The sequence below is a fragment of the Gymnoscopelus microlampas genome (assembly GCF_963454915.1).
Source record: "Gymnoscopelus microlampas genome assembly, chromosome: 7".
In the NCBI taxonomy this organism is placed as follows: Eukaryota; Metazoa; Chordata; class Actinopteri; order Myctophiformes; family Myctophidae; genus Gymnoscopelus; species Gymnoscopelus microlampas.
This window is the reverse complement of record NC_139944.1, coordinates 39,437,862-39,498,809: the sequence shown is the minus strand read 5'-3', so window position 1 is coordinate 39,498,809 and position 60,948 is coordinate 39,437,862. Positions and strand designations below refer to the sequence as shown.

At 40.7% G+C, this 60,948-nt stretch overlaps 2 protein-coding genes across 2 annotated transcripts; one reads left to right on the top strand and one right to left on the bottom strand.

The window, feature by feature from the left end:
- Positions 1 to 396: 396 nt before the first annotated feature.
- Positions 397 to 25,937, top strand: mitfa (melanocyte inducing transcription factor a). The gene is made up of 10 exons (XM_084062556.1): positions 397 to 448; positions 4,439 to 4,688; positions 21,359 to 21,571; positions 21,882 to 21,977; positions 22,399 to 22,513; positions 22,688 to 22,771; positions 22,878 to 22,934; positions 23,407 to 23,482; positions 23,659 to 23,806; positions 24,425 to 25,937. Exons 1-10 carry the CDS (start codon positions 435 to 437, stop codon positions 24,833 to 24,835), a joined length of 1,464 nt encoding a protein of 487 aa, XP_083918682.1. The 5' UTR covers positions 397 to 434; the 3' UTR covers positions 24,836 to 25,937.
- A 24,670-nt stretch (positions 25,938 to 50,607) lies between these two features.
- On the bottom strand, positions 50,608 to 55,468 carry mdfic2 (MyoD family inhibitor domain containing 2; the record flags this gene model as incomplete). Its single annotated transcript, XM_084061810.1, has 3 exons — positions 50,608 to 50,864; positions 52,734 to 52,931; positions 55,384 to 55,468. The coding sequence occupies 3 exons, from the start codon at positions 55,466 to 55,468 to the stop codon at positions 50,608 to 50,610; spliced, it is 540 nt and encodes a 179-aa protein (XP_083917936.1).
- Positions 55,469 to 60,948: the final 5,480 nt, after the last annotated feature.

Genomic DNA, 60,948 nt, shown 5'->3' with positions numbered 1-60,948 from the left:
GTAAAATCCTCAGGGACAATTCATCCATTTGTAACTCTGAAAGTGTACAAATGTAACCAAATTGACCTGTGAGGATCCATTTGGTTTCATTTGCAGACTTTGTAGAGTTAAATTAACAACACTCTAAAGTGTACAGACTAGTTAGTATATGCCGTTCACACCAAGCATGACAACTATAATTCTAAGTGGATGGCAGAGTTCACACCACAACTATAACAAAGATATAGTTATAGTTATCATTATAGTCATCATGCTTGGTGGGCCCTAGTATACAAGACATGCCACAGGGACCCCCGGATCATGTCAACTGGCGAGTGAGACATCATTGTGTCATAACAGGAAGTCTTGCTATCCTACGTGAAGTGCTTTAAAAGGATCTTATTCCTCAAACTACAGCCCCCAGTGACGTGAGCTCCAGTGTACTCCTTTCTAACATGAAAATAAAAAGGTAAGAACTGAAGCTTTTGCGACATTTGCTATTTTTGCAACTTTTAATGTCTTCCGATAGCAGAAAAAAAGGCTTTTGTTGTTGCAATTTCACTTAGTAATGTATATGCGTATGGGCAACTGTGATTTTAGTTTGAGGATTTATTTTTTACTTGACTGCTACCTAACAATTTGCGACACATCACGTGTTTATCTGAGGCACACATGTAAGGTACTTGTTAACAATGGTGTGAGTTGGCTATGGATAATTGTGTCACTTTAGTTTGGTGTGTTCAACACAGTACATTGTACACTTGGAGACAGTGGGGTGAAATCAAGTGACTGATTTTTTTCTGCATTTTTTAAGATTCACTCTAACATTATGGAAGTACATCGCTTCAATCAACAATATTTCAAATGGAACATTCATGTAATTTTACATTGTATGCCCTTGTAAAATAGTTAGCATTTTTAACCATCAATTAGTACAATAAGTGTGCACCCTGGTCTGTTCAGAGGAAGCATGTGGACCAATGCGGTCTCAACTGTGAACCTTTCACAGCTGTGGCTTAGTTTGCATGTCACTGACACTTAAAATTAGGGCATTCGGAATAGATGTACATTAAGGGATGAACATAGTTCACAATGCAGAACAACAGTTGTGAAGAACAAAATAACAACAGAAGGAATAAGGACCAAGAACCACAAGGGTAGTAGGGAAGGAACTACCCTTGGCCCACACGGATGCCCCCAGTCCTATCTTTTTAGGTGAACGATATCAGAATCAGAAAATAAATCCACAATTTCTTCCTAGAATGTTCTATACATACAAGGTCAAAAATAACAAAAAATAAATAAATACATCTACAAGCTGCATCACATTGTCTCACTTAACCCATTCAATCCGGGAAAGCATCTGTGTTATTTTAGATATTGGCTATAGCACATTGGTTCTCAAAGCTGGGTCCTTGGGGGAGGCTCCAGGGGGTCCCCAGCAAAAGTAGTTAATATAGCATCACAATCATTTTAGCCACTAACCATTATTTTACTCTTTATATACGATATACAAGCTCATGAGCTTGTAGAGCTAGTAGATCTGGAACAAAATATTTTGAGATGGGGGCCAAATACATATTCTTTTGCCTTGACATGAAAAAGTTTGAGCACCACTGATATAGCAACATACGTTTTTCAGAAAACATTTTTAGAATCGACCTATATAAAATGACATAGGCTACTCAAAGAATTATGATAAGCCATTATTGGATATACAGTACTGTAGGTACAATGGAGTGAGAGACAGAAAACAGGAAGGAGTGACATGCATCAAATGGTCCGGCCGGACGGGAATCAAATCGAGGACCCGCTGCAATGTGGTTATCAGTTACGCAATCAGGTCGTCGCGACAGCATGTTCTTCGTTAGTAGAAATGTATCTAGCAAATAACGAATCATTATAGTAAACCATCCCGGTCGCGTGAATTCACATTATCATGTGTCTTCTGCAGACCGGTCCCAGACCAGGTCCATACAAGTGCTGGGTGGGCGTTTTGCAGAAACCAAAAAGTGGAAGAGCCAGTCAGCCTTTGTCAATCACAGGGTCCTGAGCGCAGACGCTGATTGGCTCTTCCACTTTTCGATTTCTGCAAAACGCCCACCCAGTGTCTTGGGGCCAGATCGGTCTGCAGAAGACACATGATAATGTGAATTCACGCGTCTGGGATGGTTTACCGGGCTAACAGATCATTGTAATGGCCATTCAGCTGAAGTGGAGTTATGCCTGAGTTGTGTGTTGTGTCATGCACCAAGAATAGCAGATCTACAAGCTCACAACGCTTCATGCTGTGATTAATTGTGAGCTTGTAGATTGACTATTTTCGGGTGCACCATTTGCAGCACTTCCACTTAGCCTACTCGGTTACATGTTGCCTTTCCGACATGTCGCCTTTCCGACGTTAACGAACCCTATACCTAACCCTAACCCTAACCGCACGCGGAAGCCACTAGTCGGAGTGGCGAGATGTCGGTATGGAAGGCGGTTACCAGCCTACTCATGCTTGTAAGCATGTGCCATCCCACCACCTGTTTAACAACATTCAATAAGTCTTTGACTTATCAAGTCTATGTCGCCATCTTTAACTTTTTCCCATTCAGAACTGCTAGACTTCTATGAATCCTTGATATCATCCAACATTTCTCTGAGGGATAGCTTTTGTGCACAGCAGTATCTTAGCAGAGCTATGCTTTTTGTAAAGTAGGCTAAGTGGTAGCTTGGCTTGCTATATTTTCCAAGTAGCTTGCTTAACACTGCCGAAGTCTTTTGCTTAGAGTCGGGCGGGAGCATAGAGTTAAAAAAGAATGAAGCGGAAACGAAAATCCCCTCCCATTCACTTACATGGAGTTGCTTACCCAGTGCATACTCCCTTTTTACCCCTTCTTCCGGGTTGGGAAATGTGACCGGGCGGGGCCTATTTGGGGCCTCTGCGCGTAGTCTTGCATGCGCAGTAGTGTCACCTCAGTGCGCAACCCTGTGCGCAAGCTTGTGCGCAAGCTCATGAGTCAAGCCCATTGGTCGAAACCGTTTTCACTCGTTCATGTGTCTGGCACCAGCCGTAATAAGCTGCAGTACCTATGCTCGGCCACCATGTCCATTGCGCTTCAATGCTCCCTCTAGGTTCTGGGGGCTTGGGCGGGAGTTTGAGAACATCCTTTAGAAAGGAGGGGGTTAACAACATGGATGGCTAGCATGTGCACATATTAGCGTTATGTCTCAAATAAACTTCATACAGCAATCTTTGTTATCTTTATTTATTATTTTCAGGCATATAATATTGCCACTTTAAACACATAAAACACTGAGCCCATGGCTCTGGAAATGTGCAGTTTGTAATTATCAAGGCCCAGGGCAACTTGACACAATCTCCACAATCTTTATCAAGGGGGCACATGTGAATAATGGGGAACTATGGGTATTTCATGCTGAAAAATAAGATCATGGAACCCCTCTGCTGGTCCCAAAGCATGGTCATTGATGATGTTATATGATAGCTCCAGACCAGGGCTGGATTTGACATGTCTGCCTAATTAGTGCGATTATCACACAGCTGTGCAGGCTGAGGGGCTTTGCGGTGGTTTTATCAAAAGGATCACTTACCCAGGGAATGCCTCGTCTTGACAGCTTACGCACTGTCAGATTCATTTAGGTTTGCATTGGGGAGGCTCTGTCCTCTGAGATATGTTGTAGATTTGATGGGGTCAGGCGAAAGTGGACGGGGGAGTTATGGAAGGAAAGCAGGGAGTTATTGCTCATTGCACATGAGTAAAATTCTGAAGCTTGATTAAATGTGCAGTCTTTTTCAGACAGCGAAGGCCGGCCTCAGACGTCACAACAGACCACTTGTTGGGAGCTGGGAGCACATACTCGGAAACAGCTTACCCTCAAATTATGTGAAGCATGGAATAATCTAAATTTAGGCGTAAGATTCTTACCACACTTATTTGGTCACCAATGGTGGAGTGATTAACAGAATTCAAATTGATGTAATTGCCTTAATCAGCTAAGGATTTGGTTGTCTTACCCACTGCGATAGATGCAGATTACAACAACGTTCAAATGTGTTCAAGGATGGCTTCCATTTATCCGGTTAGCTTTTAAATGTGAAATCAACGTTGCTACAGTGACATAGTAGAGCTCAAGTAATTAGTTGACATGCATATTCATAATGATAGAAAGGTTCTCATGCCACATATCCACTGAGAAACTTGCTGTTTCTTACCCTAGCCTCCACAGAACAATATCACATTCTCAATAAAAGAATCCTTGGCTTGTCATTCACTCAATCATTATATTGTACTCCAATACAATACATCATATTGCTCATCGACTCAGTGGTTAAGAAAAATGCCATTGGAGTGTGTGTGTGTGTGTGTGTGTGTGTGTGTGTGTCATTTCGCCCTGACTCAGTTCATCTCTTTTCTCCTCTCCTTGCTCTTGGGTGGGCTGGGGACTTCAGTGATCCTCTGGACCTGCATGGCCTCCCCAAGCCTCTTCGGAGTTTACCACCACTACCGGCAAGGACATCACGTGTCCAGCTCCGACTGGAGCGGGCCAAGCACCAGGGGCAGGAGCAGAGGCAAGACAGAGAGAGGAGGACCAGCAGGAACCTCCTGCAAAGCAGCACTCCACACGCCCCCACCATTAATGTCACGCCACCCCCTGGCCTGCCCGCTGGTGAGACCCCTCTGCCCATGGAAGTTCTCAAGGTAAGCCCACCTGTACCTGTAGGGAAATTAATAAGGAATAATGTTTTGCAGGACACTTGGACGTGGATGCCCTCCTGTGGAAGTGTCTTCCACTAGTCACACTTGAGCAGTGACTGGATACTTGATTTAAGTGTTTACAGGTGGAGTGTAAAGGTTCCGTTTCGTTTAGGTAACTAATTAAACATGATCACAGACTTCATTTCAGAAATTCCTGTGACTGTGTCACCTTCTGGGAGACAAATACAGCTCTTTCAGAGTGGACTGTGTTAAATCCATAGGGGGATTATCTACTGACAGAATTCCTCTGTTTCCAGACATTTGGCATTCAACATGTTTAATCCTATTTGCTCCACTACACTGATGTGTTTTCACTGCTTTGATTCCTGGTATGTCCAAGTGGACCCCAAAAACATGAGGATAAGAATACTTTTTATGAGACAAAAGACCTTCGCAAGTATCCTGGAAATAGATGGGTTCAAAAATAATTTTATGGAACGAAGTGGTAAGTAACTTACCAGCATTCTATTCTATTACTTAAAAAGACAACATTTACAGGGTAAGAGCCTCTCTTACACAGGCAAACTTGACACATGTCATGGCCATACATTATCGGAGTCTGGCATTCATTTTCAATCCCTTCGGCGTTTCAGGGTGCTGAAGTTTGGCCAAACCAGCTGCGAAAGAAAGCACACATTGGACATGTGCAGTATTTATACAGTGTGCAATTGGTTTGAGGGATTTTCTAAGCCTATGAGTTAAAAAGCGTCTTATCTCACTTCATCTGCCATTCATCACAGATATGCATGTGGTGGAATTATTTCTAATGTGTTCTGCAAGTTAGAAGATAGCTTTGCGCTTTGTATCGCTGGGTGACAGGCACATTCTTTTGAGGTCATCAATGACATCAATTGTAGAGTTGTGTTATACTCTTATGAGTCTTTGACATTACAGTGTTTATTGATAGCAGACTAAGCAGAGTATCATAATCTTTTAGTACTATCATACTTGATTATTTCAGTATGAAATTCCAATCCAGCCAGGGTGGAACGTTGCACGTGGTCCTGCATTTAATGATTTGTTTTATGCCTTTGTGTTAAAAGGAACCTTCTCTATTGTTTGATCGTTTTTTTCAGTGCCTGATGATAATGATAGTAATACTAATATTATTACTAGTACTAGTATATTCACCTAAATATAGTGTCCTACTTGGGTAAAACTAGCATAAATGTTGTCGTTCATACTGTATGTTACCTGCCAAAGAGTTGATTATGAGGTCTTGGAATCGTTTTATCGGAATCTGGCATGTCAATAGTAGATGCTATAAGCTGTTCCATGTGGGAAAGTAGGACTGATTTTAAAGTTGGACAACATTCATGTCATTCTCACATCTGGCTCTTGTTTATTGCACAGAATACTCAGGGAAATCCTAGTTTCCCGGGCAAGCACATACAACACTATAGTGCCAGTTTGAACTTGACCTGTGTGTGGATTATCAAAGACCCTCCAAAGCCTTGCAGGCAGGCAAAATTAGCTTAGAGGTACCAGGCAGAGCTGCTGGGCCATGAAAGTGAAAACATTAAGCTCAGATGAGTTTGTCCAAAGGCTGAGAGGGACCCTTAATTAGCCAAGTCACCTCTGACCCCTGCAAGAATCGAGTAAGGAACAAGTTCAGGGATCAAGACAAAGGCAGGCACAGTTTTACCACACATTCAACACTAAGTCAGCAAAGAATGTTCATAATTAGGCCCATTCTTCAGCTTGTTTAAGAAAAGAATACTACTGCATTGAAATGATTGCAGGATCATCCAACAAATGTAAAATGACAGAAAACGTATGGTAACTAATCATTTGAAATGGTGGCCGATATCATACATATTACTAAGAACTGTGCATAATTCATGTATAAATGTGCATACCTACTTAAATACCACCAGGAAGAAACAATGACCATTGGCCAGTCTTTCTCAGATCAGAGAGGTTCATCTTGATTGAGAGAGGTTCATTTGGATTTTTCTGAAGTTGCTTATACTTCTGAGCCATGTCTTTGTTGCTGTTATTATTTATTTCACGAACACTTTGTGCAGAACAGATCAATAATAAATACTGCAAAGCATTTCATTACTTTAATTTAATTTAATTATATTCGCTTAATCAGTCATTTCATTGAGTGTTACTCTAGTGAATGGAGTCTCAGAGACATATTTCATTCTTTTCATCCAGAGACAGACATATCTCAGAAACGAACAGCATAAAACTATTAGTCAAGGTTGACAAGAACGAATTTACTAGCCAATATAACATACAACGCAACTCTCATTGTGTTTTGTCAGATCAGAACGTCCTGTTGCTTGTCTGTGTCTAGTGTACTTTTGCTCCTGCTCCACCCCCTTCAGTATCTCTGCAGGTTTTTCAACGTAGATAATGAATCCAGTGCTCTTGTACCATGTTGAATCAGATAATAAGATAAGGGACTACTCAACTGAGGACATGTAGTCTACAATGATAAACGTCTTTGTTCTTACCCTGGAGTGGACACTTCATGAGACAACTCAGAAGAAAGAATGGCTAGGAGCACTCTCTTTATTGCAAACCAAAGATTTATTGGGGCCAATACAGGCTGATGTTTCCGGCGCTGTACGCCTTCTCCAGAGTCTATGGGGGAATGCCACTTTCTAAGATCTATAGATAGGCAGTCTATAGATCTTAGAAAGATCTACAGTAATAGTAACCAACAGTAATCAATTAAATAACATATGTACTATACATATCCATATGTTCAAACTCATATAAGGCAGTGAAAGCACATAAAATAGATATACAATTCCCACATTCTAGAGTTGAACATAAAACATTAGGGTACAAGGTCACAAATATATACTGTAGAGCTTCGACAGTCACTTTACAAGAAACAAGAAAGAGACAGCTGTTCATTGAACCCTCTGGGCTCCACTGTGTCCAAACTGTGGATCCATAAGGCCTCCCTTTTGAGTAGCCTTTTCACAACATCACCAACTCTATATGGGTATCGCTATAGAGAACGACTTAATTCCACTGCCAACAGCAGTCCCTCAAAATACCACGTTCCACCATCCAGTAACTCCTAAAAATGATGTTCATAGTGCATTGTTGTGCAGATACTGTATAACTTCAAGCCTGATCCCACACCCCAAATCACATCCAGATACAGTATGTTATCATTTTGTTTACTTAGGGGGGCCTTGCACAACACAATTTTAAAAATAATATTGAAACTACATTTAAAGCTCTTTGTGTAATACACTCAATGGAACTTGTGTTTGGAATGCTCACCTCTGAGGAGCCATGCCGTAAGCACAACAGGTTTATCTGATTTAGGCGGAAACATGTATGCAGAATGCAATAGAGGAAAAACTGCACTGCTTACTCATTGAGGTGTAAGTTTATATACAGTCAATAGTCACACCGAGCATAAGTTCTACCTCTGTGGTGGAAAAGCAACAATGTGTCCCTGGGTGGGCTCGAACCACAAAAAGACACATTTCATTGTTTCCTTTTGGAGCTAGAAAATGTGTCTCGTAGCCTATACTGCAGTCAAACCAAGAATATTATATTACAGAATGCAAATAACTTTTACTACTGTAATTAGAAAGTTGGCTTGAATGAAGTTGTTACTGTTCATAGAGGCATCACAGACACAGGCACCTAAATGTCATCGTTCTAACAATAACCACCCATAGGAGGACAGTTAAGCTGGAATGCTTTCCAATTGGTGCTTTTATATTTCAACAGCAACACTCCAAGTAGATATGTGTGGTTTCTGGTGTCTATTCCCTTCCCACAAAGTAAAAAGCATGCTGGCTCCAGAGGTATGTCAACTCCCATGATTTGTTTGATCTCTCCCTGAATATCACGCCAAAATGTATGTAATTTCGGACAATGCCAAAATATGTGGGTATAATCACCAATCTTCAGACATTCTCTCGAGCATAATTCTGAGGTGTTGCCGTATTTTGATACGTACTCATTTTAGTTTTCCATTTTAACTCTCTCCAGGTAGCCTAGTTAAATCATAGATAATTAGAAACTCTGCAGCCGCATGAGGGCTCAGGTCAGGATCATATTACATAACAATGTATTGATTAATTAGAATGAAATTAGCTATGTCTCTGAAACAGTGTTCAAAGGAGTTGAATATGTTATTTAATACTGCAGTTTTTATTAGATTAGAAGCCTAGTAGTTATTTTTGTTTATGTTTACAGTTAGATGTTGGATTGTTTGTGTCTGTAAGAGTGCATGAATAAATTCACTTTAGATGAGATAGAGCTTTAGATGTGAAAGGCACCTTAATTTAACTCTTGAGTTTAATATAAACTGGCCACAAAAAGTTCGGAAACTTAACTTCAGTCGATTATTTCTCCCCTTTAACAATACCAATTGGGATTGTATTTTATATTTTTTATTATTGTTGATTAGTCACCTTTACAACGAGGTACAGCTTATAAGGATCGAGCATCCGTGAAATGAGCAACACAGCAAAATGTGTGGGTGGCACCCCAAAAGGTTTGACAAAATCCCCTGCAATATTGTTCTATTGGCATTCAAGTGCAGGCAGGTGTGTGCCAGTCACAGGTGTGTGCCAGTCACAGGTGTGTGCCAGTCACAGGTGTGTGCCAGTCACAGATGTGTGCCAGTCACAGGTGTGTGACTGGCACCTGAGCATGGGTCCTGCAACTTTGTTGAGTTGAGTTTGTTGTACGCTCCATGCAGCAACACTGCCCCCATGGAAAGATGCCACGTTTGTAAGGCCCGTGCAATAGAGCAAGTGGAAGCTTGTGTTCCGTTATGCAGAGTGGCAGCATTATTTGGTGTCAGCCCTCATTTCCAAACATAGGACCAAGTTCTGTGAGACTGGTGAAGTCAAAAGAAGACAACACCCCAAGAAGACCGGTTCCTCACCCTTGCTTCATTAATTGTTTTATTAATCCATTAAGACCACATCCGTGTCATTTTTAGATTTCTTTGGCTATTAAAACAATTGCAGATCTACAAGCTCATAGCGCGGCCCGCGCTATAAGCTTGTAGATCTGCTATTGTTGGAAAAATCGTGAACATTTTTGCATATTATATATATCTTTTTTTTTAAGCGAACATTTTTAACTCCAATCTTTGCTTCTGGGGGGGGGGTCCCTGGAATATTTTGAGAAGGGGGTCATCGGCCAATTGACATGAAAAAGTTGGAGCACCACTGATATAGCGACATACTGTCAGGATTTAGAAAACATTTTAGATATGTATTTGAGCCCCATCTCAAAATATTTTGTTCCAGGGACCCCCAGAAGCAAAAATTGGAGTTAAAAATTATGTTTGCTTTAAAAGAAATAGCAGATCTACAAGCTCATAGACATTCATGGGCACTTTTTCGTTTTTGTTTATTGTGTAGACTGGAGACATTTATTTCTGCTTTCCAAGTTCCGATGCCGGTTGTTTATGTGCAATGACTGAGAAGATGTACAGTAACACCTAAACATGACTGTTAAATATATTATGAAGCTATAAAGTTTGAGTAAAATTTTAACAAAATGAAGCTTCAGTTTCAATATGATTTGGTTCAACAAACTCTTCCTATGGGACATTCTGCATAATTCATGTGCTCAAAACCCCATCCAGATTTGGGAATGTAATTCAATTTGAAGTATAGCAAAGAATGATACAGCAAAAACTAACCCCAAAGAGACTTTCTAAACAGTTGACTTTTAAATACCATCAGATTTAGCTCCACGTGCAAACTTTGGTGGTTGGGGTGACCTTTTCTCAAAACTCCAGGCACACAGGGCAGAATAAAGCTATATCTTTGTGCTCTTTGATTTGGGGGTAGACTCTGAGCTCAGATAGCTTGCCAAAGCCCAGTAATGAGAAGCCTTTTGTTCATTTCAGTGAATAGAAGACACTTGAAGATGCAATCTGATTTTCGAGTAGATTCTTAAAGGAGAATATGTTTCTTGAAGACAAGGAAATCATGACAGAAAATGATCATTTGGGATCCCTGGTGGCTCAGCCAGTTTGTGCACAGGCCATGCACCTAGTGAGCGCAAGGACCCAGGATTGAATGTGACCCCAATCTTGTCTTACATGTCTCTCCTCTCTCTACCCTTATGGTTTCCTGTCTCTCTACAGTGCATTTTACTGTCTGAAGTAAATCATTCAAATGCCAAAAATAAATCAAAAAATATATAAACATAAATAAATGTAATAATTATTATAATGTTTAGAAAGTTTAAAATCCAGATGTGTTTTGCAAAAATCTGGAAAACAATCAAGAAGTCAGTAATTATTGTGTATTATAGCCCTAAAAAAAAGCAAGGACCAGAACTTCCTCTTACAATGAGTTTCCTAAACTGCCTAGAGCTACATGATGAATGGTTGTGTGTCAAAGACAGAGCTATTTCAAAATGCATGCCAAGTTTCGATTTGAGCAGGATTTCTACCAGAAATATTATTTTGTCTGTCAAATATCTTTCATGACAATACAACAAAATATTTGCTTTATCTGCAGTGTCAGTTTTAAACGCAAACCTTTTTACAAATAAAATATATTCTGATTAAAGGATAGGTTCACTCTTTTTCAACCCAGACCATATCACCAGTAGCTTTAGTATTAAGAACCTGCCTTATTGTCTAAACAGTCCAACAGGGCAAATCATTATTTAGGCTTTTAATGATGAACCACTTTTTCACAAAAAGTGATTCGAAATCAAATATTACTGTATATATATGACAAATATGTTCTGAATAAGCATTAACTACACAAAGACTTATTTGAAGGCCTGAACTATTACCCCGTCTGACCATTTTAAGTCCACTGAGAAGATTCAGCAGAATGGTACATTTCTCAATACTGAAGCTATCAGTGGTGCTTTGCTACGCATGATTATAAAAGTTGGGAATCAATAGTCACATTCTGGGTAAAGAAAAAAGCAAAACGATCCCTTAATGAGCATTCCAGTGATTTTATATTTATAGAACTCAACTAGAGCTCTGTCACTGAACTGATGATTGATGGATTTTGGGGCATCTTGCCCTCATAGCATGATGTGAGCATCTTTTGTTTAAATGGTTTCCACTGTCACAGCAAGTTTGGCTGAAAGACAACATGTCCCCACATTAGACATGATAGCAAAGCTCTGTGGGTTTATGTAGCAGCTAAATTAGGCTCCGTTGTTTGACACTTAAACACGTGCATGTTCCTAATCCCATAAAGACTGGACGTTTCCCATTCTTGGGAGAGAAGGTTACATTCTTGCCAAAAGATTCTATAGCCATAGGGTTAGGATCAGAGAAGACTCTTTGTCCCAAACTCCTCTATCCTCAAAGTACCCTATCATCACAGTACTGTAGCTGCAATTGCTTTTTCTTAATTCCTATTAGAGAATTGGAACTAAGGACATTGGGCAAAAGAGCAAACCAATTCCCCTGCAGCTATGGTGGCCTAAATAAAGGTTGAATGAATGAAATGGTGGAACCCAACACATAGATATAGCGATCATTTAAACTCAAATGACCTTATTGTTCCCAACCCAGTAGGCCTATACTGTGAATATTCCATTTTTTATTTTCTGTAGATGACTTTATACAACTCAAATGATATGTTTTCATTATCAATCCTACAACTAAAAGACAAAAGGCATAAATTGACAGTTGTAGGCTAATTTTAACTGATACATTAGTTGCCAATCACAGAGATGCAAATATGCCGGCACACTATATCTGCATATACGTCGGCAGACTATATTTGCATGTTTAAAATATACCATTGGTCCCATAAACCAGACGGAAAGGCGTATCCCATGGCTTGAAGGGACGACAGCTCTGTAATTATTAATTCACAGAAATGACATAGTTCTCGTTGATCGATTTGATTTAAAAAAAAAAAATCCTTGTCCAGCTCAGTATGCACAATAAATATGACGCTGATCAGTCTAGTTTCGAGGACCCCCTCAAAAACGAGATGCTGCATCTCAAGGGGATTATCCTCCAGTGAATTTCAAAATAAAATAAAATAATTGTATGTGAGATTAGCTGCTGACAGACACACACAGACAGGGATGAATGTATGATTGAAAACAAGCGTAAATGTAAAAAAGCCCCCAAAAAAGCAAGAGAGAAAAAACTAAATATTCTATAGCCATAGGGTTAGGAACAGAGAAGACATCTCCATGTCCCAAACTCCTCTATCCTCAAAATACCCTGTAACTAAGGACATTGGGCAAAAGAGCAAACCAATTCCCCTGCAGCTATGCTGGCCTAAATAAAGGTTGAATGAATGAAATGGTGGAACCCAACACATAAATATAGCGATCATTTAAACTCAAATGACCTTATTGTTCCCAACCCAGTAGGCCTATACTGTGAATATTATTTTTTTTATTTTCTGTAGATGACTTTATACAACTCAAATGATATGTTTTCATTATTAATCCTACAACTAAAAGACAAAAGGCATAAATTAACAGTTGTAGGCTAATTTTAACTGGTACATTAGTTGCCAATCACAGAGATGCAAATATGCCGGCACACTATATCTGCATATACGTCGGCAGACTATATTTGCATGTTTAAAATATATACCGTTGGTCCCATAAACCAGACGGAAAGGCGTATCCCATGGCTTGAAGGGACGACAGCTCTGTAATTATTAATTCACAGAAATGACATAGTTCTCGTTGATCGATTTGATTTTTTTTTTGAATCCTTGTCCAGCTCAGTATGCACAATAAATATGACGCTGATCAGTCTAGTTTCGAGGACCCCCTCGAAAACGAGATGCTGCATCTCAAGGGGATTATCCTCCAGTGAATTTCAAAATAAAATAAAATGTGAGATTAGCTGCTGACAGACACACACAGACAGGGATGAATGTATGATTGAAAACAAGTGCAAATGTAAAAAAGACCCAAAAAAGCAAGAGAGAATCACATTTACAGTATAGGATAGGAGTAGCAGCAAAGTAGCAAATAAATAATAATAGCAGTAGTAATAAAGAAAAAGAAAAAGTGCATAATGTTGGGAAGGGAATTGAGTTGATATAACAGCACTTTATCCTTTTTTTCTATACTACCAAAAGTGGCAGTATATGCCTTTTTTTCTACTGGTTACCATAGAGTTTACAATACTGTCTGTGTTCATTCTTATGACAATGTAAGACTAGTCTAGAAGCTCTGTCCTGGGTAATTTGTAGTTTCCTCAATGCACTGTTTGATGCAGAGGACCATACAGGTGAGCAATAGTCCAGCTGGTTTAACATTAGTTTAAGGTTTAATTACTTGTCCTAGAATGTGTGCTGGAAAATAGGCAAGACATTTTCTTGCTATGGAGATGCCATTGCCCATGTCCCCATTAGTCGTGCCAATGTGTTCTATCTATCATTGACAGTCGACAATCTATTATTACACTCAGTGATTTAACATTATCCACCTGTTGTATCAGTTAATCAAACAAGTACAAACTCAGTGTAGGCAATAGGCATAGATGACAGTTGTATCCCTAGATCCCAGAATAATGGATTCAGTCTTTGAGATGTTTAGTACTAACTTTAGTTTTATCTAATCAAAGACTACATTTTACTCAGAAGATATTTGCAGCATAATAAAGTGTGGTATCCCTGCTTTAAATGTGTGCACTTTCCGCAAAACAGATGGCAAGTCATTTGTAAAGATGGAATACAGGAGTGGTCCAAAGCAGCTAGACTAAAGAGTTCAACTCTATCCCTTCACAGATAAACACGCTGCCTTTGTAATAAACCCTTTGTGTTCTGCATGAAAAATAACTCATGAGATACATGGCACTTGATCTAAATCCACAGCATTTTAGTTTACCAATTATGATTGGTAAAATGATCTATAACATCAAATGCCAAGCTAAAATCGAGTAACATGGCACCTCATCTTAGAGTTGTAAAACAGAGATTGCAGTCAAATAAATCTTAACTGTTCACATCAGTTTGCTGAAGAATAGTGATGGGATTGCTAGATCTGCCCAGATACTAAGATATACTATGCCATTACCATCCTTTAGACATGTGTATGTATATGACATATGGGGCCGGAAATGTAGTCTGCTGTGAGACAAAGTACCCCACTATTGAGCATGTCAGTGCCCCTGAGCCATGTTCAGGAAGGGCCTTCAACAACTTCCTCATGAAGGTTGCATGTTTGCGGGTTTCTCTATGTGTGAAGCTGCGCAAATTAACATTAGTCATTTTACAGTAACTAACTTGCAGTCATCTCCATATCTAGCTCATATCATATTTGAGCAGAGGGGAAATGTCCTTATAGTCCATGAGCCAGAGCCCCAAAATTGACAAATGATTACCGAAAGAGTGGGCAAAACCAAACCTATATAAAATTGTTCATAGGGTCAGTACGAGTAAATAAATATATGATAACCTCTCCACAGGAGCAGCTTTTTCATGGTTATCACACATTTTGTGATTTTCCCCATACGTACATGACAGGTGAAAAAATGACAAAATTTAAAAAAGAGTTATCATAAAGAAACTTCCTGAGTTGATTACTTACATGAAGACAATGATTTTTCGTATTACAAGTTTTCTGAAATTGTATATTTAAATATTCAAATTAGGCATTATATAGGAAAATATGCCCAAATTTCATGGCTCAATGTTGGGGCTCTATGGACTAAACATGAAATAAGAATGTTGACTCTGGCTTTGTCCAATGTTCCAATGTTGTTTCTGGAAAGTTATGCAAATTTGGGCATATTTTCCTATATCCTACTATAATTCTAGTAACCTCTGTGCGTTTGTAGTGGAGGTGTTTGTAGTGGAGGTGAAGCTACCCGGTTCTCCTCACTGGCTGGACCAATTGCTCTGATTTTGCACACAGCCATTGACCATTACCATCTGAACTTAACTGTGAAGCCCGTTTTTCAATTTCATCAAATCTCAGCTTCTTATTAGCGCTTTTCTGTCAAAGAATGTCGCCATGGTTACGGGGCTGCCCAGCTATGGGACGAACTGCCTCCCGGGTTGCCAGATCATGTGCGCATATCCCCCCACGGATGCGTCGACCGGGTATGGTCTAGTAATGCCTAATTTGCATATTTAAATATATAATTTCAGAAAACTTGTAATACGAAAAAATCATTGTCTTCATGTAAGTAATCAACTCAGGAAGTTTCATTATGATAACTCTTTTTTAAATGTTGTCATTTTTTCACCTGTCATGTACTGTACGTATGGGGAAAATCACAAAATGTGTGATAACCATGAAAAAGCTGCTCCTGTGGAGAGGTTATCATATATTTATTTACTCGTACTGACCCTATGAACAATTTTATATAGGTTTGGTTTTGCCCACTCTTTCGGTAATGAAATCTTGTCTGGCTCATGGACTATTATGGCTATATGTTTTTGTCGGTAAGAAAAGATCAGCATACAGTAGGCTAGTTAAGAATTTTGTTACAAGTTAATGAAGTTGCATGAATGGAGCTGCTTCTTTTCGGGGGTCAAGGAATACTGAAAGGACAAATGTTATTTGTCCTCAAGGCAGGAGACGAACACGTACACCCATGTGCTTTCCTTTGGAAGGTGATAAACCTCTCTGTCTCACAAAGAGTTTATGAATAAAGCGGGAGACAGTGTTGCTCTAGGGAGTGGAGAGATGCAGCTCTTAATGACTGCCCTTAACCCAAAGGTTTTGGCTGAAGGAAAAGGCCACAGCGAGAAACAGAAACAAAGAAATGCTCTACCATGAGAAAACAAAGAATGCTTTCTCTGACTTATCGATGAAGGTCCTATCAAGCCAAGGGGCATTTCCCCTGCGTGTGTTCACCTCTCCATGTCAGAGTCACGGTTTCCAGTTATCCAAACAAAGACGCTATGCTGTGTGCTCCAAATGTTCGACAGAGTTTACTGCAGACCTTTAGGTTATTTGAAACCACTGATATTGCTACATCCAAATGAGGCACGTAAATTACCTCTGGATACAGTACTTGTTTTGACTGACTGTGTCGTACAATGAACAAACATTATAAAATGATATAGGAGTATATTCCTTGACTACATGAAAGATTCCTAGAATGAGACTTTGCTTAACCATGTGTTTAAGGAGAATAAGCTGTGTGCTTATGCATTCATTGATAAAGAGGAAACATGGTACTGTACATCATGCCCAGAAGCAAAACCTCTACACTCCATAATATCTATAATGAGGCGTATAAAGATAGCATAAGTAAGGAAGGTTATGGCAATGTTTCAGAAAACATTGGTGCTATTTTTCTGCTATCAGTCATTACGGAAAATTACGGAAATACATTTGCTATGTTTTTTTAATGTGTCCATGGCCAAAAGAGCATGCACATCAAGTAGGTTGTTGTGCGACTTGGAACAATCACATCATTATTTCTGGACATGTCTAGAAACTGGGAGAAGACATGTAATACTGTTTAGTTTTCTATAGCTAACAGCTAACCATGGATTGTCTCTATTACACTCATATGCTGATGGCATTGAACAGTAAAGGAAGCGCATACAGTACAGTAGCCTACTGTACATGCCTCTCTATACACATAAAATGACATTATGCATCGCATTACATTTACATTCATCATGGGTGTATCAGATAAGAAGTTGCCTGGAGATATATTGACAGTAAAACGTTTAGTATTTGTTTTTACACACATGCAATACATTGTGCTATAAATATTATATAAAAGATACTGTATACGTCTACATCAGGAATACTAGGACAAGCTGAATGGTATGTACACTTACCTAAACAGTGTGGTTTCTTTAATAGATTTGTAACAGTCACTGGACTTTAGTTTGTTAGTTTCTCAACAAGGCTCTTGCTAACTGCCATTTATTCATACCCTAAAATGGCTTGTTGGTTTTGTTTGTTGTTTAAGAGTATACAATAATTTGAAAGAGGGGACGCTACACTATACTAAAATTTAGTTTTTAGTACCACTTTTTCCACAGACAACTGCAATATCCTGTTTAAGATGACATGGGCTAAAATATAAAATGTCATTGTGTTCATTTAGATTATTTAATTATAATTTGATTTTTAAAATATGCATGTCATGGCCGATCCAAATACTTGTTGGCTACAGCAAACTAACTTGCATTAGTCTCACTTTATGCCCATTATCACAACAAAGGGTGGAGAGAGTCCTTTGCATTTTGTGTTTTAATATACCGTAATGGGTCCTGGGAAAGGCTTTACGCTCTCATAACATGGTTTTCACATCCATCCAGATCTCTACTTTGAATGGCTAAAGGCTTGAAGAGGAATACTACACAATGTAGCAATTAACAGCATGATGTTACAATTATAAAGTAACTGTTATGAAGTACAGTAGCAGTATACTTTCTGTCATACAAATGCAGTGCCTGAATGAGGCCGACCGGCAAAAAGGGACAGCTTCGAATAACAAGTTAGATTTCATAATATGCCAAAAGGTCTGAACCAGATCAAAATGTTCTGTTACAAACGGCAAGTTTATTTCCCCTCATCTCCACAAGCAGACACCAAGTGGTGGTTCAGTGTACTTGTGGTAGTTCAGTGCCTCCACTTTATAAATAGAGGCCCAAACACCTTTACCATGATTGAGTGTGGGTGCCATGTGTCTTTTGAATAACCTCCAACAAAGTTGCAGTTTCTTTCTATTGACTGGGATTATGGTGTGCTTAGAACTGACAAGATGGATGACAGATCATCAGACAGATATCATGATTTGAAATATTTATGGCAATATAATGTGCAAATATTTAACATGATTTAAAGACTAGATTTATGATTTTGTTTTGCAACATATTGAAATAGTCTCCGCCAGGACGAAAGGCATGGCGAGAGAGTATGTTTTGCACCCTGTCCGTCCGTCCTTCCGTGTGTGCGTGTGTCGTTCTGTCTGTGACTGTGTACAGCTAATCTCCAGCACCGTTGGCTTGATCGCAGCGAAACTGTACACACACACTCCCTGGATGCCAGAGCAGAACCTCTGCCCCAATTATACATGGGCCTATTCTAGCGCCACCAGGAGGCCGATTTGTGCAAAACATTTTTTTTGACTGTACTCCTACAAATTTTGTCCAAAAATCTCGCAAATCAGTACACAGTATCTTTATAGTCATTACACAAAACTGGTCGAGTTTTGTGTAATGACGAAATGCCACTTGGTGGCGCTATAACAGGCCGATTTGTGTTTTTACCTATAACTGCACCGATCTGTGTAAAACTTTGTATGCGCACTTCCTAGAGGCCAAGGAAAAACCTTTACCCTGCATTTTTCACATCTGCCTTTTATAGTGTCACCAGGAGCCGGAATTATGTAAAACATTTTTTTATATTAAGCCTTCAGATTTTATCCAAATTTCATGCACATCGGTACACATGATCTCTATAGTCATGTGATCAAGATGGATCTGTTTGATTTTTCATGTTCCATCCTGATTGGCTAAGATTGACATCTAAAATTTGCAGGAGTGGCCGTTTTGAACAAAATGCCGCAAATCATGAACGCAGCATCCGATTGTGGATGAAACTTTGCACACACATTCGCACTATGTTAAAGAACAAATGCCACCCTTTTAACATTGCCCTATTATAGCGCCACCAGGAGGCCGATTTTTGCATTATTATGCATTACTCCTACAAATTGTGTCCAAACATCATGCAAATCGGTACACAAATCTGTACACATTATCTCTAAAGTGATCCAGACGGTTCCGTCTGATTTTTTATATTCCATCCTGATTGGCGAATTCCGAACATTGCTGGCCCACAATAACCTACCTGACCTTGCGGAGACCTGTGCTCCGAGGAGCATTTTTTCGAGTTTGTTTCTTTTTTTGTTTTAAACCAAGGCAAGCAACATTCACATCATTCTATGGATAAATGACTGGGCAATTGATTGCAACCCTTGTTTCCTGGTGGTTTGTGGCTCAATTTAGAACCTTAAATCCATAACAGTAGACAGTAAAATCCTGAGTGTTCATTTAACTTTGAGATTGAACAAATACACCCTGGATGGATAAATCAAATGGATAAATTAACATGAGGATTATACCCCTTGAAATCTATCTTGGACACCATTGCAGTTTTAATCTTTTCTGCACTAACATACGGGGAGACATGTAGAGTGAGTTAGACACTGCATTTCTAACACGCTTGGGAAATCCTCGACATTGAGAATATTGATGGAAGCATCAATAAATTGAAAAGACAAGCAAATAAATATAAAATAAATAAATAAATAGGTATTTATGTATATGGCATTGTATTTGCATTTGGTTCTAAATACCATGTACGCACATTTCGATGTTCCTACAGCCAGTTTGTAAAGGCACAATGGTGTTGATTGTATCCATGGTGCTCAGAACAAATAATGTTTTATACGAGATGAGCATAACTAAAGATGAAACGTTACTTGGCCCTCGGCGAGCTTCAGTTTGCCGGCTAGTGGCCCTCTTGCAGAAAGCCCTCTTTGTAAGATGGAGCTTGTGACGTCAAATGAACTCTATATAGACATAAATTCATAGTTTAGCTAGAACAACACAACAGTGGGAGGATGGTTGTCTTTCACCTCCCCCTTTTCTTATTTTGCGTAACTAATGATCTTTACATCCTTGATAAATTAAGCGGACTAGTGGCTCCTCTTATTTGCACATTGGCTTGTTGCTTGTTGTTCACTCTGTTAACTGACCACTCAAAGGGATTATCTTCTGCGCGTAGATACTTGCTTATCATTCATTTGCTTAGAAAATGTTGGAGATGCTTGAATATAGCCATTATCAGGTGAGATGAGCTACAATGTTCTATATGTTTAAACATGTTATTCATAACAGCGACTATGTAACTTGTAACTTGGATGGAATTAGAAATAATATGTAAATACAGCAATGTGCAATGCAATTTACTCATATGAAGCTATATTAATGTTTACTGTTTGCTGTATTGCAACATCCTCTAGCACATTATGAGGACTCAGAATAAATGTTCAGTCTGTGATGACTACAAGTTTGATGCTGGTGCTCTTTAACCCAAAGCATAGTACTATGAATGGACCCACTGTGTTGTTTTTATATCACTTTATGGTGCATTAAGCCACGGACTGATCTTATTACTGGCCATAGCTCACTGTTGCTGGCGTCCCTTGCGATCAGAGTTTTGCATTCAGCATGACCAATATGAATGCAGCTTGTGGAGCTTGAGAGGTGCTGTCATCTAAATGTGGACTGTGTTTCTCACCGAAAAGAACTGATTTAACCACATTTCTTTCATTCTTCTTTTTGGCAAGCGACATGGTCATACGACAAAGTATTTGCGCATCGCTCTGCACTTCTGTACTTACAGTAGCACTGAGGTATATAGACTTGGGAAGGGGTTACCTTTACATTTTTTTTATTACAGATTCCTGATTGACTGCTTAAATTTGAGCTCAGTCAGTACTAAAATGCACAGCTTCCTAAATGCTTCCCTAAAGCTAAATGTGATGTGTGTGATTAGTGCCACACACATCAGTTTCTGCTATGGTTTAGCCACAGGTGAGCCAGGTACTCACCTGTCTAGAAAGAGGAAAGTTGATGATGCCTTAAAGATGATCATCACTGCTGAAAACAAAACAAAACATCAATTTATTTCAATTTTACTTTTCTTTCTTGCTTGCATAGCCACAGACCCACCTGGAGAACCCCACTAAGTACCACATCCAACAGGCTCAGAGGCAACAGGTGAGGCAGTATCTCTCCACCACTCTGGGAGGAAAAGCAGGCAGCCAGTGCCCAAGCCAGCCCCCGGAGCACGGCATGCCCCCCGGGCCTGGCAGCAGCGCCCCCAACAGCCCTATGGCACTGCTCACCCTCAGCTCCAACTGTGAGAAGGAGGTACAGTACAGTATAAGGCAAACTTTTTCATGTCAAGGACCCCCAAATTAATATGTCCCCCGGACCCCACTTTGAGAACCAGTGGTACCTACTGCATGTTATATAGAATACGAAGAACAGTGTGTACAATCCAACATGTGCATGACAAAATCTACAACTTTATGTTTTGTCATGTATCCAGTGTCATATTTTATACTGTATGCCAATAGATATGTTGTATGTTATACTTTTCATGATATTTTGACAAATACTTTTCACTTACAGACATATTTTAAGTCGCAATTTTAATGCGTCATCTTTTGTGTTGCAGATGGACGATGTTATTGATGATATCATTAGTCTTGAATCAAGTTACAATGAAGATATTCTTGGACTTATGGACCCAACGCTCCAAATTACAAACACGGTAACTAACTTTAAAAAAGGCCCCTTTGCCCTCGCAGCACTTGTGCTTTATCTATTTAATGTGTTTGCATAATTCAAGACAAATTATATCTTTGCATACAGTACATGACATAATTGTGACTGATTGATGTTTTTTCTTCCATACAAGACCACATATTTGTACACATATGTCAAAAGGATAAAACACAAAAAAAGCTTAAGAGCTTATTTCCATTGTGGTCCTTTGAGTAAATGTGTGTAAACTGAGTGCCACATGTTTGGGGGTGTGGGGGGTCACAGAGACATACATACAAATAAAATCAATAATAAATACATTCACACAATTTCAACGTACTAGACAAGTGAAATAGCAAAGAACAACATGCATGGGTACTGTAAATCGAGAATACATTGAACAAAAAATGTTTTTGTCCATACTGTAGCTCCCTGTATCTGGTAACCTTCTGGATATGTATGGAAACCAAGGACTTCCACCACCAGGCCTCGCTATTAGCAACTCCTGTCCCTCCAATCTACCCATCAAAAGGGAATACGCAGGTGATTTCTCAAGTGCATATAGTGTTTACACGCATACTTAGCAGATCATAGCAAAAATAAAAAGGATTTGCCACTATGTTACTTGCAGTAAATAAATACATATAATATAACTAATATGGTCAAACTGTACTACTATTTGATAAAACAAAGTTAATTATTTTCGAAATACTCCAGCTTCTGGCATGATGCACGTCCTGGACAAGTCTGGACCCTGTAGCCAGTATGAAAACTATCAAAGGCAAGAGGGCTTTCCAGTAGGTAAGCAAAGCAGAACAAACTATTTATGAAAGGTGTTTTAATTTGTTATCCAGTATTTTTGTATTTTAAGTATTATGTGTATAATGAAATAAATGTTATCTTCCAGAGTCTGAGGTCCGGGCCCTTGCAAAAGAGAGGCAGAAAAAAGACAATCACAACTTAAGTAAGTTACCCTGGATGTTTTAGAACTAGAAGATGGCTCAGATGTTTACGACCATATTTTTGCATGTTCTCTAATATGGTCATACTATTGGTCAGCCTTCCATATTGGGGTTATTATTATCATTCCAATATTCCCATTTGATATCAAATCAAATTGAATGTTTTACATTCAATTATATAAAACAGTGTAAATACAATTGGTTACCACAGCGAACATGGTAACATGGCAATTGTCTCTCTTTAGTGTACATTTGAGTGTGCATTATAATTTGATGTTTTGAAACTCGCTATTAAACCTGTTGAAAAATGAACAAAATTCTAAAAGAATTGTAGCTATTTTGGGCAGGATATATAAAAAAGTTGTTTTTGTAAAGTGATGATTCTTTTGTTGTTTTTACTTTACATATATCAAAGACCTGATTCATTAGATTTCTGTACTTTTCTGTACTTTATTTTTTACAATTGACGTTTAGTTGAACGAAGGCGGCGGTTCAACATCAACGATCGCATCAAAGAACTCGGAACCTTGATTCCAAAGTCAAATGATCCGTGAGTATTTATTCATCCAATCTTATTTTTTTTTTACTATCCTAATTTTCTTGACCTCAAAAGCCTTGGAATGTGACGGGTTTTTAGCACCCAGGGGCCTTTAACGAAGTCTATGTTGTCATGGTCAGCTGCTTAGCCGACTCTGACTGGAAACGTTTGTCCCTTGTATGCCTCAGGGACATGCGTTGGAATAAGGGCACCATTCTGAAAGCCTCGGTTGACTACATCAGGAAGCTCCAGCGGGAGCAGCAGAGAGCTAAAGAGCTGGAGTGCCGACAGAGGAGGCTGGAGCATGCAAACCGTCATCTCATGCTGCGTATACAGGTAAAGAGGCCAAGCTACCACACCCACAGTACACACACTTTAAAATCCAGAGTGTTCATTTAACTCTGTGTACAAATGTTACATTTGTACACTCTCTGAGTTACAAATGTAACCAAATACTGTAGATCGGGTCGATTAGGGTCGATTTTATTAATGGATAAATTAACTGTTGTGGGAACTATGTTACGGAGCATGTGTTGCTTGAACAGTCTGACCAATGCCAGATGTTTGGGTCTGCATGCTGATTCCGATTTTAGTCCTAGACCGGTGATTAACAATGTTTTGACAGGTATTTTGTTAAAAAGTGCTTGATTTTGTAATCAGTTTGAAAAACGAGGATTTTGAAAGTTTTGAAAATGTTCGAAAAAAAAGGCAGATATATGGGTCAAATCGATATATGAGTCGCGCCCTAGTTGCTTTCGCTTCCCCCTCTCTATCATCAGCTTTCTGCTATACCATAAAACGTGATAATTTAACACACATGACTGTTACGCTTGTTGCACTTTCAGTTCAATTAAAACTCAGGATTTGTCTGTGTACTATCACCTATCTAAATGAAAGTAAAAAGTCTTGATGACATGAGATGACATGGCATGTTCATTTTGCGTATTCTTCTAGGAGCTAGAGATGCAAGCGCGTGCTCACGGCCTCGCCGTGGTGTCCTCCCCCTCCATGTGCACTTCAGAGCTGATGGCTCGGGCAATCAAACAAGAGCCCTTGTTGGGTGAATGCCCCGCAGATCTCTACCAGCATTCCTCGATTGGGGGTGACATGTCACCCCCAACCACCTTGGACCTCAACAATGGCACCATTACATTTGACCAGATCCACACAGATGCCAGCGGAGACATTGGATCATACGGAAGCTCCAAGAGCAGCAAAATGAAGGAGGTGGGGGTGAGGGACATCACCCTGTCGCCCATCACCCCAAGCGACCCCCTGCTGTCGTCTGGGTCTCCCAGCAGCTCCAACTGCAGCAGCCGCCGCAGCTCCAGCTGTAGCATGGACGATAAAGACCTCGGCTGTTAGCACTGCCTGACGCCACAAACCAAAATGACAGTCCTATCTGTAGCATTCCCTTCACTGAGGCCGCTGCCATGACACAAATCCTCTTCAGTTTGCATTTAAGAGTATCCTTGAAGCTACTACGAGGTAGAAAAGCTACTGAGTTGCTTTCGCTTTTCCTTCGACATTTCTTAAAGGGAGATACCACAGAATTTCCAAAGTCCCAGGTTCGATTCCAGGCCTCAGCAAAGTGTCAGTGTCCCTGAGCAAGTCACTCAACACCTAAATGCGTAGAGGGCAACAAGTAACGGCTGCTCACTACTCCTAGTTATAGGATGGGTAAAATGCAGAGGCCATCTCATAGAATGGCTAACTTCCAGCAGAGATAGCTTCATAAAGTAAAAGAGGTTCTTTAGGTTTTAATGACATCACAAAGTATCTTCTACTTTCCTTTTTGGATTAAGGATGAACTGCTGTAGGTCAACAAAATAACATATGTGAATTCGTCAATTGACTGCTAAACCCCTTTAAGTGGGAATAATATGCCAAAAGTTGACTCGTTATTGTTCAACCCCCAGTGTCCCCACATTTGGCTTCTCTCTCGCAAGGAAAAACACAAAGAATTCACTAGTGTTTGGAATGGTTTGAGCACTGAGTAATGGACCCTTTTCACACTAGATATTTTGACGTCAACACAGCTGAGGGTAATAAGGTCAATTGTGGTTGTGTTTTATTTAGAGCCAGTATCAAATTAACTGCACAGGAGTTGTCCATGTATTTCCCCCCCAATTTTAAACTTCATTAAATCCAAGATTATTTCTTTTTTTTAATTATTATTTTGTTGTTATACTGTATTGTTGTGTTAGCACAGTCTCTGCGGAGCATGTCCCTCCAATTGTTTGCTGCTTGTACCTGTATGAGTAAGTGACAAATAAATCCCACTTGATTCTCTTGATTCTTGATTCATGGTGCACAGTAACACTTAAATGAAACACAGCCACAATTAGTGTAATTAGGTCTACCTTTACCTGTTCTGGGGTGCATTCATAAATACGCTCTGAGTATCTGCTAAGACTTCTGAGCATTCTGAAATCAGTTAATTTACCAACAGTCAGAGTAGATATTTGTTAACTAACACTGCCATTTTCAATTTTCTTAAATAAAATGAATTAAAAGGCAGTTCATTCATCCCATTGATTATTACACGTTTTGTTACATGCCAATGTATGTTGAATACTGCCTAGAGCAGTGGTTCACTTTTTATCTCAAGACCCAAAAAAGAAATTAGACGTTTGCCCGGGACCCCAACTAGGGAAAATAGCAGATCAAGATCAGAACAGCTCAGGTTGTGAGCTTGTAGATCTGCTATTTTCACTACTTTTTAAACTTTTTTGGTATTTATTCATGGAAATTGTTAGATTTTTTCATTTTATTTATGAAATACTTTTGTTTGTTTTTTTAATTGTTGTTAGATGCTGGCTTTTCACTCAGAGTTGCCAGTGTGCACTGCGCGTGTGCTCCGGAGCTCTCATAGTGTATTTACGAATGCAATTCACCCAAAATGTGTGATGTGAAAAGGCTCCATTAGTCATAGTCGTAGAGTTTTATCAATATTTTGGGATATCTAATTAGACAATTGTGCTCCACATGTTGGGATTTAACTAAAGAAATCAAGTTACAGAATATTTCCTTTTTTGTAATTCGATGATGGCTCATTTTGTATATTTATACATCAAAAGGTTGTGATTTTCTGCTGATGAATTTTCTTATTTATTGCAGTCCTGTAATCATGCTATATATTTGATCTTCTCTTATTCTTATATGATCTCAGACTTTTAGTAGTTTCATCCTAGTTTGCCACACCATACTGTATGTATGGAATAGATAGAAATGACATTTTATGTTCAACAAGAGCCTTAACAACTTACAGCACTGTGGGTTTTATCACCCAAAATCAGTCATGGACTGATTCATAATCTCATGAGAAAAGCACTGGTCTTCAACAGTTTAACAACCACTCAAAATAAAAGGGCATAACTTAAAATGTAGTGTATAAACAAATGCAATCAAACAGGGGTATACTGATGGCTTGTATGTGACTATTTGTTCGTTGATAATGAGCAGTAACTGACTGGACCTTAGAAATAAAAACATGGCCAGGGCCATATATTGTGTGGAAGTACACATTAAGATAAAATTAACAACTGTTGAAAACCATTTTTGAGAACAAGCGTGCAAACCAAAATGTTTTTGTTTTTTATTTGTCTATGCCAGATATAAAAAAAGAAAACATTAAGCAATTGTAAGGCTGATATTTATTGTATAATTTCCCCTCTTCAGAGAGAATTTATTTGCAGAGCATATAGTATAGATTTGTTATTCTTATGCAAAAGTTATAATGGCTATATTGATAATGTTCCTATACCAGATAAATATGTCTGTATTTTGTAAGTCTGAAATAACCACTGAATCAAATTAATCAAGGAGTAACAAACATGTATCTGTTGAACTCAATACTGAAAAATATTATTAAAATGTATAGTTCTTATCATACACGTATATTGATTCTTTCATATTCAGTATACAGTATATAGACCGACAGGTGACAAATTAAAGGAGAATATGTCTTAGTAAGGTGTTGGGCCACCATGAGCACCAAAACCAAAACATTCTGTGTTTTGTTGATGATGGTGGAGAGTGCTGTCTAACACGTCGGTCCAAAAGGTGTTCAATTGGATTGAGATCTGGTGACTGTGAAGGCAGGCCATAGAATATGATTCAAATAATTTCATAATCATCAAACCATTCAGTGACGCCTCATGCCCGGTGGGGGCATTATCATCCTGGAAGAGACTACTCATGTCAGGATAGAAATGTTTCATCATAAGAAAGGTGATGATAACTTTATTGATTTACACCCCTTTCCCCCGCAGCATATACAGAGCTACTGGACCCCCTCACTGTAGGGGTTAAGCATTAAGGCCTTTGTCGTTCTCTTCGTGGATGCCACGCATGCACTTGTGGAGAATATGGTGAAGGATGACTCATCTGACTGACTATATCACTTTTTGTGTGCCTAGGGTCCTATGTTTTCTGTACCACTGAACTTTGTAATGAGGGGTTTATGCACGGATGTCGACAGACAGTTCTTGCTGACAGAGTCTGATCACGTCCTGCATTGTCATTCGCAGTCAACCGAGGAAGAGTTGCACTTCTGTTTTTCCTTACATAACACACTTAACGCACACGCATAACGGTCATTGAATATTGCACTTTCGACCACAATATCCGGCCCTGCTGATGTCTTTCCAATAGATCGAAATGCACGTTTCTTTATTCACTGCTCCTGTTAAAACACTAGCCAGTTGAGCAATCTTTGTGACTGAAGCTCTTGCCTTCCGTGACCCAATAATGAACCCTCTTTCTTACATAGATATTTTTCTCTAGACATCTTCATCAGGTTTTTCTTTTAATTATATACAAATAAATCTATTTGTCTGTCTGTCTGACTGCGGGTCTGTCTGTCTCCCATTTTTGCCCATTTTACAGCATGTTATTGTTTGTTTTCTAGTACGTTGTTTTCTAGAACGCAAGTCGGTACGCCGTTGTACCTGTTGTTAGATTACCCAGTGCTGTATCCGTTAACACAGTAGGCCTACTAATGATGTTAGATACTATAATCAGTGGATTATTCATCAACGGCCACTGTCAGGAACCATACAAGTTGGGAAAGAAGCAAGTTAGGAATACATGCCCCACCACTTTATGCAATAACTGTTATACTTATACTACAACTATGTTGTTAGGAGACCCGTTGTCCCCGTTGTCAGAGTACCCAGTGACGTACCCACTACCATACGACCGTCGACCACTCAAACAAATTTGGACATACGGGATTCCTAATGTTGTCATAAAATACTGACGTCATGTGAAGCTGATGCCTAATTGATTTATATTAGTGTATGTCTCTGTTCTTCCTTTGGTACCATATTGTCCTCTAGACTAGAGCAGTCTTGTCCAAGGTAATGTTGAAAACATTAATTCAGTCAGATAACACATAATTGTTGAAGATATTAAGCAGTTTATACACACAGAAGTATTCATGTCTAGAAGAAAGGTGGGAGAATTCTTCATATAGATCTCTAACTCAGTATCTGACATATGGTGCACTTTTGGTGGTCAAAGTCAATAAGGTCAGTGTCATAAAGAACTTCTGAACTATTCACCATTGAAGGATGACACTATGATATACAGTATATGATAGGAAAATATGAGTGTACAAAAGTCTATCTGAGGATATTTCAAGCACACCCACTCCCTGGATGCCAATTCAGGCCCAAAATAGCGCCACCAGGAGGCCGCTTTTTGCAAAACACATTTTCTGACAGTACTCCTACAGATTTGATCCAAACATCACCCAAATCGGTACACAGCATCTCTATAGTCATTAAACGAAACAAGTCTTTCCGATTTTTCATATTACATCCTGATTGGTTAAAAAATGTCTTCCAAAGTTTGCAGGATTGGTCTGTTTTGAACTAAATGCCTCAAATCATGAACACAGCGTGCAATTTCCGTGAAATGTGGCACGCACATTCTCGGCCTGTTATAGACAATAGCGCTATAACAGGCCGATTTGTGTTTTTATCTATAACTGCACCGATCTGTGTAAAACTTTGTATGTGCAAGGAAAAACCTTTGCCCTGCATGTTTCACATCTGCCTTTTATAGCGCCACCAAGAGGACGACTTATGTAAAACTCATTTTTGGATAATACTCTTTCAGATTTTATCCAAATTTCACACAGATCGATACACATGATCTCTATGGTCATGTGATCAAGACGGATCTGTTTGATTTTTCATTTTCCATCCTGATAGGCTAAGATTGACATCTAAAGTTTGCAGGAGTGGCCCGTGTGTTAAACAAAATGCCGCAAATCATGAAATCAGCGTCCGTTTGCGCACATGCACGCACATTCGCACTATGGTGAGGAACAAATGCCACCCTTTCAGCATTGCCCTACTATAGTGCCACCAGGAGGGCAATTTTTGCAACAAAAAAAACGTTATTTAGTATAAAAACAATAGGAAAAGACAACAACAACAGCAACAAAAAACCCTCCACAGGCTATCCAATCTTAGGCATGATTAAAACAGGGCCATAGAGAAAGGCATGGAATAGCTCAGATGGAAATAAGATTACTGCAACAAGATACACTGCAATAAAAAATAACTTCAACTAAGCAAACTCAAAGACTGGAGGCCATAAAAACATTAAAGATCACTGCAAATAAGCAAACTCAAGGGCTACAACCCCACACACACACACACACACACACACACACACACACACACACACACACACACACACACACACACACACACACACACACACACACACACACACACACACACACACACACACACACACACACACACACACAAAGAGCAGAACCATTAAATAAGTGTGAATCTAGAGCTCCACAATAGAGTATTACTGCCTTACTGGCAAATATAAAAATAAATAACTGGGCTATATAACCAGCTGAACCTGGGGCAACACAGGGAAAGGTTTGGTTATCAAACGCAGCTGGTTAGAAACACAAATGAATTAGCAGTGCCATCAGTTTCCGCATTGCAATCCCTAATTTATATTAGCATGCTGCAAATCAAGTATGGCGCTAAACTGCAAAATTTGCGGACAAATTATGTTCTCTACTATTCTGTACTAATCTACTATTATGTTGTATTATAGCTTTTTTTATTATTGTTTGTTTTTGTAGGAAAACGATATCTCATGACTTGGAGCAAGTATATATAAGGATGCTAAAATATTTTCTGACTTCCAAAGGAGTGCATCGCTGGACATGTAGAGGGTTGGACATTAACATCATTCACAACCAGCAGCTGGCGTGTCAAAGCAAAGCAAAGCAAAGCAAAGCAAAGCAAAGCAAAGTTTGTTGTTTACCCAGGGTGTTGGACTAAGTGCGGAACTTATTTACAGCCAGACCCTGCATGGAAGCCTTGCTCAAGGGCTATTCAGCTGTGATTCATGATTGATGTGATGAATTGGGGAATCGAACTAGGGACCTTCCGGTATCAAGGCCGCCCCTCTAACCACTAGGCCACCGCAGCCACCGCTGTCAAACGACAATAGTTCTGGGAGTGGACTCTAAACGGCCGAATCGGCTACCAGCGGGACCAGCAAATGCCCCAGGCGACAGCGGGACCACTGGTGACCCACCAGCTCCTCACCACTGAGTGTAGTGTCATCAACTCCTGGGTGCGCTGAGGGTGTGTGCCGACTCCGAGCAACTTGCTGTCTCGTTCAGGGACCTCTTCAACCTCTCCCCGAGGCTGGGGAAGGTGCCTCAGCTGCGGAAAACATGCTGCATTGTCCTGATACCCAAGAAATGTCATCCCTCTGCTCTGCCCCTAACGACTACAGGCCAGTCACCTTAACATCACAGGTCATGAAGTCCTTCAAGCGGCTTGTACTGCAGCACCTGAAACCTCTGGTGAATGACCACCTTGACCCCCTCCAGTTGGCGTACCAGGTGGACTTGGGGGTTGAGGATGCTGAACAGGGCCTGCCCTCATCTTGACACCAAGGACAACAACACAGTCAGGATACCATGTCCCTTTACTTCTCTAGTGCCTTCAACACCATCCAAACACACCTGCTAGCAGAGAAGCTTGCAGTAATGCGGGTCGACCGCGATATAGTGCCATGGATCACGGACTATCTTACAGGTAGACCGTAGTACGTGTGACTATAGGGTTGTCGGTCTGATGTGTTAGTGAGAAACACGGGTGCTCCCCAGGGCACTGAGCTATCACCCTTCCTGTTCGCCGTCTACACCTGTGACTTCCGTTTCAGACCTGTCGCCTCCAGAAGTTCTCTGATGGCATGGCACTGTCGTCGTCAACTGCATCACAGGTGACTGCACGAGGGAGCACGACGACGTGCTGAGGGACTGTTGAGAGTGTATGGTGTATATTTATTTTGTTAATGTTTTGCCAATTTTAATGTGATGTCTTTTTCTCCTGCTACAGTACTTTTTCTTGACCTGTAATCTGTATCTTAGCTGCTGCCTTGGCACCTGAATTTCCCTCATGGGATCAATTATCTTATCTTATCAGTGGCACCATTACATTCAGTAACTATTACGTTCAGTTGTATACATTTTTTTTCAGTGATGACCATTACATTTTTTGTGACTATTAGACATAAAGTCATGGGTTTGATCCCGGGCACTGCTAACTCAGTGTATGAATAGCACGGTCGACTTGTGTGTGCAAAGTCATGCGGTAAGTACTGGGAACTGATGGTAGGTGTTGCGCTCCACCTCAGCAATCCATCTACCCAGGGCTCTGGCTGATACCGACAATAAGCCTCTCCGGGCTACTTACTTTAAGTTTAAGTTTACTTTGAATTAAGTTATTGTTGTTAATCTGCATTGTCCATGGTAAGGTCAAGTTAATGTGATCCCCATCTCCTACGTACGATAATGTATTAGTAATTACAATCCAATGATATGATTGTGAAACGGGCCATTGTGCATAATAAGAAGGCCTACTTTTACTTTTGTATTATAAGTATTATATGCCAATACCTTTGTCACATCACATGAATGAGTCAGAGCAAAGTAACAGATGAGGTATTGCGTGATGTGAAGATGAGGCCCATCCTACACCGGATGCATCTTGATGGCAAAGTGGCTTAATATGTGACAACTGTAGGCACTGGCAGGGCATAGGGCGAGCATTGCTCATGCCCTGGGCGAGGCCCGGGCATAGGTGGCTGTGGTGGACCTTAATCAACATGAGGCTCAAAGCGTGTTACTTCGTGCCGCGCTGCGAACTCGTACATCTGCTATTCTTGGATATTTTTGAAAAATCTTTTAAGTGTGAGAATTACTGATTTGGAAGGCATTTGTAGAATCAGCCTCAGGTCTTAATGGGTTCTTTAAGTCTAACGTTTACAGAAGCTTTGCAATGACATTCATTGATGCCATAGGATAGCAATTTTAATTTAAATCTAGTACATTACCATCAGTTTTTTTTTGTGATGAGGCTGATTCTTGATTCTTGCAAAGGAAGACAATATTGGTGTGATAATTTATTTTAGCCAGCAGATGGCAGTCTACTAAAGGAGAAAATAGGCGAAGTGAAATTTCCAGAGGATTTTCTACCTTATCTACCACTAGATGGTCACTGCCACTGCCTTAAGTGTTTCTTTTATGAAATAATGATTAACACAAGAAAACAACTAACTTTTAGATTCTGTCTTTCAGGAACCTGTCTGTGATTGCAGTAAAGCATTTGTGGAGCATAGCAGATATAACAAAGGTTTTGTTTTGTTTTTGACACGGGTATCAGTAGCATTTCAACTGAAACACACATAAGCAAACGGGACAACATTGAGATGATGATTGATACCGTAGTAGTATTATCCCCAAATGGGGAGCCATCCATGTAACCTGTAGAAATGCTGGAATCAACATGAACTCAGCCAGCGAGGACACCAGTCTCGAGGAGAGGGACAAACTCTTCAATGTCAACCTGAGGGGGACGTTCATGATGTGTTGCCAGGCTGTCTTTCTTCCACAGTTCCACTGTGTAGCCAGCTTAGTAGCACCATTTTATTTTATATAGAATCATCTAGCAAGAAGAACTGTCTTCAGGTCCAAAGCACAGTTGTTAGGAGGATATATCCTAATTACAGATGGTGCTACCAAATATTGTAGCTCAAGAGTGACCAAATAGGATTACCTCAGTGTGAACTATGAAATATTAACGTGTATAAACACACTGGTGTTTATCAGGTCCACACGACTGGAGTTAATTTAAAAACTTTTCCTTGACAAACTCGCTTGAGTAATGTCCACATCAGAGCCATATCAGCTTGATCAACAATCATTTCCAAAATGAACATCTGTCAACTCAATGCAATTGTCATGAATCAACAATCCTAGAAAATTTGATTTGTGGCGCAATCAAGCCCAGGATCCCATAATGTTGAATGTTGTGGTATTCACTAATAATATTTAATGCTTTATTTAAACTGGACAATGAGGAGTGACAGTAAAGTGAGGTTGGATAGAATGGATTACATATATATATATCGGGTCCCAAACTGGTATATCAGTCTTGCGACGTTGCGGTTACTGCATGTGGTCAAGTGACGGAACCACCAGGGCGCCCCGAATGCATGTGTTTTCTATCCCATCTGTTTGCATGTCATCAGTCAGTGTCATAATAAGCTGTCTAATGTGTCTGTTTCCCCCCTGGATCCTTGCCTCGGGCAGCAGATCAGGTGATGCTGAAGCAAGGAAACGGCAAGATTATCAACACAGCTTCCATCGCCAGTCTAATAGGTGAGTGATGATTCCAATCCCTTACCTTCTCTCTGGAGCCACTCTGTGTCTACCTCTAATCTCTCCATTTGGCATGGACAGTCAGACAGGGAGGAGGAGGACAGGATGAGTGAATACATCTCCACCACTCTGCTACAGTACTGTATGTGCTAGAACAGTACACACCACAAGAGAGCTATTTTGTATCAACAGAGTTACATGTCCTATAGTGTAGATCAGTTTCAAAGTTGTTGGACTTAACTGGGTCTTGCCCCATGTCAGCATCTACAAGTAAACTAAAGGGAAAAAAACAAAAATAAAACAAAGTTCAGAATAGGATTTATGGAGCTTTTGGAGTCTATAGATCCCTCCACCCCCACGTACTGTGTGTAACAGGAAGTACAATGTGTTGTGATTGCGTCTTGCCTGGGCGGTTTTGCATCATAATAAACATCCCCTCTCGGTGGAGATGTTTGGAGGATGTGGAAGGCAACCTGAGGTCCAACCGGGGAAGGGAGGGTTCCTGTGCATCGGCAAAAAAACCCAAGCTTGTGCCAGCAGTCTTGTTTGAACAGCGGAAGATGCTTTCAGAGTTTACTGAGAACCTAGTAAAAACCTTGTAATTCACAGGGCTGGTGTATTATAATATTCTACTTCCAACAGGTTCCTCCAGAGGTACCGCAACACTTCATCAGCAGTATAGTCAAATCGCCAGTAAAGCGCTGTGCCATATGGACCCTGGTCCCAACTGCAAGAGCAATCTGTAAAACAGGGGCGTGCTGGTAAATAGAGGCCAGCATTAAACAGTGATCAATTACTGACATTACACACAGTCCTTCAGGAATTTACTTTATTGGTCTGGACATCTGTTATAATATTGTCATAATGTGTAATCAGATGGGACCTGTTCTAGCCAAGTGGAGGCCCAAAAAGGGCCCGCAAATGCCCAATTAAAATGCCCAATGACAGCTTCATATCCATCTGCTAAATAGAATGAGTGTCCCACAGCCCCTCTCTCATCTCATGCATCTTCTGAAGGATGGCCAGCAATTCAGTGACTTGTGTGGACATGACTGTAGTTTCTTTTTGCATGCAAGTTGATATGTTCATGTTTTGAATTCTGTTTTGATCTTGTTTACAAGATGACCTTACCGCGGTTAAAGGGATTTGCGACTCTCATGGTCAAAGTTATGCCTATCTCAGCCGCATGTTAATAGGTATTACAACAGACCGCTCAATGTCTCCCTTCTCAAGTCAGTGTGTGTCATTTGAACTCTTTATCTACCCAGAAGAATTCAAAATGTATGGGTGTGCCTGATAAAGAGCATGTTTTTTTTCTCTCACTTAAAATGTGCAATAAGTAGCAGGGTGAATGTTAAAGAGGGCTTTGGAGGAAGCTCTCCCTTTCCTTCTCTGGGGATTACTGCTCTTAAAGACATGGGTGGAAAACATCAATGCAGGTTTATTTGAAGGATGAAGGCATTTTCTGAATGGTATTTTGGAGCCATATCATCAGGTCTCGAGCAAGGATTAGTGCTGTTAGGCTTCTTGAGCTGTGTTTCCTGTCCTGATAAGTCGGATTTCACCTTCAATCTGCGTGTAAGCCCTGGGCTCTGCTCCTCCTCGCCTGCTCCTCCGAGGCCCTAGCCTACCCTTATTCAACCCAGTCCAAACCCGAGCCAGTGCAGACATTCCTTACTCTGCCATCACCTTCTAGTCACCTTCTACTAACCTTTCAACGCAACCGTACACCATACTACTCCGCATTACCCTCACTGTGCCACAATGTAGCAGGCCCAGCCTATTTCTGTCTATTGACCACTTAAGCCCTATATACTTCATCTTATAACAAATAGTGGAAATACACGCTTGACACATTGTGAGCTTGTAGATCTACCATTTCCTTATTTATTTTTTGTACATGCAAAATGTCAGAATAGTGTTTGTTCAAGGGGTCTCCAGCTCTTTAGTAAACAGAAAATGCATTTTCAGGTCGGGATACCAATGTTATCCAATCAGGAGAGATAACTTAGTGCATAAACAAGTGAAATTGACAAGTGACTATAAAATGTAAGCTGATAAACGGGTACTCTCTCCTGATTGGCTGAAACTGGAAACCCACATGAAAATGTATTTTCTGTTTATTAAGACAGGAAGAGCCCTGTTACTGAACAAACACTCTATATTATTATAGCAATGATTACTATCATAATATAGAGCTTTAACATGTTGACCAAAAAATAAAAGAAAAAACTATTGTTTCAAACTGAAAAGATCACTTACACTACCTTTAATTCTTCACCATCCTGTGCATTGGCTGTTTTCCTCCGTTCATGTGAGCAATCTGCAGGATGCTCCAGCCTGCCTCCCCAGGATCCGTCCCTGCCTCTCTGCAGCTGGCTGGTATTCATCATCCCAGCCTCTCTCTAAAGTCATTTGGCAGTCAGATCGCCGGGTGATGGGGTTAACTACTAAAGTTGTATGTAACTTGGAGCCTTCATTGTGATGATTAATCAACCAGCGGAAAATGAGCCCCTGTCCCAGCATCCCATGCAGCGTGCAGCATCTGTGATGGTCAAGGCAAACAAATGGCGCCTTGCCTTTGTTGCTGAGGACGGTGCATAACTGGACATTACAAGCAATTAATTTTACAAGGCTCCATCCACATGAGTCCCCAGCAGCTAATGGAGATACTTTTATGTAGTATCCACTAGAAACCATAAGAGCCTTGAATTAAAATATTGGCTACTGCGCTTTCTCCAAGAAATAACGTATTTTAGTTTTGTTTCTATTCTGGCTGATAGAATGCCTTCTTTATTTTTAGGTAAAACCAGGATCTTTAATAAAAAATGTATAATTACAATGTGTGATTCCTAAATAAAAACAACAGCACATCATTAGACAATGTTATCTTGATGAAATAGTGTGATAATGAGTGTTTCTCACACTCTGTGCCTGTCTCTGCAGTGCCCCATGCCCAGAAGCAGATTTCCTACAATACAGGCTGGAGTTGTCAAAAGTACACAACCCTGAGAGCTGAATGGATTGACAGAGGAGTGCACATCACCTGCATCTCACCTTTGAGTGTTTTCTGCATTGGTAAAAGCGTCTCCTTCTCATGCTTGTGCCAAAAAGTACCAGTCCATATTCGAGTGTTGTAAAATGTGCTGGTCCATGTTCGAGTGTTGTAACGGATTGAGCTGCCAACAAAGTAGTGATTAGTGTATTTGCTTTCATATGAAGAGCCCCATTTGAGAATGATGCACTAATTTAAGTACTCAAACAATGCATCAGTGCTTAATTAGATGACGTCTTGAGGGATGAATCAACCAAACACTTGTACTAATTGTTCTATTCAATTAGCAAATCAAATTAGCATCCTCACTCCAAGTGTCGCCACAACAATAGCGCCTTGTTTGTATCTATTTGTCTGTGAAGCTGAGCAGCAGGAAGAAAAGAGGAGAACAGAGGCAGGGCTGTGTGTGTCTGTGTTAAGTGGAGCATCCCTTAGCCCCAGCCGTCCCTGAGCAAATCCATCCGGTGGCGCGGGTTGAGCCGGGCCCAGTCACAGCCCCAGAACAAAGCGCCCGTTCACGCGCCACGCTCCGCCTTATTTATCGCCAGCTTGTTTGCTAATTTTAATTTGCAAAGAAGCAAACCCCCCCCCCCCTCCCGCTAACTGGGTGTCTCAATGGGCTGCTGATTTCTTTGAAGTGACAGTCGGTAAATATGCATAAAAAAGGGACACAATTAGTGCGCGCGAGGTTGACTGCAGCCTGATTCCATTGGCAACTTTAGCCGCAGCGGTGATAAGCTGCATTATCTAGAAAATTGGCTGAGGGAAAACAGCACCCCTGATTGCCAGGAAAGGTTCCAGATAACAGGGCAGCTGAAGAGAAATATAATTGAGGTGGAATATGTTAACCAAGGTGTCACATGCTCCTTGGAAGTGCTAATTTAGCCAAATGTTGGAATTCCATATCAAGGCACAGGACTACATCGGTGGAAGATGATTCAGGCCTGCACGGCTTTTAGTCACTGTCACATCAATTGTGCAGAAAGTCATAAGTCGTCGCTAAATTAGACACAGGTATGTTGACATGTTTATTCAAATGATGGGCCTGTGATACATTTATTAAGCGGAGAGAACAGCATTGGTTATGATTGACTCATGTTGACATTGAGCTATTAGACAATGTCGCCAGGCCCAGAGCTAGAGGGAGACAGTATCAAATGTAGTAGCTATACCTGTAGGCACTGCTCAAGCACGGTTTCTCAGCATCAAAAGAAGCTCAAGCATATTTCAGTCTGAGATCAGTGTAGGATTGTCAGGGCAATGCCTATAATAAGTGCTTAACCATCAGCTCGAAGCAAATTACACTAGATTTCTACTTATACCCGTTGGCACTTCCTGAGATGTGCCAGTCATTAAAAGGTGCCAATCCCACTGTAAATATCATCACTACTGCCACACAGATGCCTTTTTTCTTCAAGACATAATTGGGTATATTTTTGTCACCGACGTGGTGGCTCTAAAACAACACTGCCACTCCTGTCTTAGAAGTGTGATGCCTTCTGATTTTGTCCTGTTGTTTTTTTCTCCCCTCTCCATCTCTGTCTCTCCTTCCCTTGCTCTCGCTTCCTGTCTAGCTTTTCAGGGGGATTGTTGACACCCCTCTCATCCACTCGGAGAGTCTGAGTCCTCTGGTGCAGTGCTGGCTGTCAGATATCCCTGCTGGTAGACTGGCTCAAGTGACAGACTTGCGAGCTGCAGTGGTCTACTTGGCATCTGATGCCTCTGACTACATGACAGGGCATAACTTAGTCATAGAGGGTGGGCAAAGTCTGTGGCGGAGAGGAGGGTGGAAGGAGAAGAGGGACTCTGATATTACTCTCTTGGGGATTGGCAGCACCCATATTCTGTCCATTCAGAACAGGTCTTGGCTAAGGGTGAATAGTACAATACAGTCACACTGGGACAGTAAGTTAACTGGTACTTCTAGAACCTTCTGAAAAGCTAGTTTTATGTGAAGGTCTTTTCATATCATCAGCTTTTGTCTTGTTTACCTTTTCACATTCATTTTGTCTTAATTTAGTTAAATTGATGTTAATTGATTGTTTTTTTTCTCCTTTTCTTTTGAATTTACTGTTTTCTTCTCTCCATATGGCTGTATTTGATCTTGCTATTGTAAAGCACTTTATAAACCCGTTTATGAAAGCTCATTATAAATCAAGTTCACCATCATTATCATTATGTTAAAGGAATGCACTGGCTTTCTCCATTAATGTATGGTGCATCTAGATTGGCAGAAACGTCCCCTGGGACCAGTGTTTATTTGGTTTGCATCATTCTACTGTTTTATGAAACAGTGAACTCTGCCAATCTTGCTATTACACAATGTTAATTTCATTAAAGACTTGATTATCCAAATGAAAGCCTTTAAAGGCATCCCATTTGTTCTGTCAAGATGGTGCCCTGACATCTGTTGTACGTTCTTTTATTTTCACACTTTGCACAGTATGTTTTAATAGAAAATGATTATGCGGAACAGATATTACTGATTATCCTGAACCAGCACTGAAACCGCCAGTGCAGGGCGTACTTGAAGAGGAATTTGTCTTCCATATTTTGATACACATTATGAGGGCCTTTACATTCTGTGCATGACTTTGGTTAAATTTACAACTGAAATAAACTGGTTAGCAGAGCTAAGCTGTATTATTGTGTTTGTGATGAATGGTGAAACGTATGGCACTTTAATGATGTACAGTGACACAGAAAATCCCGTAAAGTCAAAAGCACACCAAGAACCTAACACAGATTAAAGCCTGATTTATGCTTTGGCAACAACAGGATCGAGCGACATCACACGACCAAAAACATAAATTAACAAAGAAAAAGGTATTTTAGAATTATGTTATTTTTGTTGAGCGATACGTCGCTTCCAAGCATAAATCAGGCTTTATACAGTAGATTACACTTGCAGAGTAAAATCCTCAACGTTAACCCAGGGACAATACAAAAATGGAACCATATGGACCCTATGGGTTCCATTTGTACACTTGAAGTTACTGTGTATATTCCCACTAAAGCAGGATGGTAATGAGATGTATGATACACTATCTGCACATTTACTTGCTATGTACTACTACTGTGTGCTGCTCTAGGTCTCGTGGTTCAGCACCATATTAACCTGTTCTGTCCAGCGCTTTCTCACCATGCCCATTCGAATTGGTTTCCCAAGTGGTGCTCACAAGCACCATATTAATTGCTCACTGTACTGTTTGTGTGCTGAAAAACAATACTTAAAGTAGAGGTTAGACGAGGACATGACCTCAGTCACTGCAATTATACCAGAGGAGCGGCCAATTAGCACTTTCTGCACAATGAGACAGTGCTGGTGTTTATATGTGAGCAACCTCAACTTCTCACTGTTAGTGACCGCACTCTAATTTACATAATTGGGGATTGGTCATTAATGGGGATGGGGAGTGAGAGGATCCCATTAAGATATGGTGAGAGATCTGATCATCTCATCTACTCAGTGCTATTTATCTGCAGCTGTTGAAAGACAGCAAATGCACTTTTGGTGTAGTAGATATTATTGGGATTCTTATTCTTCAGATTTGTTTTTTCTCCCCCAGTGCAATATCACACTATTCCAGCATTTGTAGAACAAGATTACACTGCATTTCATTGGGCCATTTGGAAAGTGTTTCCCTGTTTGACCACTGAGGGGCAGTCTAAAAGCAGGCAGCTAATGCTAAGGACACAAAGTTATAACAAGAGGTTATCAAACACATTATTTGCCATTATCTGGGGGCAATAACAATGGGCTCTGCTTTATGTATATGTGGGGAGATTATGATTAAAAAGGACACCTCTCCAATTCTAGTATGCAAACAGCTGGACATGGAAGATGATCAGAATGAATTCATAAAGAAATAATGAATAAATACAAATGTACATTAAATTAAATGTGGTTTGATAGTGGATGGTTATATTTCCAGAGTATGAAAAATGTAATTATGTCCATCTGTTACCATTGCTTGCCAAGGGATGATTGGAATACCTGAGAGTTCAGTCATTGTAATGCAAATGTACAACCATACTGGTTGATATTTTGAAGCGCAATGACCATTTGTATCTACAGGGAGAATCTTGACTCAAGACAAACACAGCCAGGACTTCTATTAACAAACTGTACTTTTACCCATATTATTACGTTTAATTAAGGCAAAGTTTAACCATAAGACTATTTAAACATTAAAGTACACCACATTGTCAAAGTGTGAAACATCATCTCAAGCAAAATCTTACTCTGTGTATTTGTTTTTCATACTCAGTTGAATTAGCTCAGTTACTAAAGTGGTGGGATGCACAACGGTCTTTGCAAAGTGGTCACAGTAAAAATCTGTGACACAAACTTAACACAAGGGAAAGTTTGTAAACCAGAGTGCTTCTATTGCAAATCAATCTGATTTAGATAGCAGTTCACAAATCATGTCATTATGGCAGTGGCTAAACTTCTGTTTTGTTGTCACAATGCATTGTAGTGCTCTAAAACTGTTTCAAAGCCCTCTTGGTTTCCCTCAAAACTGCAGCCAGAAGAGCTGAAGCCGTATTTTGAGCTGGAAAAGCGTGATCTCTCGTCAGACCCTATGGCTTGCTTCGTGAGGTGTAAGTGATCTTGAATCTATTATTTATGACCTCCTTTTGCTGCAATTACACTCAAGAGTGAGGGCGCTGTGTACATGCCACTATTGTGCAAAACAGTTCTCCAGATGAAAAAATGCGAGACAAGAACATGGCGTAAGAGCAAAATGGCTACCGTGTGATATGGTCAATGAGACCTGGGTCAATACCGCAAAACTGGACGAGACAAGATGTGGTGCTACGCAGGCTATGTCTAGATGACAGAGGACCCTGGGGTTTATGGATGACATATTAACATTTGACAATATCGATACACTTTTACTGATGGATTATGGTTATGGCATCCTGTTACATAGCCACTCAGTGAGACGTTTGAAGATGAAATGTTAGCCCTGCCCTATATGATTTGAGTTGAGCCTATGAGTTAGGACTACAGTATGCAACAGCAAAAACGGAAACATCAACATTTAACCACCAACAATTTTGGGCATGTCAATTTACAAACAATTTTGACAATTGTTTGAAAATAGCGCATCTACAAGCTTACAATATGATGCATTGTAAGCTTGTAGATCGGCTATTTTAAAAAAATAATTAAAGATTTTTTGGGGGCTTTTATGCTTTATTTGACAGGACAGTAGGCTGACAAGAAATGGGGAGAGAGATGGGGAGTGACATGCAGCAAAGGCCATCGGGATTGGGAGTCGAACTCGCAAGGCACTGTCAAGCTACATCGAGCCTAGGTGCCTGGACCGCTACGCCAGCGGTCCAGGCCCAAAATCATTTCTTTATGGTTAAGTGGTTAAGTGTTCCAGTGATGTTTAGTATTGCTATATGTGTCCTCCAACTGCAGTGACCCAGTACAGGATTTTCTCTTTGGCATGATTTTCAATGCTAAACTGGTCAAAAACTAATGAGAAACATGCCCATCACAACTCTCTGATCCATTCATTGTTCACACAACAGTATAGCTAATCTACTTAAATATATGTTGAAAGCTCTAATTTGGTTGACATTATCAGCCGGCCATTGTAACCAAAGCTCAGTTGGTTTCAGTCTGATCAAGAACTTAAAACTTAAGAAAAATGAGCAAGCAGTGGAACCATTTTCAGTAGTACTATTGTTGAACTACTACGACATTTTTGGGACCTTGACTCATACACGGAAATACTGGTCATTTCATATTATGAACTTTCAAATGAACATGGAAAGAAAGTTATCCATTATTTAAATATAATTTAAATTGGTTGTCTTTTACTTTTCCGCCCTAAATATTTGACATTGAGTTTCATTTTGGTCAGAGTGGTCACACTGAATCAGTGATTTGTCATGTGCACTCATGCATGTTTGTGTAGTGTAGTGATCAGTTGAATTGCAGAAGGTAGCCTACTGTATGGAGCAGGTATCATTATCTACCATTGTTTGTCATCTCATGTGTTATTCATTGAATACCAGTTTTGCTATTTGCTCTACACATGCTACCTGCTGACTTTACAGCTGCTGTGTGCTTTCAGAAAGCTGTATTACCAACAAATAAACCTGTGAGGATTTTGTCAAACTGTGTTATGATATTGTATGGCATTTGAATGCAAGCCTTGTGCCAAACAATAGGCACATACAGTCATGTATTATTAAACGAGCAACATTTTCCACTTACTGTACTTTTTGTAGGTTATACTTCAGTCTCTCGGCTTAACATTATTTGATTTTCAATAATAATTTCATAAAATGAAATCTACCTTGTCTTAATTTTTCAATGTTGACTGTGATTGCAATGACACATGTGTTGTAACAACCTTATCAACGTCAACTGAATTAGCATTATAGGTTTGTTTGTAGTTTACTCTTCATATGATTAATTTTGGTACAGTACTAATACATTTATTGTTAACTTACCCAACATAAAGTATAATTGTGTTTTTCATAGATGTCTGGCTCTGACATCTCAAGAGGTGTCTCAAAAGCAATTCAAATGTCCTCAACCTGCATCCACACTGCCAATTTATAAGCCTTTTATTCAACATTAATACTGAGCCAGGGAAACACTGCACTCGGAGTTCTCTAATTACAATGCAGCTAATGTATTATTTCCTCCCCATGTGGGATTACTTTCATCTTTTCCATTAAGATGCACATTTTGTTTGGATACTCAAATTACAAACCCCATATTAAATCTGACTGTGCAAAAGGCATTGATCATAACCCCGATAGCTGCACTCCAACTTTGATTTAATTTGCACTTCCATTAATATCTATGAGACGTCCGATTGTCGTCTTGGGCATATTGATGGCATTGTAAGCCCTGCCTTCATATAATGTTCCCCAGCGGCAATGAGGAAATGTTACAGAGAATTAGGCCGAGGAGCAGGCTCAGTGGAACTGGCACTGCACTCGGAAATTCATTACCCTAATAAATAGAGGGAAATAAGCGAGAATCTTAAGAGAAATTTCTCCCCCACCCACTCCCTCTCTGTCTCTCTCTTGTCCACAAAAAGCCTCGACATTGGCTTGAGAGTGGACGTCTCAAACTTGTGCACTTCTCATTACTGCTGCCTGTGCACCGAAGGGTCTTCTCAGGACCATGAGATGTCTTTAAAAAGGGCCTGATTCAATAGAAAATAAATCACTTACTACCTCTCAATCAGAAGGCCATAGGCACACTGAGCTATTTGGATATACATGGCTGCATCTCAGAAGTGCTCTCTTTGATTATTACATTAATGAGAATACACTCTGGAAAATCTTCATTAGAAAAAAGGTACGACTTAATGGACATCATTTCAATAGAATACAGTGCAATATAACGGATCACACTCCGGTCGTATATTGGGTCTGACATTGCTGGCTTACAAAAGGAATCAAGCTAGATAATGCAAGATGCTGATTTCTTATGTTGATTAATGAAGCACAAAGTCAGTGTGTGTGTGTGCTGTTCTCCTCCGTTGTTGAAGTCTTGACACATTGTTTCCTATAGGGAAAACACTACTGGAGCCAGGAGACATGAGTTATGGTGTAATTAATGCAATCATGAAGATGAAAATAGCTGTTGTTCTATCTGGAAAATCAGTGTAGGATTCTGTGTGAGGTTCTGTTCAGCATTAGGCTGACTTACCACACCAGAGGCACCACAGACCTTGCAGTTCTTTGAGGCCCATTCGAAGGCTTGTCATTGTATCTTACAGTTAGCAACATGACTGAAACAAACAAATTGTATTTAATGGCATACGTCCAGTATGACAGCTTTTACTCTAGATGCATGCTGTTCAGTGAATGGCACAATTCCCCCTTTTGTTTTCGAGGAGGGAATCCATTTCTCTTATGATTCTGCCACAATGATTCATTTGCAGGTCATTAAAAAACTCGTCTTTTGAAAGCATTAAGGCTGCTCAGGTGGCGAATCCGGTGCAGGGAGACACGTCGTAAATAAAGGCAGCTACATTTCAAATGCCATAAATAGGGGACACCTAAGGACCTTGCATGATTGGAGACATCTAATCATTTAATTTATGCGTGTCTAAAGGAGCCCTCATTAACATTCAAGTAGCACTCATCTGTCTAGCAGGATCATTCCAAAGACTGCATCAGTCTCAGATGGAACATATCTATTTGGGCTACACAGGACGACTACACACTCTGCAAGCACCCTCACTCTTCTCAATGTCATGCCAGACAATGCATATAACTCTCGCAAGTTGCAGCATGTGATTTGTGACCCAGTGATTGTGTTGCCGTTAATGTGGAGAACCTTTGACAAAGTTAAAGTCATATTTTTTCTAGGTCGCCGTATAGTATTGTCACATTCACACACCACTGTGCTTCAGCAAATCAATTAACCTTTTCCCAAACCCCTCCTCCTATAGAAGATTAATCGTATTCATCAAACAAAATGGACTCCACTAGGCTTTTGATGAAGACAAGTGAAGACTGTGATGTTTATTTGTAGAGACTGTCTGAGGGCAGTGTTACTGCTGTGACACTGTAAGACACACCTCAGTATCTGCAAAGCCTTATGCATGACAGAAACTCAATAATAATTGGCGTGGATTGCTTTTGACACATGCTGGTTGCTGACAGCTGCTTTGTTCTGTGGTCAGATTCCATATTTAACACATCAAAGCGTCAGGGTGCTACACACTCCACCATGGACCGATAGCAAGCCTGACACTTCTCTGTTAACAGAAGAACAGTTGGCCTCTCTCTAGCGGGTGGAGAATAAAGTGGAGTTGTGTCATTTCCATATGTATTTTTTACTTTATTATTCTATGCATGATGGTCTCAAGTTGAATAAACATTAGTTAAAATGTAGATTAAATTGCATATTATATTAAATCTTTCATATTCTTTAACCATAAATACAGTCAGCTAAATGATAAGTAGAACATGGTAGAAATTTCCACAAAAGCATATTTAAAACATGCAGTTTGCTCCTCTGTGTAAGTTGGACAGTTGCACCAACAGATTTGCAGAGGTGGAAAGCCGACGGGGGAGAAGTAATGATTTACCCTTCATCAACACAAGCCTAGGAAAAGCAAGGCAGGGATTGATCTGCAGCTAATGCAGTTCTCATTAGTTCTTGGTTTGAATTCAGCCAAACAGATACTTAAGAGATCCTGACATTATAGGACAGTATGGTAGGTTCCTTCATCAACCATGGGAACCTGTTCTCCCCCACTGTCTAAGGCAAGGCAAAGCAAGGCAGGGGCCTTTTAATGACTCCAAGTTAAACACCGCATTTAGAGGGATGTGCAAGGGGAGAGAGGCATGCTCCTTTTCTGTAGGCAGTATCCAGCATTTTGATGTCTCTAACAAGAACACAATAAATTGTTCCTCATTATTCAGTAATTAACTCCAATGCGCCGGGTCCCCATCCCCCTGTGCCACGCTCTAAATCACCCCCTCCTCTTCTCTTCTCCTCCTGCTACACGGCTCTTTAATTTCCTCTATGCTGTGGGGGGTGGGGGGGCAGGAGGGGAGGGGCGGGGTGAGGGTGTGGGGGGGGGGGCACCCAGAGCTTGATGCACTCCATCATCCCCTGCCACATTTGCCACCCTCCTCTCACCCTTCCACCTCAAACACTCTAGCCACCTCCTTCTCCGTCCCCATGGCAGCCCCCCCTCACACACACACAACCCCATCTCCTCAAATAATGTGTGCTTGCTTATAGGACAGTGGGACACCACCTGGTTGAGGGAAGGAGAGGTCAGCCATCCTGGGACAATGGGCGCATGCATGGTCACATGCGGTGGGATTGGTGACGAGTAGATAGCACTACTACAATCCTCTCAAGGCATCATCACTATTCGCCTCCAGCCCCGGTCGCTCGTCTGTACATGGGGCTTCCCCTTCCTCCTCCGCTCTTAATTGTTAAAATTAGGTCATTAATTGGAGGCTGAGTCAAATCACCTGTCATTTCAGCTGGGAATCATTGCCTGATTGAAAGGTATCATAAAATTGTGCCCAGGGCATGGTTAGCGATGCCTGCTGGGAGCTCCCTTTGTGCCATGGCAGTCTCAGCCCATGGGCACACGCAGCTCTGTCTACTTTCTCCACTGGAGATTGGGCGGGTAGTCTTGAGTGACACACATCCACACTCGTGGCCCAAATATAGATTCAAGAGAGTCAGTGGTGTCAGGCTCAATTCCAGGAGGATGTTGTGGGGAGTGTTGGTTTCTACTGTACTATTAACGCCCCTGACCTAATTGAGTGTGATGTTCACGCACATCACTTCTCTATATGAGAGGAAGGTCAAGTTCATTTGAGGGGGTAATTGTGAAATCGGCACGTAAACTAGGACGATAGAACAAATGAAAAAAAATTAGGACAGATGACAAAAATGCTCGATAGACTTTTAATGGGTTTCGACAAGCACTGCTGACATAATCTGCATTCACAACTGTATCGAGGCAGTCCAGTATTAGGCTGCAATAAAACCTAATGCAACTGACCAATAGCCAGCCATTAAGTTTTGAAATATTCAGTATGTTTACATGCCATCATTTTGTGATGCTGCAAAAAAGGGATAATGGAATGGCATGATATTGAATGTGCAGCACACTATGTTGTATGGGTGTACAGAAGCTGGAAAAGGGGAGTATCAAGTCTTATGAGGATCTCGTGCATCAAATATCTGAAATGACGTCAAGCTAAATGCAGTAATGCACACAAACATTCCTCACTTCCTGACAGCTACACTGCAAAACTTCAAAAAGGTACAGCAGCAGCAGTACTCTGATCCACTTAAAAATGCTCCATTTGCTTAGGAAAATCACAGTGAAAATGTGTGGCAATATTAACACAGAAAGACCATTAGAAAAACAGGCCTAAATTATTCTGAAGGCACAGTGCTACATAAAGCATTGGGACCCCATCTCCTCACGGACTTAATCTTGAGGAACACTACATAAGATGCTGACAAACCCGCTGTTTGAAATAAAAACCCTCTAAACACATGGCATTAATATTTAATGGTGCTGCTTCCTCGGGAGGCCACTCTGGGCTGCAGCACTGTGTCTGAGGGGAGATGGTATTAGTGCTGTGTGCTCTAGAGGAAGAACTGCTTCACACTAATGAAGCGATCAGAGCCTTAACTCCAAATAACGCTCATATCCGATTAGTGAGCAGAGACACATGTAAACACGGTGAAGCAGTGCACGATAAGATCACTTTGTTAATGTGAGTCTCACATCAGAAAACACAGCCACATTTTGGTGTGCGCCATGTTGCACAGATGGAACAGATTTTGCATGTAAGCATCGTAATATTACGGCTACAATTCTTTTTACCCTTCTACACAAGTGTTTTGAGTTAAGCTGTGAACAGACGACTAGTGTGCATGCTTAATGGGTTAACGTATCCTCCGAGCGGCCATTTGAAGAGCATGCATGTGCTGTGCTGTGGTGAAAACCACCTGACCTTGTCCAGCCCCTCTGGACCAGGATGGGACACCATTTGAACCTGGCCAGTAAAGGACAGGCCATTTGGATGTTATTAAAAAACATTAGGGTTCCTGAAGCCTGTGCTACTCCCAGAGCCATCAGGTAATTTGAACGGGTTCCAGCGGATTTAAGACGTGCAGATGTTTTCGCTTTAAAACTGGCATCTGTTTATGTAGACGCACTTTATGTTTGAAAAACCACAAAGGACCTCCAATAGATTTTATGGAGCAGTATTAGCCAGAGCAGTCAGCTTTGTAATTGTGCCGCTGTAGGTAATGAGCAAATTGGTCACAAGCAGTGTTCCCTGTAGATGTAACCTGAAACATACAATTTCAAACAGCATGCTCAATATCTATTGCATTTAACTGTCTGTACAACACTGCCTGAGTGCCTGGCCTGCTTTCACTATGGTATAATGGCAGGTTTGTGCCTGAATTCTATTTAATCCGAAGAAAAGTGACAATCTACAAATGCAGTAGTGTATTAGTGTATCTGTATATTTGTATAGCAGCACTTAACAAGAACGTACTGGGTAATAAAATGGTTAAGTTTTAAGTTTTCTGATGACTTAGTAGATTTAGTATGGAAAGTCTGGCAGTATGTAATCAATATCAATGAAATCCTTGTTCAGATTTCAATGCTCAAAAATGATTTTCAATACAATACACTGTTCTTAACATAGCTGAGAAACACTAAAAAAGTGCAATCTGGATTATAACATTTGGTGTGCTACAAAGCTTCTGCTGTGTTTTCTTCAACCATAGAAAGCATACTGAGTGGAACTTTTGGTATGTGAACGTTTCTTGTTGTGGCATTAAAACGTAATTTTAATGCTGCAACAAAGCAGTTTCCAATGAAAGCTATAGAATCCCTTGCTATTATCCAGTACTTCATGTGTGTTGGCTTGGTGTGCTGAAGTGTTACCACTACCACTAAACGGTGGGCAACTTAATCAGAGAAGCTCTCAGTGTATCGAACCACTGTAGCGTGATGGCCTCCTTGTTTGTATAACAAGATTACGCTCTCAGTCTTCACATCTAATGGTAGAAAACAAATGTTTAGCAAGAGCAGGTAATACGGCAACACTCTGCTGTACTTGCTGTGTGCCTCCTCACACAGGCTGACCCAGGGACGCAGATGATGCTCTACTTGATGTTGCCCTGTGTACAGTTCTCTCTGTGACACACCAAGCATACTCTGGTGTCCATTTCCCATTATGTGACAAGGACCTATTACAGATTGAAGTGATCCAAATCGCGAGCTGCCACTTGAGAGAACTGTCTTCGGGAACAGAGGTCAAGGGGAGCCACAAGGACGAGTGTCCTACACATGCCATCACCAACTGCTCCTGTCTTTGCAATGGCACTTGAACTTAAATAGGCACAAGCAACAGGGGACAGGGTTTCAAGATTCTTTCTTTTTTTCATACTTCAGATAAACGATCATCAGAGGCACGTTGGGCATGTTGCATGCATCAACAGAACAATCTCTCAAATCTCAGAGCTTGCAATGTTTATGGTCATCTCAAAGCTCCTAGGTGCAACGTTGGCATGCAGTGTACGGTACAAGGCAGCTCAGGTGCATTTCAAATCTAGATGATGACTTTGTGGTGCATAATGATCTAGAAAGAGGTTGTTCTTAGACATAAAGAACATTCTTCTAGTATACCATCCATCTTCTTAACAATCTTATCAACTCTCCACGCTTAATTCTGCTTTAGTTCATATTCCTTGTAATGATAGCTTTCTTAACAGGGCAGAAAGGCTCCATTCAATAATGTATATACTGTAGCTACTGCTCTTCAGTTATTCAGACTTGGGCTGATAAGCAAGATGATTTCCCACTAGTGATAGCATATCTCGGAGATCTCCATAGCCAGCTCCAGGCAGTCACTAATATCATTGCAGGCATCAAGCAGGCCACAGTCACAGTCTAGGCTAGAGGTACTGCCGTTGCCAGCCGCGGACTCCATGGTGGTGGACACTTGTACGTAGGTGGGACAGCAGTGATAGACGGCTCTCTCACAGGAGTGTGGCAGCATGAGGAGAATGTCATAGAACCTGCAGTAGAGGCATTTCAGAACGATCCCTGCACAGTCCCCTGAGAGAAAGAGACACAGACAGGAAACACATGCAGTATATGTTTCCCTCTATGTATTTAAAGCTCCAATCCAGAGATTCAAAGCCAGTAAGAAATCAAGCCACAGTGTCTAATAATGGAGTTGACTCCCTAGTCCAAACATTAGCTACTATGTGATTGTGTGCAGTTCAAGAATGAATCCAAATAAACCACAATGCATGTTCAGTGGTGAAGCCGCACTATATAAGACAGACTTGGATGGTACTGTATCGTCGGCGCATTGAAAAACTGACAGCTTGTGGGCATGTCAACTAGTGTAGTGAGGCTATTATGTCTCTTTGGCTAAATGGAAATTGCAATCTTTATAAATACTTGTACAAGAGTACTTCTCAAGAACAATGTTGGTGATTTACAACCACGATACAACTTTAACACATGGCTTTCATATTGACTTTCACTTCACGGAGCATTTCCTGGTTGTGCAGACTGTTCACGCTGTGTTTGATTATGGCCGGAAGTGGTTCCGTTTCATGATGTCATGCACGTAGCAGCTGGGATGACAAACCTAAATCCCAAATCTGGGAAATCCTGCATTTTTAAAATGCAGGAACGCTTTAAAAATGCTTTTATAATGATTTGCTCCATTGTTGCCCTTTGACACAGTCAGACACAGTATATAAACCTTTAAACTCCACCAGACCATTGCCATAATCTTCTTGAATCACTAATCGATGATGCATATTTACGTACGTCCAAACCATATCTTGTTTGTCTTTTCAAACATAGATCATGTATATTACTAAAAGAGCTGCTGGTGTCTGTCTGTCTTCACTTATAGCTTATAACATTTTAAAAGCCTCCTGCCTCCCCGGGCGTTCCTTTTCACATGCATAATTTAAGAAATCAGCCCCCCCTGCTGCCTTACAGAGAGACAGGCGAGGAAGCTGTTTGGAGACATAATCAATTACCAGAGGTCTCTTCTGTATACTTTGCCAGGACCATTTCCAAGTTGCATTGTGGTTGCTGTGAAACAATGTGCCATGTGCCTTCCGAGCAGCCTTTGCCAAATGGTGTCCCCGTGGGTGCAATCAAGCATGAAATCACCGGACGAGGACACTGACCACAAATAGACAGTGTTCTTCTGAGACATTTCTGGTCCTTATACCTGGTGACCTGACCAGTGTACTTTGCATAAGGACGTAGAATTCACCAAAGTAATGGCCAGGCACAGAGAGAGAAAGTGACATGAAAAGGTGCTTACTACACTATATATGAATTACTGTTCTTATATAAATACAAGAGGCTCACAAAATTGGAAATGGTGCTTAAAACATGTTCAAACAGCATAAATCGTAAACTAATGTCACTTTGAGAGGACTTATTAAATATCTAATATCTAATCAGTGCTTTGTTGTTTACTGATCTGCATTGTTAATAATTCAAGTACATTAGTACATATGTAATCAATTATGTTGCTTCATTTAGTGAGGCTTCCCACTCCTGTGGCCATCATTTACATTAAACTTTTTTTTCTTTCAGTTTCAGTCTGTAAATTATTCACACATCTTCATAATTGATGATATGAACTGCATTTAAACATTCTTTGCATGGTAAGGCATACAGCATGTATTTGTCACATTTTTTATTCTGTCTGTTGCATTATTATCCTGTATATTAATCATCATCATTCCTATCTTTCTATTAGCTCTGAAAAAAACACAAAAACAAAACAACCTTTTGCCTTAAGTAATAATGCATTCTATGTCTTGTCCCAAGTGATATGCCATGATATGCTACTGTAGTAAGCACTATGGAACAGTCATTTTATGTGCGTAATTGTAACAGCATCAGATTAGGCTTGTGTGTGGATGAAGTACTAGTTTTACTAACCTCCTTTGTCACTGTGCTGAGGAGAGGAAAGAGAGTCTGATGAGGGAGATCTTGCCATTAACTTTTGTGTTGTGAATGGCGAGGAGGCAGGGCTAGCACGGTCCCTAGACTGCTGCTGCCCACTGGCATCCCCACATTCTCTCTCGGGACTGGGATTGGGTCTTCCATCAGTGACCGGAGCAGTTATTTGGATGCCCTCTGTCAGAGAAGAAAGGATGCATAAAATATCTTCTGACCATCTATGACATTTCAGCAACACGTCCCACTTATGATTTGAAGTATCATCTCTGAACAGTGCCAACGGTCGGTTTGTTGATGACTCACGGTGCCCATGCAAGCACTTTGCTGTGCCATCACCTCTTTCCAAATGCCAACAAATCAGCGGAAACATCACTTTGAGATGAAGGTCTAAGTACTTGCCATCAATATCAAACCTTTCATGTGGTTGCATTTCAATGGGGAAGGGGAATACTTCTTTGAAGTTATCAATCATAGAGATTATTCATCAAATGATGGACATTATCGATTGCAGAGTGTTCGTTTGTGACCTAAAATGAACTTGACAACTGTACATTCTTCAGCTTCTGCTTATACTGTAACCCATCCTGCATTTCTGCTAATTTATCATGTTGAAGGGGGAGCCAAACAGCTGTCAAAACTTTATGAGCTGCCACCTTGGAGACTGGGCAAAGGTAACGTCATGTGGTAGCTAAGATGTGTGGTCCAGTGGTTCATGACAGTAATGCCCAGTGGCCTCTGTGAACCCAGTGAACCATGGGCATTATACTGTACTAGCACCTCTATCATTAATCCAAAATGAATAATGCGTACCCTACGCATATATTACAATTTGTGATTAAAGAGCACATTCTAATTAGTTAAATAACATTTGATAACATGTTTTGACCACAGAGAGCTAAATGTGTGTTAAGCTGTATAATTTCCAAGACACAGCCAGACAACTGTGTGAGAAGAACATTAATGTTTGTTAAGAGCAGATTTCAATAGCTGTTAATGAATAATTGGTGTGGCTGCAGCTTGTTTACTTTTCTACCACCTAATTCAAATGAATAATTTACCATTCTATTCTCCAATTTATTTAACATTTAATGTGTAATGATTTATTCACACACTGGACACACTTTTGAATCGGGAATAATAAGCATTGTTTGTCTTGGCACAAATGGACATTGCTCATCATGGCTGTCCACCTATAGCCTTCTATCAACTTGAACTTTTCTTTCTTCAAAGCTGGTCTTTCTGTTGTTTGTTATAATTCTGACAGTGAAAACACAATTGATGGAGGGATTAGTATATTAAGCACAATTACAATTTAGAACAAGCTAAAAGGAGCTTCAAAATAAGTGCATACTACAGCTTCAAAACACTGATACTCGGGGTTATGCAATAAATAAGGTATCAGATGCCGCCGGTCTATGCCCATGACCATTAGCTGATAGAGAAATAAGGCCTGCAGGCATGCTATATGCATTTTTCAGGTTTTGTTCCAGGGATGTACCATACCTTGCTCTCTCATTAGCAACCACACAGTTATTCTTGGGAAACCTTTAAAGGTGTATGTAAGTTTGCCCTGTGTTGACATAACAAAACAAGCATTTCCCTCTATACCAGCAGCTATCAGTCACTAGAGTAGTGTGTGGCGGTGTTTACCTGTTTGGTGTTTACCTGCAGAAACACATTGCCCTCTCGCTGTATTTTGGTGTTTTTTTGTTTTGTTTGTTTTGGTAGAGAGGGAGGTTTTGGTCTACCAAAACAAACAGTGAAAACACCAAAATACAGCGAGAGGGAAATGTGTTACTGCAGGTAAACACCAACACACTACTCCAGTGGTTGATGACTGCTGGTATAGAGGGAAATGATGGGTAAAAATGTTATATTGTTTTGTTTTGTAAAAAGGGCAAAGTTACATACTATGCCTTTGAAGGATGATTTCTCGTTTCAAATCACAACATAGTGTACAAAAAAACATGCATCAATGCATCAGGCTATTTGAAGCAGGGGGCTTCAACGTTTTCAGGCCAAGGACCCCCTAGCTGAGAGAGAGAGATGAAGCAGGGACCCCCCACTAAATACTGTGTAAAATGATGTTGCAGATTAAACTTTTTTCATACATTTCATAGATAATTGGATTCATGTTAATGTGTATTTTAAGATAGTTGACCTTTAAACCCTCAATATTTAGTCAACTTGACCGTTGGCTCTGTACTTGGTCTGGTCTTTTTCCCTCTACACCGACTCTCAGAAAATAGCCGATCTTCAAGCTCACAACGCCTCGCAGTGCGAGGCGTTGTGAGCTTGTAGATCTGCTATTTTCAGCTAATGGTCCCCGCCACACAAAGATCTGGCGGACCCCCTGTAGTAACTCTGAAGACCCCCTAGGGGTCCTGGACCCCCTGTTGAAGACCCCTGATTTAAAGATATCTGTTCCTCAACTTTTAGGTGAATGTTTCAAGGCATTTGATCCAAACCATGTCACTTTTACAGTTGTTATCATGTTAGAGTACTGAATAAACTTAAAACAATATTAGTGCCAAAATAAACAAGCCAGTGAGAGACTATTAGGCCTATAATTGCAATTAGGTTTAGGCATTGACCTACAAAAAGCATGCAAAATGCAAAACAAACTTACCCTCTCTTACAAAAATGCAGTTCTCTGCAATGTCCTTCCTTGCTTTGCATTTTGCTTTAGCTTTTTCGTATGCCATCTGATCCATCTATTCAACACAAATGAAAAAAAGGCACATATGACAAAAAAAATAGTGGCCAATCCTTATGCACAACTCATGCAGCTAACTCCACTATCATGTCCAGCACAATTACAGTAGCATGTCCATGCACACTAGCCTAAATAAAATCTCATTCCTGATCAACACAGACTAGAATCTATTATTGAGAGGCTACAAAAGAAGGAATCGATCATGTACTTTAATTAACTGCATTAATAGTTGACAAATAGTCTCACGTGGTCAGACCCATCTGTAATTACAGTGGTGTAAAGTAACTAAGTACATCTACCCAAGTACTGTACTTAAGTACAATTTTACAGTATTGATACTTTTATCTAAGTAAAACATCTGAGTACTTTTCCCACCACTGTTCCAGCGACAGGAGATCTCTCTCTCTCTGACTGATAATCTGACGTCTGGCTGTACTACTGCGAGACAAAGACAATGGCTCAACAGAATGCAACATACATAGTTTACCTGTCAGTCGGTCAGTCTGTGTGCAAACTGTGCATGTCGCTGGGGAAGTATGTTCTCCTCCTCGGCTCTGACTGTACAACACGTACAACACTGTGTAGAAGCAGTGTTGCCATGTCCGCTTATTATAAGCGACTTTGGGCTTCTTTTTCTGTGAAGTTGCTTGTAAATATTGGTAGTTGCGTTTTTTGGGGCTTTTTTCCTAATGTTGTTTAAACCAGTTGCTCTCAAACATTTTCATGTCAAGGACCCCCATACCCCATACAATGTATTTGTCCAAATGGACCCCCATTTGGGAAAAGAATTGTGCCAGGGACCCCATACCAGATTTGTGTTAAAAATGTTTTTACATTTTTTATATTATTTTTATATTCACTATTTTTCCCAAGATATTTTTTTAAATAGCTGATGAATATAGATTTAAATTGCTCATGTGGCCTAAGTCGCTTCTTTTGGGATCGTTCTCATAGAACTGGTGGTTGCTTGATTCTCTCTCAAAACCTGGCACTGTGTAGTAGGCTACAGTGTATCCATTTGGCCTGCTGCCCAACTCATCCTGTTCCGTTGACGTTAGCAAGAATACTTACTGTTGTTGATCAGTTGTATCAACACATTAGCAGAAGCTTGCTATGCTATTATGTTTCCATGGTCATCAACTCACCCTGTCTGCACGTCGTTTTGTGAGAAGAAGAAAGTAGATCACATCACGAGTCACGACTCTGTGAGTATATATTTGGCAGGTAAATGTCAGTTGAAAAAGTTAACTACTAAAGTAACTACTCACTCACTCTCATTCACTGAATTAATTTCACACACTCTCTCTCACAGTCTCATCATTATCTCATTCTCCCTCTCTCTGGCACATTGAATTGCATTCATTTCATATAGGGCATAGCAGTGGCGGCCATTTTGTGGTGCCACCGATAGAAAACCCATTCGTCTTTCCAAAAATATTTATATCAATTATATTAAGCCTGGAACCAAGCCATCCAGGATCCTGGTATATTATGACCATAAAACATTTGATTCTGTGTCTGTTGTTTGACAGAGAATCAAATGTTTTGTGGTCGTGATTCACCAGGAGCCTGGATGGCTTCCAGGCTTAAAATAATTTATACAAATATTTTTGGAAATCTCTATGGGAAACATTAATGGATTTTCTATCTGTGTCACCACAACATCGCCGCCACTGTTATGCCCTCAGCCATGGTTCACATGACGCTTGTCTGTCACAAGCATCATGGCTCTATACTTGTTCCTGGTAAGCTCTTTATATTTGAATCTGAACATTTATGTAGATGTACGGGTTGTAAATGTAGAAATAGAAAAAAACTGGAACAAGTAGCGCCATGACTGTGATGATATGACACCATGATATGACAGTCATGTTTCAGGGCTATTATGCCCTATACCCGCGTATATACATTCAGCATCTGGGTTACAAAAAGAACCGCCTCGCCTGCCTCTGATTGGCCTACCAGGAGGACAGCACTGCCCGGCTTTCCTCCGTGGTGGAAAATAATAGTGCTCGGCACTGGCACTGTCTAGGGGGACGATAATTTACGATTCTGTCCCTATCGGTATATGACTCGAACTGTGCTGAGTCGGCTCTAGCGGACTTCGCAACGTTCGGCACCGCGACGGCGTGCCTCCAACGTTGTAACAGTTTTTTGCCTGACTAGAACCACTGCTGTTGTCTGTTCTCACAAAGTTGGCCGAGTGGTCCGCCTCCCTGGGGGCGACAAAAACTATGCCTAAACCTAACCTTAATCCCATAGACATATAAAGGTAGACGCCTCCTCCGGCTCTGAGGCGTCTGTATCTCGGGCGCGCACCAGCTTCCGCCCTCAGTCGTGTGCGTCACAGAAGGGGACGTTCGGTAGCCCAATCAGAGGCCTACTGAACGCCCCCTTCTGTGACGCACACGACTGAGGGCGGAAGCAGTACAAGGGTATTGCGATACAGGTTGCTCCAATGAACTGCAGAGGCCAATGAGGTATCTAGGTTTCTATATCTATGCTTAATCCTAATAAAATAATTTGGGTTGCACTTTAGATGAGATAAATAAACTGTGGCGGGAGTGGGATTTAATCCCGTGGTGCTGGGACTGGAAGTCTAGTGCTTAAGGGTGCACGCCACGGGAACATAGGTATTGCAGGGTTTTCCGCTACATACCGTATGGCAGCAGAGACAGCGCAATACTTTGCCAGCCTTTCTGCCTGGTCTTTGGGCATCCCAAGTTTGTTCGAAACCCTCCAACAACCAGTCTGTGGGTATAATGTCCTTAGCTGGATCACCAGAGGAAACAAACTGCTTACTCTTGCACTGCTGCTTGGTGTTAAAGTGCCCTCTGTAGTTGTTCTCTTGGGCCTGGAGGTCCACCCGTTGCTATTCCGACAGCGGACGGACATACGCTGGAAGGCCGCCGGGTCTATTGCCTCTCTTCCAGGTAGCTGTTCACGGGAAGGAGGGGCCGCCAGGTAGCGTCGGCTGTTGGTAGATTCCACCGGTTCTTGTATGCAAGCTACACACACACACACACACACACACACACACACACACACACACACACACACACACACCACTCAACTTCAAGCTTGTGAGTCAAAAACAGTTCTGTTGGTTAGGGTGAGATATCGTGTGAGACATACTGAGCTGCATTCCAATTTCTCTGTGCACAAGCAGGCCAATCTACTCTAATTAGGCTGAACACCAGAGTTGCATTTTAAAAGACGCCCTGCTGTGTTTGCATATGTTTAGAGAACAAGAGGCATGCTAATTGAAAAATTAAGATGTGAGAGTATTTGTCTACTGGCCTGGGCTCCCACTATGCAGTGTAAATATAACTTCTGAAGAGAAAGAAGTACCAGGGAATTTCTTAGCCCAAAAGCACCCTTTATCTCTCTAGGAGTGCAACAGTTAACCAAACTAATCGATGTAATTGATTCTAAAATAATCGATACCCGTTGTATCCGTTGTCAGGGGTACCATATAGGTGTCCCTTTAATTCATTTGTATTTGTATCTGTCCTTGTCCCTTTGTTGCCCATATATGGAGATCCCTGATGTCATCAGTCGATGCCCATTTATGTGCATATCAGTCGGATCGGTAGTTCCGGACAACCGGATCTCCAGATATATGCCTATATCTATCCATCCATCCATCCATCCTTCCATCCATCAGTCTTATGCACAATGCAAGAGTGGTGCTCTTGTGCTCCTGAACAGACCTATTGTGGAATTGGGTATCAATAATGACCCCACTATTGAGTATTTGTGTTGGCCCTGGTTGTGACAGCTGTTTTACTTTCATTGGTCCACGTCAATCAGCATTAGTGAGGTGCTGCAGGTGACATGGTTAATTTAGCTGTCATGGAAATGTGCTCCCGGTAAAAATGAGCCGTGTGTGCGTTACTGCGTTTGCGTGCAGAAAAGTCACATTATGGCTGACATCGTACTCCATTAGAGCTGTGGTTAATGTAGACCAGACTGATGGACCCAGATCAGGTTCAGGTACAAATTACAGTACATCTGAGTGACAGCTTGCTGACCCCTCCACTGCTCTTATCGTCCACTCCATTATTTACAGTTGTAAACAGGCACCTCTGTCCTCCTGTGCATTTGCTCATCCCTCACAACCCTATGGTGACGTCTAGTCCATGGGCCAGATGAGAAGTCAGGGACACGTAAGGTGGCAAAATCTCTTTGGCACCATTTTGTTTGTAGGGTCCATATAAGTACTTTGAAACATGATAACCTTTTCAAATGAGTAGCTTTAATACTTTTTTAGGACATTCATGTTTTTGCCATTATCTCCCCACATTATCTGCACAGTAGTTCTGTACCTGGCCAATAGAACCGTTCACAATTTGGTGTTAGGAGAATTTCTCACTTGAACTGAGTCAATGGGTACCTAGACATGAAAAATCACAGAGGTTCTCATCCGCCATAGTGCCACGAATGGCGCAATGGCCAAATCAAAGATGGCCGCCATCGCCTATGATGACAATCCAACTTTTTTTGTTTCTGAGTGTATATACACATGCAATACCTCCATGTTAACTAATTGTGGGGTGGGGAATTAATTTCTGTTATGACCACTTTGGGTGATGTTGACCTTGAAAGGTCATGGTCAAGGTCATCTTGCTATTTCAAAGACCTTGGCCATAACTTGGCCATTGTTAGGTCTAAAAACAGGTGTAATAAGACTAATTAAACTAATTCTGGCATTTATAATTCCTTTCTGATATTGTTTTGACCATTAAGGAGCATCTTGTCATTGAAATATGTAAGTCAATGCAATTTTTAAATAACTCAATTACTCAATAACTTTCATTCTTTCAACTTTCAACTTTACAAAAGACATACAAAGACATACAAATAAAATCGTAACTCAAAATCAAATAACAATTCCTCTCAAAGTGCACCATATGTGTGCATGCTGGTTAGTGTGATGGACTTTTACAGGATGGATTTTAAATATTTCCATGGCAGAATATGATGCATGGAACTCCAGCAGCACGGCACCCACATCGGCGAGTGTCACACTTGCCTGAATACTTGCATGCTGTGAGCAGACTTGGTGGTAAGGCATTCAGAAACTTAGATGGCAGGAGTGTACTAAAGTGCTCCTCCCATCCATGTTCCATTGGTGCTAGTCTTGCCTGAGGTTCCTTGGCTGTCGCAACAGGTCGCAAGCCCTATGCACCAGAAAGACACCTTGGATGTGGCCTCTGATCACACTACTTGTGGGAGGGAGAGCATCCATTCCAGCACTGGCACAGGTATAGTTTTCTACCCTGAGGTCATCAAATGTCTTGCTGTTGTACTTGAACTGGACCCTGCCCAGACACGCACCAAGTACTTCTCTGTCAATGCGGTGTCTTGTTCGGTCAAGGTGTCTGCCTCTCCAAAGATTGTCAGATATTGCACTGGGTCAAAAGCCATAGCTGCATGTTTGGTCCCCACCTTACTCATGCAGTCATCTCCAGTCAG

Excerpts from the sequence above, each read along its gene's own strand:
- mitfa (XM_084062556.1), top strand. Across the intron at positions 21,572-21,881 it reads GCTCCAACTGTGAGAAGGAG|ATGGACGATGTTATTGATGA; the intron begins GTACAGTACAGT and ends TTTGTGTTGCAG. Across the intron at positions 22,772-22,877 it reads GCAAGAGGGCTTTCCAGTAG|AGTCTGAGGTCCGGGCCCTT; the intron begins GTAAGCAAAGCA and ends GTTATCTTCCAG.